We start from the raw sequence: 70,784 nt of genomic DNA, 5'->3' as shown, positions 1-70,784 counted from the left end.
TGTGTTAGTCTTAAGGGTGCTACAGGATTCTTTACTATTTTGCAGCAGCAGATGAACAGGGCTAACTCCTCTGCCTGGTCCGGCACTCACAGTCTTCTCCAAAGAACGTCCCTGCGAGGTAGGAGAGGGCTGAGAAAGCAGGCTGCTCTGGCCAAAGTTTTCACTCTGGGAATTTCAGAGCTGAGTGTGGATTTTGAACCTGGCTCTCTCTCTGCTCCTAGCCTAGAAACATGACGTCGGTGTTAAAATGTCAGAACTCAAGGACAGCTGGGTTCAGATCTTGCCTTTGGCCCAAAATAACCCAGCGCACTTCAGAGCAATCAGATTAATCTACCTTGGAGGGTTGTTGTGAGGCTGAAACGGAGGGCATAAAGCTCTGCATGCCACCTGAATGAACCTTAGAAAAGCCCTGCTGTGTCAGACCAGTGAGGGTCCATTTACTCCAGCCTCCCATCTCACACAGTGGCCACCCAGTTCCTCTGGAGGGCCGACAACAGGGCAGAAAGGCTGAGACCTTCCCCTGAGAAGAACCTCAGAAGAACCCTGCTGGATTAGACCAGTGAGGGTCCACCTAGTCCAGCCTCCTGCCTCACACAGTGGCCACCCAGTTCCTCTGGAGGGCCAGCAACAGGGCAGAGAGGCTGAGACCTTCCCCTGAGAAGAACCTCAGAAGAGCCCTGCTGGGCAGAGCCAGGGAGGGTCCATCTAGTCCAGCCTCCAGTTCCTCTGAAGAGACAACAACAGGGCAGAGAGGCCGAGGCCTTCCCCTGATGTTGCCTCCTGGCTCTGGGATTCAGAGGCTGGTGGCCTCTGAAGCGGGAGGTCCCCTTTAGTCTCCAGAGTTAGCAGCCACTAATAGACGTATCCAGGGCCTTTTCTGTAGAAAAAGCCCAGCAGGAACTCATTTGCATATTAGGCCACACACCCTGGATGCCGCCATTGTTTCACACCGGGTTTTTAAATAGTAAAGGCCCAGCAGGAACTCATATGAACATATGAAGCTTCCTTCTCTGAATCAGACTCTCGGTCCATCCAAGTCAGTCTTGTCTACTCAGACTGGCAGCGGCTCTCCAGGGTCTCTAGCTGAGGTTTTTCACAGCTATTGGCCTGGCCCTTTTTAGTTGGAGATACCGGGGATTGAACCTGGGACCTTCTGCTTACCAAGCAGATGCTCTGCCACTGAGCCACCGTCCCTCCAAAGACTCCCAGCCTTTTGCATGTTAGGCCACACCCCCTGACACAAGCCAGCCGGAACTGCATCCCTGTGCGTTCCTGCTCCAGAAAATCTACCTAATCCCCTTCCAAAGCCGTCTATGGGCAGCAGCAAAACCCAAACCGAATGCAGTTTCCTGCCCCAGCCATGCATGGCCGAGCGAGAGCAGATGCCAAGCCGCTTGGCGGGGTGGGGGTGGGGGGGTGGTCTCGCTCCAGGGCCAGCTGGAAGGGGGATTGCAGCCCTGCAATGCAGCACCTGAGACAGCTCCGGAAAGTGGGACGGTCTCCATAGCAACTGGGAGAGCTTCACTGCAGGAGGAAGGTTGCCAGGGCTACTGGGGGGGAGGGAGCCATTCACTGCAGAGGGAACAGGAGGGGAGGGGAGCAGGGGGGGGCAAGGGAGGCGGGGCCCCTCCAGTGCTGCAGCGATCCTGTTCCACAAAGCGCCCCCCCCCCCAAAAAGCCAGGACCACAGACAGCTCCTAGCCTCGGCACTGCAGAGAGCGCTGCACTGCTGGGGAAATGCATTGAAACGGTGCTGGAAAAACCAAGGATTTCTTCTTCTTCTTCTTCAGCCTGTCAGATCATCCATCACCCCGGAGGCTTGGGCTGCAGCACGCAGGTCAGGAACTGCTGCAGCAGTTTCGCCTGGTGAAGGGCTCTCTTGGAGCGTGGCCACAGTGCAAGGGGGCGTTTGCCCCGCTTTGCACCCCCTCCCCTTTTGAGGTCTGGCAACGATGGCCTGTCTGAGTAAAGGGGCCGTGCTTGGTTATGCAAGCCCAACCCACGGCAGCCTCGGAGGCCACACAGAACTCTTGGCCTCAGCCACGTGGTTGGGACTGGTATGTTCCCGAGGGCTTCCATCTGTTCGGTAGGGTTGCCAACTTCCAAGGGGGGGTCTGGAGATCTCCCAGAATTACAGCTTAGCTCCACAACAGAGAGATCAGTCCCACCCCCCACCCCCCGGAGAAAATGAGAGCCCCCTCAGCCCCACCCATCTCACAGGGTGTCTGTTGTGGGGGAAGGAGATATAGGAGATTGTAAGCCACTCTGAGTCTCTGGTTCAGAGAGAAGGGCAGGGTATAAATCTGCAGTCTTTTTCTTCTCCTTTATTTGCAGCTGCTGGAATGTCCTTGGGTCAGCCATTAGCTCTGGCCGAGGTTCTCCTTGAAAGGGCAGCTGCTGTGAGAGCCCTCTCAGCCCCACCTACCTCACAGGGTGTCTGTTGTGGGGGAAGGAGATAAAGGAGATTGTGAGCTGCTCTGAGTCTCTGTCCTTGAAAGGGCAGCTGCTGTGAGGGCCCTCTCAGCTCCACCCACCTCACAGGGTTCTGTTGTGGGGGAAGGAGATATAGGAGATTGTAAGCCGCTCTGAGTCTCTGGTTCAGAGAGAAGGGCGGGGTATAAATCTGCAGTCTTCTTCTTCTCCTTTACTTGCAGCTGCTGGAATGTCTTTGGGTCAGCCATTAGCTCTTGCAGAGGTTGTCCTTGAAAGGGCAGCTGCTGTGAGAGCCCTCTCAGCCCCACCCACCTCACAGGGTGTCTGTTGTGGGGGAAGGTAAGACGCTCTGGGACTCTGAGATTCAGACTGAACGCCGGGGTATAAACCTTCAGTCCTCTTCTTCTTCCTAAAAGATGACACAGGACACAAACTTTGTTAGGGTGGAAAAACTACTCCTTATGAGTTGAAAATGTAGGAGAGATCGCCTCGGGGGTCCAGCATCAACCCACCCCCGCCTGGCAGGTGCTGTTTCCTTTGGCTGACTCATCAGGGAGAGGAAAAACCTTCCGCACATGGCCAAAGGTGTACTTGCTTTCCCTCCCCACATGCTTCGAGCCGCCTGCTGGCCTCGGAACGAGCTTTCTGTGGCTGATCCCTTATCGTGTCCTTGGGGAAACTGCTGCTCAACTTGGCACATTTTAAGCTGCCGGAAGCCGCTTACGAGACACACACAAGCATGCCCGTGTGTCTGAGTTCTAAATATAACGCCACTTTGCACTGCGACAGCCCTTGAGAACCTCTGAAGCTTGGTGCGCTCATCGCCTCGGTACCCTTCAGAACCACCCTGCGAGATAGGCCAGTAGGATCAGACTGAAGCCAGGGCCCCTTAAGACAGTCTTTGGGAAGGGCTAGAACTGAATTAAAAGGTTAAGGATGGAAGCTGCCTTATAGCCATTTTGTTGTAGTGGTGAAGTGTGCGAACTCTTATCTGGGAGAACCGGGTTTGATTCCCCACTCCTCCACTTGCACCTGCTGGCATGGCCTTGGGTCAGTCGTAGCTCTCACAGGGGTTGTCCTTGAAAGGGCAGCTTCTGGGAGTGCTCTCTCAGCCCCACTCACCTCATAGGGTGTCTGTTGTGGGGGGAGAAGATATAGGAGATCGTAAGCCGCTCTGAGTCTCTGTCCTTGAAAGGGCAGCTGCTGTGAGAACCCTCTCAGCCCCACCCACCTCACAGGGTGTCTGTCTCCTGAGAGCCAGTTTGGTGTAGTGGTGAAGTGTGCGGACTCTTATCTGGGAGAACCGGGTTTGATTCCCCACTCCTCCACTTGCAGCTGCTGGAATGGCCTGGGGTCAGCCAGAGCTCTGGCAGAGGTTGTCCTTGAAAGGGCAGCTGCTGTAAGAGCTCTCTCAGCCCCACCCACCTCACAGGGTGTCTGTTGTGGGGGAGGAAGGGAAAGGAGATGGTGAGCCGCTCTGAGACTCTTCAGAGTGGAGGGCGGGATATAAATCCAATATCATTATCTTTTTCTTGTTGTCAGTCAAGCTCTGGAGCTACTACTCAGCATCAGATGCCAGGAGCGGCTGCCCTTGGAGACTGTCTATGTGAGTTAGTTCTTCTCCAGGAATCCCAAGTAGAAAGCTCCACAATGCATTACCCAGGTGTCTCTAGAACATTTATCATTTGCCCTTCCTTGCAGTGGGGATCTTAGAAGGTCTTGCATGGTCTGACGCTATCACAAAAACCTTGCAAGGTAGGTTGGTCTGGGAGCTGGCATCTTCACGGCTGAGTAGAGACTGGGACTCTGAGCTCCCAGATCATAGGCTGATGCTTGGAATCCAGGCTGTATGGAAGAAGAAGAAGAAGAAGAAGAAGAAGAAGAAGAAGAAGAAGAAGAAGAAGAAGAAGAAGAAGAAGAAGAAGAAGAAGAAGAAGAAGAAGAAGAAGATTGTGTTCATGCATCCTTTGCTTGCACATCTGGTCTGGCTCTCCACTTGCAAAGGTGGACAGAAACCCAAAGAAATCAAGCCGTGGAAAGAGTCCATGGGAAAATAAGAGCTGGGTTCTTTGGCAGGCAGCTTGGCAAAGAGTGCAGAACAACCTGGATTTCTTATTGTGGGACCACTCCTCAAAATTAAAAACAAGGCTGAGCCAAAAAGTGTACATAGATTCTCAAATGAATCCAGTATTTTCCATGTCTTAATTTTAATGATGATCTATAGATAGCATCGCATATCATCTCTTCTAAAAATTGCCCTTATTTGAAAATGAAACAGTTTACATTAACGTATTAGATCAGGGGTGTCATACTCGTTCGTTAGGAGGGCCGGATCTGACATAGAATCATAGAGTTGAAAGGGTCCTCCAGGGTCATCTAGTCCAACCCTTCACGATGCAAGAAACTCACAAATACCTCCCACTAAAGAAGAAGAAGATAATGATATTGGATTTATATCCCACCCTTCACTCTGAATCTCAGAGTCTCAGATCGGTCACAATCTCCTCTACCTCCCCCGCACAACAGACACTCTGTGAGGTGGGTGGGGCTGAAAGAGCTCTGACAGCAGCTGCCTGTTCAAGGACAACTATTACAAGAACTATGGCTGACCCAAGGCCATTCCGGCAGCTGCAAGTGGAGGAGTGGGGAATCAAACCAGGTTCTCCCAGATAAGAGTCTGTGCACTTAACCACTATGGCTGACCCAAGGCCATTCCAGCAGGTGGAAGTGGAGGAGTGGGGAATCAAACCCGGTTCTCCCAGATAAGAGAGCTCTGGCTGACCCAAGCCCCTCCCAGCAGGTGCAAGTGGAGGAGTGGGGAATCAAACCCGGTTCTCCCAGATAAGAGAGCTCTGGCTGACCCAAGGCCATTCCAGCAGGTGCAAGTGGAGGAGTGGGGAATCAAACCCGGTTCTCCCAAATAAGAGTCGGCGCACTTAACCAAACTGGCTCTCAGCTTGCTATGGGTTTGGGTCCCAGTGATTCTCTGGGGTGGGGGGGGGGGGTGTTTGAGGGATAAGCGGTGAAGGCTCTTTTCTTTGCAAGCCATGAAACTTCAACGAAGCCTCCCTGTGAATGAGACCAGAGAGGGGGACAGGGGAAAGAAATCCGGTCCGTGGACAGTCCTCGTAGGTAGCTGAGGGCCAGGCCCTGAGAAGGGGCCAAAGCAGATTAGCCAAATGCCAGAGAGAACCAGGCTGGCCGATGGGAAAGCAACCCAGGAAGGAGGGAATCCACGGCCTCTGCGTCTTCTGCTCCAGGCCCTCCCTCCAGCGTCCTCCCGGGGCTGCCCTTCTGTCGACCTGCCAGCCTCCGCTTCCCAGCTCCAGTGCAGCCTGATGCCAAGTTGGGAGGAAAAGGCTCTCAGGGGAGGGGGGGTGGCCTGGGATGCCCTCCTGCGCTCTGCAGAGTCATGAAATGCATTCTGGCTGGGACGCAGGCCTGCTTTGCTTGCCGCTGCCAACCTCTTTGCCTGGCGGCAAAGTCCAACCCCCTACACGATGTGAGAAACTCACAAACATCTCCCTCTAAATTCACAGGATCTTCATTGCTGTCAGATGGCCCTCTAGCCTTTGTTGAAAAACCTCCAAGGAAGAAGAGCCCACCACCTCCTGAGGAAGCCTGTTCCACTGAGGAACCGCTCTAATGGTCAGGAAGTTCTTCCTAATGTTGAGTCAGAAACTCTTCTGATTTAATTTCAACCCACTGGTTCTGGTCCTACCTTCTGGGGCCACAGAAAACAATTCCACACCATCCTCTATAGGACAGTCCTTCAGGTACTTGAGGATGGTGATCCTATCACCTCTCAGCCGCCTCCTCTCCAGGCTAAACATCCCCAGCTCCTTCATCCTTTCCTCATAGGACTCGGTCTCCAGACCCCTCACCATCTTCTTCGTCCTCCTCTGGACCCGTTCCATCTTATCTAGATCCTTATAAATGAGACCTCGTTGGTCCGGGCTGTGTCGGGCTGGGCCATGATTGTACCTATTTAAGATTAGATAGCAGAGATATAAATGTTATAAAGGACACAGACAAACACAATTAAATATATATTTTGAAAAACTTAAAACATGCTTTAAAATGTTATCACTCGTTGGTCTTAAAGGTGCTTTCTTTGTATTTCTGCCACGGGATCCAGGGAACCGGGCAAAGGAAGCTCTGGCTCTTTCCTTCTTTCCCTGGGAGAGGGGGAGTCGCAGCCAATAGAAGGAAGAGAGGCTTGGCTCAGTAGCTCTGCTGTGTGATTAAGAGAGCCTGGAAAAGCAAGCTCTGCCTCCCCCACCTTCCTCCCCAAGGGAGGAGCCTCAGCCAATGGAGGAAACAGAGGTTTTGCTCTGTAGCTCCTATGCGATTGAGCAAGTCTGGCAAAGCAAACTGTTATGCAGAAGGAAACCAGATAGAGGGAGAAGGAAGCAGATGACAGGCAGTTGTTCGGGGGCCTGATTGGAGCTCTCTGGGGGCCTGATTCAGCCCCCAGGCCACATGTTTGACACCCCTGCTCCAGGGTCTCAGGCAGAGAAAGATCTTTCCCATCACCTACTGTTTGATCCTTTGAACTGGAGAAGCTGTGGATTGAACCTGGGACCTTTTGCACACAAAGCAAAGGCTCTGAGCCATGACCCCTCCTCATTCCGGTGCCCTCTACTGACCAGACCACTGGTCCATCAAGGGCAGTCTTGCCTACTCAGACTGGGAGCTGCTCTCCAGGGTCTCAGGCATTCGCACTTCACCTCCTCCCTGGACCTTTCAACTGGAGACTCTACCAGCGATTGAACCTGGGACCTTCTGCAGGCAAAGCAGATGCTCTGCCACTGAGCCACGGCCTCTCCCTTGAAGCTACCTTCTACTGAACCAGACCCTTGTGAGAAGATCCTCAAGTGACTCAGTCTGCTCCAGAAAGGTGGGGTTTACAAAGGGCCCACCATTTCCTTTATCAGGAGCCTCAGGGGGAATTTCTGGACTGGTTCTGTGAATTTAGGGGGAGGTGTTTGTGAGTTTCCTGCATTGTGCAGGGGGTTGGACTTAATGACCCTGGAGTGCCCTTCCAACTCTATGATTCTCTCTCTTTCCGGTCCTCACTGCTTCCCACTTCTGCATTGTTCCTCCTTGACTCCCCAATGTTCTTCCTTTTATCTCCCTCCATTCCCAGGTTTACTCCCCTGAACCAATCCCACCACCGTCTAGAGGGACAACTACAGGGGCTGAGGCCTTCATAAGAACATCAGAAGAGCCCTGCTGAGTCAGACCAGTGCAGGTCCCTCTAGTCCAGCGTCCTGTCTCACACAGTGGCCTCAACCAGTTCCTCCAGAGAGCCAACATCAGGGCAGAGAGTCTGAGGCCTTTGTAAGAACATCAGAAGAGCCCTGCTGGATGAGAACAGTGAGGGTCCATCTAGTCCAGCCTCCTGTCTCACACAGTGGCCAGCCAGTTCCTCTGCAGGGCCACCAACAGGGCAGAGAGGCTGAGGCCTTCATAAGAACCTCAGAAGAGCCCTGCTGGATCAGACCAGTAGGGTCCATTCAGTCCAGCATTCTGTCCCACACAATGGCCAACCAATTCCTCCGGAGGGCCAACAACAGGGCAGAGAGGCTGAGACCTTCCCCTGAGAAGAACCTCAGAAGAGCCCTGCTGGATCAGACCGGGGAGGGTCCATCCAGTCCAGCCTCCTGTCTCACACAGTGGCCAGCCAGTTCCTCCGAAGGGCCAACAACAGGGCAGAGAGGCCGAGGCCTTCCCCCAATGTTGCCTCCTGGCTCTGGGATTCAGAAGTTGGCTGCCTCCGAAGGCGAATGTTTTGTCACCATGGCTAGTAGCCACTGATAGACCTGTCCACCATGAACCTTTGTAATCCCCCTGTTCTTGCAGCCGACACTACATCCTCCACTGCCGAATTCCATATTCGAAGCGCTCCCTGTGTAAAGAAGTATTTCCTTTTGTCCATCCTGAAACTACTGCCCATCGGCTTCATCGGATGCCCTTGGGAGAAAGGAGAGAAAAAGATTCCCTTTGTCACCTCTCTCCACCCTATCCATAAGTTTATAAACTTTTTAGCATGTCCCCCTCTAGCGGGGCTTTTTTTTTGAGCCGGAACACAGTTCCAGCTGGCTTAGCATCAGAGGGCCTAATATGCAAAGTAGTTCCTGCTGGACTTTTTCTACCATAAAACCCCCCAAAACAAACCCTGCCCTCTAGTAATCTCTTTTCTAAGGGAATCCTTCACATTTTTTCCTTCAGGATGAGCTAAATAATAATAAGACGATGACATTGGATTTATATTCTGCCCTCCACCCTGAATCTCAGAGTGCCAAAGCGGCTCACAATCTCCTTTCCCTTCCTCCCCAACAACAGACACCCTGTGAGGTAGATGAAGATACTGGACTTATATCCTGCCCTCTGCTCCGAAGAGTCTCAGAGTGGCTCACAACCTCCTTTCCCTTCCTCCCCTACAACAGACACCCTGTGAGGTAGATGAAGATACTGGATTTATATCCCGCCCTCCACTCCGAAGAGTCTCACAGCGGCTCACAATCTCCTTTCCCTTCCTCCCCCACAACAGACACCCTGTGAGGTAGATGAAGATATTGGATTTATATCCCGCCCTCCACTCTGGAGAGTCTCAGAGCGGCTCACCATCTCCTTTCCCTTCCTCCCCCACAACAGACACCCTGTGAGGTAGATGATGATACTGGATTTATATCCCGCCCTCCACTCCGAAGAGTCTCAGAGCGGCTCACAATCTCCTTTCCCTTCCTCCCCCACAACAGACACCCTGTGAGGTAGATGAAGATATTGGATTTATATCCTGCCCTCCACTCCGAAGAGTCTCAGAGCGGCTCACAATCTCCTTTTCCTCCCCCCCCCCCCTCACAACAGACACCTTGTGAGGTAGATGAAGATATTGGATTTATATCCCGCCCTCCACTCCGAAGAGTCTCGGAGCAGCTCACAATCTCCTTTCCCTTCCTCCCCCACAACAGACACCCTGTGAGGTAGATGAAGATACTGGATTTATATCCCGCCCTCCACTCCAGAGAGTCTCAGAGCGGCTCACAATCTCCTTTCCCTTCCTCCCCCACAACAGACACCCTGTGAAGTGGGTGGAGCTGAGAGGGCCCTCACAGCGGCTGCCCTTTCAAGGACAACCTCAGCCAGATGCCCTGATACTGCTTCGGTGGGGAGGGCATGATATAAATCAAATAAAGTATAAGTTATGGCTGACCCAAGGCCATTCCAGCAGCTGCAAGTGAAGGAGTGGGGAATCGAACCCGGTTCTCCTAGATAAGAGATCTCTGGCTGACCCAACGCCATGCCAGCAGGTGCAAGTGGAGGAGTGGAGAATCAAACCCAGTTCTCCCAGATAAGAGTCCGCGCACTTAACCACTATGCCAAACTGGCTCTGTGTGTTTCACATTGTGCCAAACTGTGTTGCTTTTGCCGTCTGGCAGACCCAGGTTTCTTCTGCCCACTGCAACAGGCTTGGCCTACGACAGGGGTGGCCAATCTTGCTTAATGCAAGAGCCGTATAGAATAAATGTCAGATGTTTTAGAGCTGAAAGATGGGAGGGAGGGAGGGAGGAAGGAAGATGGGGGAGGGAGAGGTGGAAAGAATGTTAACTTTAAGTGCATTCTCCAAGCTGCTGGCTGGCTTGGCTGGGAGAGGAGAATTAAAGAGAGAAATGCATTCTCCAAGCCAGTCGATGGAGCCATGGGGGCTTTGAGAGCCACACGATATATGTGAAAGCTTTATGTGTCTCCTGAGCCACGGTTTGGCCGCCCCTGGCCTAAGATTTATGCAGCATGGGGGGTGGGGGACAATGCAGGAAAATTGATCTGAACCAGGGAGCTGTCCATGAAATAAAGCTCTCCTGCTTTGTAATGGGCCTCTCCATTAGCGGGATCGTTCTCCTGTGCTGTACGGCGGCCGCAGCACATAGGACACGGTGCCCAAGCCGCAACCTGAAAATAACCTCTCAAGCAACCGGGAATGTCACACAAAGCCTCGTTCTGCTTGTCATGGAATCCATCTGCCTCTTTCAACATCTCTTGTTTCACTTCGTGTTCTCCAACGCCATCTTACCTTCAAGGGGGAAAAAAAAAGTGCGAACAGTAATTTATGTATGATGTCCTTGTTCTGCTTGGATTTCATCTTCAGAGTCTTCATCTTTGGACAAATCCTTGTGGCATATTTTAAAGCACGGTGGTCAAACTCCTTTGATATGAGGGCCGGATCTGATATAAATGAGACCTTGTTGAACCGAGCTGTGTCGGGCCGGGCCATGTGTGTACCTATTTAAGATTAGACAGCAGAGAGATAAACTTTACAAAAGAAACAGACAAACACAATTAAAGATTTTTTCAAAAAAACTTAAAACATTAGCACTCATTACTCTTAAATGTGCTTTCTTTGTATCTCTCCCATGGGATCCAAGGAACTGGGCAAAGGAAGCTCTGGCTCTTTCCTTCCTTCTCCAAGGGGCCAGGAGGAGGAGGAGGAGACTCAGCCAATAGAAGGAAGAGAGGCTTGGCTCAGGAGCTCTGCTGTGCGACTGAGCCTGACAAAGCAAGCTCTCCCTCCCCCCTTCCTCTTGGTGTAGTGGTGAAGTGTGCAGACTCTTATCTGGGAGAACCGGGTTTGATTCCCCACTCCTCCACTTGCACTTGCTAGCATGGCCTTGGGTCAGCCAGAGCTCTGGCAGAGGTTGTCCTTGAAAGGGCAGCTGCTGTAAGAGCCCTCTCCAGCCCCACCCACCTCACAGGGTGTCTGTTGTGGGGGAGGAAGGTAAAAGAGATTGTGAGCCGCTCTGAGACTCTTCAGAGTGGAGGGCGGGATATAAATCCAATATCTTCTTCTTCTCTCCAAAGGAGGATCCTCAGCCAATGGAGAAAACAGAGGTTTTGCTCTGTAGCTCCTGTGCGATTGAGTAAGCCTTGCAAAGCAAGCTGTGATGCAGAAGGAAGCAAGAGAGAGGGAGAAGAAAGCGGATGATGACCAGTTGCTCAGGGGCCTGATAGGAGCCCTCCAGGGGCCTGATTCGGCCCCCGGGCTGCATGTTTGACACCCCTGTTTTAAAGACATCCTTGTTCAGATTTCCATCTGCAGGTGTGTCTGCCTGAAATATTTTGTAAGGATGAAAAGTTCCTGTACAAAGTTTGAGTCCAGTGGCACCTTGAAAACCAACACAGTTTAATTCTAGATATAAGCTTTCGTGTGCATGCACACAGGTATCTGAAGAAGTGTGCATGCACACAAAAGCCGACACCCAGAATTAAACTTTGTGGGTCTTAAAGGTGCCCCCGGACTCAAACCTTGTCCTTTTGCTTTGTACCAACACAGCTGCCTACTGAAACGTTCTTGGTTGGCCTTTTTTGACCTATGGCCACCAGTGTTCCCTCTAAGCCGAGTTAGCGTGAGCTAGCGCACGGATTTTTAGCCTCCAGGTCACACCTTTTTGTCTTCGCTCAGGAATGCAGCAGCTCACAGCTTTAAGGCCAGTAGCTCACAAAGCAGGATTTTTGCTCACAAGACTCTGCAGCTGAGAGGCAACATGGATGGCCACCACTGTTTTTCGATTCAAGGCTTCCACTATTTTTGGAGTGGAGGTTTCCCCAGCTTTGGGAGTTGCTAAAGGTCTCTCTTTTTAGCCCTCTTCATGGCTTCACTCCTCTACTTCAGGTACCCAGGTGCGAAGGTCTACTTTTGTTTGCATTGCAGGCCTCAAAATGGCTGCCGCAGCTAGGCTTGCCAATCCCCAGGTCCCAGCGGGGGTTCTTCCGCTTTCCCAGGCTCCTTCCCACCCCCAGTCAGCTGGCCGGCGGGAGGGGGGGAAGCCCCGCCCCCACAGCTATCATGTGCCTTTCCCCCTCCGGAGGCTTTAGTCTCCGATTGAAAGGCTTCCTCTTGGGATGGGGTGTCTGTGTTACTTTGGAAAAGTTGGCAGCCACTCGTGAGTAGAGAGGCCAATCCCTCGCTTCAGAGTTGCCAGAAACGGGGGTGGGGGGTGGGGGGGGAGGGGAACGTCTGCTGAGCACTTCATTATTCCCTATGTGGAGATCGATTCTCATAGGGTATAATGGGGAATTGATCTGGAGGTTTCGGGGGCTCTGGGGGAGCTGTGTTTTGAGATAGAGGCACCAAATTTTCAGTATAGTATCTAGTGCCTCTCCCCAAAGTACCCCCCGAGTTTCAAAACGATTGGACCAGGGGGTCCAATTCTATGAGACCCAAAAAGAAGGTGCCCCTATCCTTCATTATTTCCTATGGAAGGAAGACATTTTAAAAGGTGTGCTGTCCCTTTCAATGCGATGGCCAGAACTCCCTTGGAGTTCAATGATGCTTGCCACACCCTTGCTCCTGGCTCCGCCCCAAATGTCTCCTGGCTCCACCCCCAAAGTCTCCTAGCTCCACCCCCAAAGTCCCCAGATATTTCTTGAATTGGATTTGGCAACCCTGGTGCGAAGGTCTACTTTTGTTTGCATTGCAAGCCTCAAAATGGCCGCCGCAGTTGACTTTCTGCCAACCAGCGTAGATCCTTGTGCTACCGCAGCAGCTGCCGCCAAAGGACCATTTTGTAAAACCAGATCTCTAACGGCCACAGAAACTTGTAGTTTATCCATTGGTACTAACTGTACTATTTCCAGTCTTCTAAAGGTCTCTTCCTCCTTCCTTGCCTCCTTGTCCCTCCTCCAAGGCTGTTTGTTCTCTTCTGGGCTTCTGGACTCCCCATTTGGCACGTCTCGGTGTTTAGCGGAGAGGCCGGGGCCCCGCTCGGATTCTGGCCTCTGTGGTCTTTTGGGTCAAGACCAGCAACTGTAGCCTTATATTGCTGGCTATATCTGTGCCAGGCGATTCTGGGGTCTCTCCAGTGCTGGCACGTCTCAGTACCACAGAACTCTGGTTTCAACGGCTTAAAGGAATGGACTTTTGCAGGGTGCTTTTGCTTGAGGAGCGTGAGCAGCCAGGGGACAGCCCTTCCCCCTTTTGTTTGCAGAATCGGTTCTTACAGATTGCCCCCTCTGGGGTATTTCTTCCGCAGGGCCTCTTCCAGCAGCCAGCTCCATCCTCCACCCAAACAGCTCCTGAGGGCGCCTACAGTCTCCTGCCTGCCCCCCCCCCGCCCAACAAGCTGTTGAATGCCCATTTAGCAATCTGGGGCAAACCCCCACCCCTCACCCCACTCAGTGCATTTCGCAAACCTAAGTTTAGACAATAGGAACACATCAAGACGGGCGGTCAAATTTTTGACTTGTAGAAATTCTGGGAACCAGGTGAGAGGCAAAGCACAGCATAAATGTTAACACAACCTATTAGGGTTGCCAATTCTGGGTTGGGAATCACAGAGTTGGAAGGGACCACCAGGGTCATCTAGTCCAACCCCCTGCACAATGCAGGAAACTCACAAATACCTCCCTCCAAATTCACAGGATCCTCATTGCTGTCAGATGGCCATCTAGCCCCTGTTGAAAAACCTCCAAGGAAGGAGAGCCCACCACCTCCCCAGGAGGAAGCCTGTTCCACTGAGGAACCGCTCTAAACTCACAAACCCCTCCCCCTAAATTCACAGGATCCTCATTGCTGTCAGATGGCCATCTAGCCTCTGTTGAAAAACCTCCAAGGAAGGAGAGCCCACCACCTCCCCAGGAGGAAGCCTGTTCCACTGAGGAACCGCTCTAAACTCACAAACCCCTCCCCATAAATTCACAGGATCTTCATTTCTGTCAGATGGCCACTTGCCTCTGTTGAAAAACCTCCAAGGAAGGAGAGCCCACCATCTCCCGAGGAGGAAGCCTGTTCCACTGAGGAACCGCTCTAACGGTCAGGAAGTTCTTCCTAATATTGAGCCGGAAACTCTTGATTCAATTTCAGCCTCCTGGGCCCACAGAAAACAATTCCACACCATCCTCTATATGACAGCCCTTCAAGTCCTTGAAGAAGGTGATCCTATCACCTCTCAGCTGCCTCCTCTCCAGGCTAAACACGCCCAGCTCCTTCAGCCTTTCCTCATAGGACTTGGTCTCCAGACCCCTCACCATCTTCGTCGCCCTCCTCTGGACCCGTTCCAGCTTGTCTAGATCCTTCTGAAAATGTGGTGCCCCAAACTGAACACAAGACTCCAGGCGAGGTCTTACCAGAGCAGAGTAAAGCGATACCATCCCTTCACGTGATCTGGACACTAGACTTCTGTTGATGCAGCCCAAAATTACATTTCTGGAGATTTGAGGGTGGAGCCAGGGAAGGGCAGGTTTTGGCTGGGGGGGACTTGAGTGGGTTATAATGACACAGAGTCCGCCCTCCAAAGTCACCATTTTCTCAGGGGTGGGGGGACTGCTGTCTGGAGATCAGTTGTAATTCCAGGCCCCACTTGGCCCCAGTCCAAGTGAGATTAGTAAAAGGGAACACAGGCTGTGGCAAATCAAATGCAAGACTGTGATCAGGCAGGCAAAAAGGGACTATGAGGAGCATATTGCAAAAAACATAAAGACCAACAATAAAACTTTCTTCAAATATATTAGAAGTAGGAAACCAGCCAGGGAGGCAGTGGGGCCCTTGGATGACCAAGGGGTAAAAGGATTACTGAAGGAGGATAGGGAAATGGCTGAGAAGCTAAATGAATTTTTTGCCTCCGTCTTCACTGTGGAAGATGAGAACTTTTTGCCCGCCCCAGAACCACTAATTTTGGAAGGGGTATTGAAAGACCTGAGTCAGATTGAGGTGACAAAAGAGGAGGTCCTACAACTGATAGACAAATTAAAAACTAATAAGTCACCGGGTCCGGATGGCATACATCCGAGAGTTCTGAAAGAACTCAAAGTTGAACTTGTGGATCTTCTAACAAAAATCTGTAATCTTTCATTGAAATCTGCCTCCATTCCTGAGGACTGGAAGGTAGCGAATGTCACCCCCATCTTTTAAAAAGGTTCCAGAGGAGACCCGGGAAATTACAGGCCAGTCAGTCTGACTTCAATACCGGGAAAGTTGGTAGAAACCATTATCAAGGACAGAATGAGTAGGCACATTGATGAACACGGGTTATTGAGGAAGACTCAGCATGGGTTCTGCAAGGGAAGATCTTGCCTCACTAACCTGTTACATTTCTTTGAGGGGGTGAACAAACATGTGGACAAAGGAGACCCGATAGATGTTGTTTACCTTGACTTCCAGAAAGCTTTTGATAAAGTTCCTCATCAAAGGCTCCTTAGAAAGCTTGAGAGTCATGGAGTAAAAGGACAGGTCCTCTTGTGGATCAAAAATTGGCTGAGTAATAGGAAGCAGAGAGTGAGTATAAATGGGCAGTCTTCGCAGTGGAGGACGGTAAGCAGTGGGGTGCCGCAGGGCTCGGTACTGGGTCCCATCCTCTTTAACTTGTTCATAAATGATTTAGAGTTGGGAGTGAGCAGTGAAGTGGCCAAGTTTGCGGATGACACTAAATTGTTCAGGGTGGTGAGAACCAGAGAGGATTGTGAGGAACTCCAAAGGGATCTCCCCATATGTACCCCGGAGAGCACTGAGGTCTGGTTCTCAGAACTTATTAACAATCCCCGGGCCAAGAGAAGTTAGGTTGAAGGCCACTAGGGAGCAGGCCTTCTCGGTGATAGCCCCTCGTTGGTGGAACGACCTTCCAGAGATGGTGCGAGCCCTGCGGGACCTGAACCAATTCCGCAGGGCTTGCAAAACATTTCTTTTTCAGTTGGCATTTGAGACATCATGTGGTAATTGAGACAGAACCTGATCAAGGAATGAATAGATACTCAGCCATCTTAAATACACCAGAACTACATCACTTTAGCACCTACTTTATATTTTATATTTTATATGTTTTTATGTATTTTAAATAACTTATTTGTAATGAATGTTTAAATTGTTATGTTTTATGAATCATGGGACTCCCATGTCTGTTATATTGTTTAATGTGTATCATGGGACTCCCGTGTCTGTTAGCCGCCCTGAGCCCGCCTAGCGGGGAGGGCGGGATATAAAAATAAAATATTATTATTATTATTATTATTATTATCTGTTGAGGCTGGGTGAGTGGGCGTCAACGTGGCAGATGCGGTTCAATGTGGCCAAGTGCAAAGTAATGCACATTGGGGCCAAGAATCCCAGCTACAAATACAAGTTGATGGGGTGTGAACTGGTAGAGACTGACCAAGAGAGAGATCTTGGGGTCGTGGTAGATAACTCACTGAAAATGTCAAGACAGTGTGCGTTTGCAATAAAAAAGGCCAACGCAATGCTGGGAATTATTAGGAAGGGAATTGAAAACAAATCAGCCAGTATCATAATGCCCCTGTATAAATTGATGGTGCGGTCTCATTTGGAGTACTGTGTGCAGTTCTGGTCGCCGCACCTCAAAAAGGATATTATAGCATTGGAGAAAGTCCAGAGAAGGGCAACTAGAATGATTAAAGGGCTGGAGCACTTTCCCTATGAAGAAAGGTTGAAACGCTTGGGACTCTTTAGCTTGGAGAAACGTCGACTGCGGGGTGACATGATAGAGGTTTACAAGATAATGCATGGGATGGAGAAAGTAGAGAAAGAAGTACTTTTCTCCCTTTCTCACAATACAAGAACTCGTGGGCATTCGATGAAATTGCTGAGCAGACAGGTTAAAACGGATAAAAGGAAGTACTTCTTCACCCAAAGGGTGATTAACATGTGGAATTCACTGCCACAGGAGGTGGTGGCGGCCACAAGTATAGCCACCTTCAAGAAGGGTTTAGATAAAAATATGGAGCACAGGTCCATCAGTGGCTATTAGCCACAGTGTATGTGTGTATATAAAATTTTTTGCCACTGTGTGACACAGAGTGTTGGACTTGATGGGCCGTTGGCCTGATCCAACATGGCTTCTCTTATGTTCTTATGTTGGTTAAAAAAAAAAAGGTAGTCCCCTGAGCAAGCACCAGTCATTTCTGACTCTGGGTGACGTTGCTTTCACAACGTTTTCGCGGCAGACTTTTTACAGGGTGGTTTGCCATTACCTTCCCCAGTCATCTACACTTCCCCCCAGCAAGCTGGGGACTCATTTGACCGACCTCGGAAGGATGGAAGGCTGAGTCAACCTGGAGCCGGCGATCTGAGCCAGCTTCCGCTGGGATCGAACTCAGGTCGTGAGCAGAGGGCTCCGACTGCAGGACTGCAGCTTTACCACTCTACGCCACGGGGCTCTTACCCTCTGTTAAATGTTGCAAAAATATACATAACAGGAATCTCCAGACATCAACAGAAATTATGAACTATACACAGTGGGGTAGTCTACTGTCCCTAACACCAAGCAACTTTGATGCAGTGCTTAAGAGCGATGGACTGGGTTTGATTCCCCATTCCTCCTTCACATGCAGCTGCTGGGTGACCTTGAGTCAGCCACAAGTTCTCAGCAGAGCTGTCCTCTCAAAAGCAGATCTCTGAGAGCTCTCTCAGCCCCACCTGCCTCGCGGGGAAGGTGTCTGTTGTGGGGAGGGGAAGGGAAGGAGATTGTAAGCTGCTCTGAGTGAAGGGTGGGGTATACATACAATCCCCTCTTCCTCCTTCTCCTCCTTCGTGAACAATGCGCACAGAACAAGTAATGAGAGAGAGTCTGAGAGAGAAGGAGAGAGAGAGAGTTCTTGCTGAGATTCTCCCTCTTTTACACACTCTCTCACTCATTCTGGGCCTTGGCCCCCGTCCCAGACGCTTTTGTGAATGGAGAGTGGAGGCACAAAATGTTCCCAGCCCAGCTCAGCCAGCCAAGAGGCGTCTTTCCTGAGCCAGGCAGCCTGGCAGAGGTGGGTTTTGTCTTCCGTTTATGACTTAGGGATGTATACTCTGCCCTCCCAGCATAAAATGTTTCCGATCTTAGGGGCAAAATTAGAGCCACCACCTTTGGGGTGGGGAAAGACTTCAGCAATAAATAAGTGGTTGTTTTCTACAGGAGAACTGAGCTCTGTCGTCTGGACGTCAGGTGTAATTCTGGGAGATCTCCTGGCTGAGGCTGCTTGGTCCGACATGAAATATCTGGGGACTTTTTTTGGGGGGGGGTGGAGCCAGGAGCAAGGGTGTGACAAACATGATTGAACTCGAAGGGAGCTCTGGCCATCCCATTTAAAGGGACCGCACTTCTTTTAAGTGCCTTCCTTCTACTGGAAATAATGGAGGTGGGCACCTTCTCTTGGGGCTCATAGAATCGAACACCCTGGTCCAATCTTTTTGAAACTTGGGGGTTCTTTTGAGTAGTCTCCCCCCCCACACACACCCCGTAGGGTTCCAGCTCTTGATTTGGAAATTCCCGGAGGTTTGTGGGTGGAGCCTGGGAAATGGGACACTTATTTATGTATTTATTCCATTTTTTTTTAAAAAAGGTAAAAGTAGTCCCCTGTGCAAGCACCAGTCGTTTTCGCCTCTGGGGTGACGTTGCTTTCACGTTTTCACGGCAGACTTTTTACGGGGTGGTTTGCCATTGCCTTCCCCAGTCATCTACGCTTTCCCCCCAGCAAGCTGGGTACTCAATTGACCGACCTCAAAAGGATGGAAGGCTGAGTCAACCTGGAGCCGGCTACCTGAACCAGCTTCCACTGGGATCGAACTCAGGTCATGAGCAGAGAGTTTGGACTGCAGTACTGCAGCTTTAAGACTCTGTGCCACGGGGCTCTTAACATATGTGGAAAGGAAAGGTCCCCTGTGCAAGCACCAGTCGTTTCCGACTCCTGGGTGACGTTGCTTTAACAACGTTTTCACGGCAGACTTTTTACGGGGTGGTTTGCCGTTGCCTTCCCCAATCCTCTACGCTTTCCCCCCCAGCAAGCTGGGTCCTCATTTTACCAACCCCGGAAGGATGGAAGGCTGAGTCGACCTGGAGCCGGCTACCTGAACCAGCTTCCACTGGGATCGAACTCAGGTTGTGAGCAGAGGGCTCCGACTGCAGTACTGCAGCTTTACCACTCTGCGCCACGGGGCTCTTTCATTTATTCCATTTACGAATTGCCTATTCCCTATGACGTAAGGTTCTGCCCAGGCGATGCGCAACCAAAAAAAATAAGTTAAAAAAACCAAAACGGAAAACTATATGATTTCAGATGGCATCAGACATTTCTTTGCTATCCTGCTCTGGTCCAGCGTTCCTTCTAAGCGGAGCGAGCATGAGCTAGCTCACAGATTTTTAGCCTCCGGCTCACCCATCTCCGTCTTCGCTCAGGAAGGGTGACCCCAGAGCAACCCAGAGCACACTAATGTGTGCAGGAACTCACAACCTGAATGCCAGTCGCTCACAAGGTAGAATTTTTGCTCACAAGTCTATGCAACTTAGAAGGAACGCTGCTCTGGACCATGCCTGCTTCGGCGGGAAGGACGGGATATAAATAAAAATTATGATGATGATGATGATGGTGATGATGATGATGATGATGATGATGATGATGATGATGATGATGATGATGATGATTGATGATGCCACAAACTCAGGGGCTGAAGCAACAATGGAGGAAAAGAGAGAAAATGAAGAGGAAGATGCCAGCTATCATGGAACCGTTGCTGTCATATGAACATATGAAGCTGCCTTATACTGAATCGGACCCTCGGTCCATCAAAGTCAGTATTGTCTTCTCAGACTAGCAGCGGCTCTCCAGGGTCTCAAGCTGAGGTTTTTCACGCCTATTTGCCTGGACCCTTTTTTGGAGATGCCAGGGATTGAACCTGGGACCTTCTGCTTCCCAAGCAGATGCTCTACCACTGAGCCACTGTCCCTCCCCAACTAAAGTCCTCAACTAAAGGCCTGGCAGAACAGACCTGGGGCGGGGAGGGTAGAAGGGGCTCAGCAGGTGCAACACTCACTCAAGAGGCCCTCCTCCCCAGCAGCCATTTTCTCCAGGGGCACTGATCTCTGGAGCCCAGAGAGAAGTTGGTATTTCAGGAAAACTCTAAGCCCCACTTGGAGATTGCCACTGCGTGCATCTCTGTTGCCAGGCCTGGGTCCATCCAGGGGTCTTGTCAATCCAAAGAAGGTACCTTCATCTTCTCCTGGGTCTGGCCTTCCACTGCCCAGGATGGGGTTGGGGAGCTAGTCTAGGGTTGCCAAATCTGTGTTAGAAAATTCATAGAATCATAGAGTTGGAAGGGATCTCCGGGGTCATCTAGTCCAACCCCCTGCACAATGCAGGAAACTCACAAATGCCTCCCCCTCAATTCACAGGATCTTCATTGCTGTCAGATGGCCATCTAGCCTCTCTTTAAAAACCTCCAAGGAAGGAGAGCCCACCACCTCCCGAGGAAGCCTGTTCCACTGAGGAACCGCTCTAACAGTCATCTAGTCCAACCTCCTGCGCAATGCAGGAAACTCACAAACCCCTCCCCCTAAATTCACAGGATCTTGATTGCTGTCAGATGGCCATCTAGCCTCTATTGAAAAACCTCCAAGGAAGGAGAGCCCACCACTTCCAAAGGAGGAAGCCTCTCCCACTGAGGAATCGCTCTAACGGTCAGGAAGTTCTTCCTCATGTTGAGCCGGAAACTCTTCTGATTTAATTTCAACTCATTGGTTCCGATCCTACCTTCTGGGGACACAGAAAACAATTCCACCCCATCCTTTATAGGACAGCCCTTCAAGGACTTGAAGATGGTGATCCTATCACCTCTCAGCCGCCTCCTCTCCAGCTTAAACATGCCCAACTCTTTCAACCTTTCCTCATAGGACTATGTCTCCAGACCCCTCACCATCTTCGTTGCCCTCCTCTGGATCCATTCCAGCTTGTCTAGATCCTTCTTAAAATGTGGTGCCCAAAACTGAACACAAGACTCCAGGTGAGGTCTTACCAGAGCAGAGTAAAGTGATACCATCACATCATGTGATCTGGACACTAGACTTTCTGGAGACTTTGGGGGGTGGATCTGAGACAGGGTGGTGTTTGGGGAGGGGAGGGGCTTCAGCAGGGTACAATGCCCCAGAGTCCCCCCTCCAAAGCATCCATTTTCTCCAGGGGAAAGAAAACACCTCAAAGCCTCTCCATGCAACAAAAATAATACTCATTATTCCTACTTATCCAGTATTTACTAGTAACCAAGACAGGGCTTACAGTGATAGTGTCAAGCATGCATATTTCTGTGTGCCAGGTAGGCATACCAGACATAGAGCAGAACATCACCCTGGCCTGCTCCCCTCACCTTTACAACAAAAGGGTGCATAATAAATCCATCTGGACCCAGGATGTTTAGGTTAGCCTTGCAGTAACTGTGTAGAGTGCCTCTCCCCCAGATTCACACAGCCAGGTCTTATCTGCTCGCAGAGAAAGCGTGAGAAAGGGAGATGTTTTTATTAGCTTGCATTCCTTAGCCATAAAAGAGATACTAGCTAGTAGCCTTTGAACCCGTGACTCAAATTGCATCTGTATGTTATCCTTTTGAAGTTTTCCTATAAGTAACTATTCGAATCTGTATACGTCATTACTTCCAAGCATTCTGTCCTTGACAAAGCTATGGAGTTTTACAATAAAGCAACTTTTGATTAAAGAACAAAAGCTGGATTATTGAGAAATATCGACATTTGACAGATAGCCAAACATAATATAAACAAATTTATGCAACACAAAATCCCTCTGGAGCCGAAAGCACATGCTGTTCCTACTGCATTTCAGAAGGATACGAAGATAATTTGCAGGCGTTCCGAGGAGATAAAACAAAGCCACGAAAGTGAGACAAAATTTAAAAGAAGCCCCACTTACCTCCTGAATCGACAACAAAGAAGACGGTCCCAAGAGCCTCTGCACTCGAAACGATATTGGGCTGGTCTTGGATACTGTCGGACTTTGTATCACAGCTCCATATTTTTTTCTATAGGACATTGATCCATCGTGTGCTTTCGGTTTTGGAGGGATTTTGTGTTGCACAAATATGTTTGTTTATATTGTGTTTGGCTATCACTGTAAGCCCTGGGTTGGTTCCTAGTAAATACTGGGTAAGTAGGAATAATAAAGGAAGATCCCCGTGGCGCAGAGTGGTAAAGCTGCAGTACTGCAGTCGGAGCACTCTGCTCACGACCCGAGTTCCATCCCAGCGGAAGCTGGTTCAGGTAGCTGGCTCCAGGTTGACTCAGCCTTCCATCCTTCCGAGGTTGGTCAAAGGAGTCCCCAGCTTGCTGGGGGGAAAGCGTAGATGACTGGGGAAGGCAATGGCAAACCACCCCGTCAAAAGTCTGCCGTGAAAACGTTGTGAAAGCAACGTCACCCCAGAGTCGGAAACGACTGGTGCTTGCGCAGGGGACTACCTTTACCTTTTAAAGAGCCTCGTGGCTCAGAGTGGTAAAGCTGCGGTACTGCAGTTGGAGCCCTCTGCTCACAACCTGAGTTCCATCCCAGCGGAAGCTGGGTTCAGGTAGCTGGCTCCAGGATGACTCAGCCTTCCATCCTTCCGAGGTTGGTCAAATGAGTCCCCAGCTTGCGGGGAGTGGAGATGACTGGGGAAGGCAATGACAAACCACCCCATAAAAAGTCTGCCGTGAAAACGTTGTGAAAGGGGACTACCTTTACCTTTTTAGGAATAATAAGGAGTATTATTTTTGTTACACGGAGAGGCTTTGAGGTGTTTTCTTTTACAGTAACCTCCGTGGTCCCGGCTTTGATTGCCACATTTCCTCCAGGGGAGCTGATCTCTGCCAGCTGGAGATTTGTTGCAAAAGCGGAAGATCTCCTGGCCCCACCTGGAGGCTGGCAACCCTAAGACCTGGGAGCAAGCAGAGCAGTGGGCAAATGGGGTTGGGGTTGCCACCTCCTGGCTGGAGAACTCCTGAAGGGCAGGGGACTTGGTGCATAAAATGCCATAGACTCACAGGGGTGGCCAACGGTAGCTCTCCAGATGTTTTTTTGTCTACAACTCCCATCAGTCTACCCCCTAAAGCAGCCATTTTTTCCAGGGGAACTGATTTTAGTAGTCTGGAGAGGAGCTGTTATTTGGGGGGGGGGAGATGCCCATGCCCCACCTGGAGACTGGCATCCCGACTTGAAGAGGGGCTTGGGTGTTCCTGTCTGCGCCTTGACAAACCCTTCCCAATACCCATGCCTCTGAGCCCACACCCAAAGGTCACCTAAGGGGCCTTGTGGCGACACACGCCACGAGCTGCCGTGCGCAAAGGTGTGCGGTCGCTGCCACAACACAGGTGGGCCATGCAGCAACACAACACCCCATCCCACCCACCCCCTCTGTGCCCCCTTAAATGTCCCTTCTGGGTCTGAAGCAGTTAATTCCCCCCTACGTGGTCCACTAATCTCCTTCCAAGGACAGGGGAAGAGCAGAGGCCGAGTCAGTAACAGCTTATGGGATTTTCCAGAGGGTGGGGTGGGATTATCTAGCCTGCGCCTGGGGGGGGGCGGAGTGGACTGTCTCCTCCCCCCGCCCAGTTTGTATTCTGCAGCTGCAGCCTCCCACGGGTCTATAAATACCTCCTTTCCTTTGGTCACCTCTCGGTTTCCTCATCTGCACACTGGAAGGGGGGGAAGGCGATGGGAAAGGGGGATGGGTGGGTATAGGGTGGTCCCAGCTACAAATACAAGTTGATGGGGTGTGGGCTGGCAGAGACTGACCAAGAGAGAGTTCTTGGGGTCGTGGTAGAGAACTCGCTGCAAATGTCGAGACAGTGTGCAATTGCAATAAAAAAGGCCAACGCCATGCTGGGAATTATTAGGAAAGGAATTGAAAACAAATCAGCCAGTATCATAATGCCCCTGTATAAATCGATGGTGCAGTCTCATTTGGAATACTGTGTACAATTCTGGTCACCGCACCTCAAAAAGGATATTATAGCATTGGAAAAAATGCAGAAAAGGGCAACTAGAATGATTAAAAGGTCGGAACACTTTCCCTATGAGGAAAGGTTAAAACACTTGGGGCTCTTTAGCTTGGAGAAACGTTGACTGCGGGGTGACATGAGAGAGGTTTACAAGATTATGCATGGGATGGAGAAAGTAGAGAAAGAAGTCCTTTTCTCCCTTTCTCACAATACAAGAACTCATGGGCATTCAATGAAATTGCTGAGCAGTCAGGTTAAAATGGATAAAAGGAAGTACTTCTTCACCCAAAGGGTGATTAACACATGAAATTCACTGCCACAGGAGGTGGTGGCGGCTACAAGCACAGCCAGCTTCAACAGGGGATTGGATAAAAATATGGAGCAGAGGTCCATCAGTGGCTATTAGCCAAAGTATATATATATGTGTGTGTGTGTGTGTGTGTGTGTGTGTGTGTGTGTGTGTATGTATGTGTGTGTGTGTGTGTATACACACGAACCCATATATTGGCCACTGTGTGACACAGAGTGTTGGACTGGATGGGCCATTGGCCTGATCCGACATGGCTTCTCTTATGTTCTTATGTGACACAGAGTGTTGGACTGGATGGGCCATTGGCCTGATCCAACATGGCTTCTCTTCTGTTCTTATGTGACACAGAGTGTTGGACTGGATGGGCCATTGGCCTGATCCAACGTGGCTTCTCTTATGTTCTTATGTGACACAGAGTGTTGGACTGGATGGGCCATTGGCCTGATCCAACATGGCTTCTCTTATGTTCTTATGTGACACAGAGTGTTGGACTGGATGGGCCATTGGCCTGATCCAACATGGCTTCTCTTATGTTCTTATGTGACACAGAATGTTGAACTGGATGGGCCATTGGCCTGATCCAACGTGGCTTCTCTTATGTTCTTATGTGACACAGATTGTTGGACTGGATGGGCCATTGGCCTGATCCAACATGGCTTCTCTTATGTTCTTATCTTCTTCACTTGAAGCTTTGACCAGCTTTCAACAATATATCAGACCATGGCAAGATTCCACTATTTTTGCACACAAGTTACAATCCCCAGGGTCTTGGAGACTGGTTTGTACGTCAGAGTATGATAGTGGAAATATGAACATATGAAGCTGCCTTATACTGAATCAGATTCTGGGTCCATCAAAGTCAGTCTTGTCTACTCAGACTGGCAGTGGCTCTCCAGGGTCTCAAGCTGTGGTTTTTCATGCCTATTTGCCTGGACCCTTTTTTAGTGGAGATGCCAGGGATTGAACCTGGGACCTTCTGCTTACCAAGCAGATGCTCTACCACTGAGCCACCCTCCCTCCCCTAATATAAACATATAAAGCTGCCTTCTACTGACTCAGACCCTCTTTGGTCCATCAAAGTCAGTCTTGTCTACTCAGACTGGCAGCGGCTCTCCAGGGTCTCCAGCTGAGGTTTTTCGCACCTACTTGCCTGGACCCTTTTTAGTGGAGATTCCAGGGATTGAACCTGGGACCTTCTGCTTACCAAGCAGATGCCCTACCAATGAGCCACCGTCCCTCCCCAACATATGAAGCTGCCTTATGCTGAATCAGACCCTGGGTCCATCAAAGTCAGTATTGTCTGCTCAGACTGGCAGCGGCTCTCCGGGGTCTCAAGCTGAGGTCTTTCCCGTCTACTTGCCTGGACCCCTTTTAGTTGGAGATGCCAGGGATTGAACCTAGGACCTTCTGCTTACCAAGCAGATGCCTTACCACTAAGCCACTGTCCTTCCCCTAAATAATTTGTTATGAGAATGCTTGAAGTGCAATAATGATTTCCTATTTCTTGTTTATATGTTTCCTTCTTTGTGAGGCTGGTTATCGCGGAACCTTTGGGTTTTCTCCAGTTACTCTCTGCTGTGATTTTCTTTTTGGTTTGCACAACCTCCAAGTGAGGCCTGGAAACTCCCTTAAGTTACAGTTGTACTCCAGGCAAAGAGATCCGTTCGTTCCCCTGGAGGAAAAGGCTGCTTTGGAGAGTGGATTCCGTGGCCTTATACCAAGTTCAGCTCCTTTCCTTCCCTGGCCTTCTTCTTTGCACAATTCATTTAAAACGAAAAAGGAAAACGCGTGCGTCCGCCTCTGATTTCGACATTAAAAAGTCACCATTCAGAAAGTCTCGGGAAAATGGTTTGACATTGTGAACAAATCGTGACGAATGAGACCTTTGTTTACTTGCAGAAATGCCTCTAAAAGCCAGAAGGAAACGCTCTTCCTATTCAGGTCCATCTTTCCCAGCACAGGGATTAGGAACTTGCTTCCCGTTCAGTCAACACACAGGCTAGAACTTTCCAGCTGTGCGGTTCTGTTCTGGGTCTCGAGTTCAACTCTTCTCATGGCGAAGTTTGTCCAGCCCTGGATGGAACATACGCAGCTGCTTCTGACAACTTGACGGGGGCAAATGGAACAGGAGGGGCAATCATGGGGGGGGGGGGGAAATGCTTGTACCACGCCAATTCCCAAAGTCCTCCACCAGACCCCATTTATGCAGGGTAGGGTTGCCAATCCCCAGGAGGAGGCAGGGGATCCCCCAGCTTGGAGACCCTCCCCCTGCTTCAGGGCCATCAGAAAGCAGGGGAGGGGAGGGAAATGTCTGCTGGGCACTCCATTATTCCCTATGGAGACCAATCCCCATAGGGTATAATGGAGAACTGATCTGTGGGTATCTGGGGCTCTGGGGAGGGCTGTTTTTTGAGATAGAGGCACCACATTTGCAGCACAGCATCCAGTGCCTCTCCTCAAAACACTCTCCAAGTTTCCAAAAGATTGGACCAGAAGATCCAATTCTATGAGCCCCCAAAGAAGGTGCCCCTATCCTTCATTATTTGAAGTGGATGGAAGGCATTTAAAAGGTGTGTGGTCCCCTTAAATGTGATGGCCAGAACTCCCTTTGGAGTTCAATTATGCTTGTCACAACCTTGCTTCTGGCTCCGCCCACAAAGTCTCCTGGTTCCACCCACAAAGTCTCCTGGCTCCACCCCCAAAGTCCCCAGATATTTCTTGAATTGGACTTGGCAACCCTAATGCAGGGTGTGTGTGTGTTCTCCTGTAGTAAGTGGGCTAGAGTGAAAACAGCCATAACTGCTCAGATCCGGAGCACAGAGGTCTTGGGGAGGGGGGATGGAAGGCAGCTCCCATTTGGAAAATAACAAAGAGCCCAGTAGCACTTTTAAGACTAACACATTTTATTGTAGCATAAGCTTTCAAGAAACACAGCTCTCTTCGTCAGATGCATGGAAGGTCTGTAAAAACTGGCCAGAGATCTATAGGTGGTAAGGGACGCGGGGAGTGAATGCAAGGAAATGAGGGCCACATAAATGCAAAGCAGTTGCAAAAGTCATGAAATAGGCAGTAAATGCAATCCAGGCTGGGTGTGATCACTTCCTTCTATTGGAACTTGGGTCTGCTGGGGAAATAAAACCCAACCCTGGCTCCAGGGCAGAGAATGAGAGGAGGGACCGCAGAAGAGGTAGGGTTGCCAACGCCCCAGTGGGAAATTTCTGGAGATTCTGGGGTGGAACCTGGGGAAGGGAGGGGCCTCAAGGAGGTAATGTGCTGGAGTCCTCCCTCCCAAACATGTTTGATGTAGTGGTGAAGTGCGCAGACTCTTATCTGGGAGAACCAGGTTTGATTCCCCGCTCCTCCACTTGCACCTGCTGGAATGGCCTTGGGTGAGCCATAGCTCTGGCAGAGGTTGTCCTTGAAAGGGCAGCTGCTGGGAGAGCCCTCTCCAGCCCCACCCACCTCACAGGGTGTCTGTTGTGGGGGAGGAAGGTAAAGGAGATTGTGAGCTGCTCTGAGACTCCTTGGAGTGGAGGGCGGGATATAAATCCAATATCTTCATCTACCTCACAGGGTGTCTGTTGTGGGGGAGGAAGGAAAGGAGATGGTGAGCCGCTCTGAGACTCTTTGGAGTGGAGGGCGGGATATAAATCCAGTATCTTCATCTACCTCACAGGGTGTCTGTTGTGGGGGGGGGGGGAAGGGAAAGGAGATTGTGAGACTCTTCGGAGTGGAGGGCGGGATATAAATCCGATCTCTTCATTTTCATTTTCATCTTCTTCTTCAGACAGCCATTTGTAGCCTGTGATCTGTAGCCTGGGTTCACGTACCTTTCCAGATCTCCAGGCCACACCTGGAGGCTATGTAAACCAAATGGGAAAAACATTAGCGGTTGAAGAATCACTAATGCCTCTTTGGAGTAACTGACTAACTTGCATGTATATTCTTTTTTGAGCATTGGTTCCAGATTATGAAGTATTTTGATCAGAGGAAGTCGATATCGAAACACATAAATTCTTCCTGGGAAGGAAAGGAAAGGTCCCAAGTGCAAGCACCAGTCGTTTCCGACTCTGGGGTGACGTTGCTTTCACGTTTTCACGGCAGACTTTTTACGGGGTGGTTTGCCATTGCCTTCCCCAGTCTTTTACACTCCACCGCCCCCCCCCCCCAGCAAGCTGGGTCCTCATTTTACTGACCTAGGAAGGATGGAAGGCTGAGTCAACCGCAGGCTGGCTGCCTGAATCCAGCTTCCGCTGGAATCGAACACAGGTCCTGAGCAGAGAGTTTAGACCACAGTACTGCAGTACTGCTGCTTTACCACTCAGCGCCACGGGGGCACTTCTACCTGGGAAACGTGCTATCAAATATACTTCCCTGAGTCTTCACTACACTGCAACGTTGTTGTTTTGAGAGTCTTTCGGCAATAACTTTGTTTCTCCATGGAGAGATCTGCCTGTCAACGCTGCTACACTATAGCGGCCCTTTTGGGCGGGCTCTTTTAAGTGACTCTGGTTTTTATATGATTTGTAATGCTTTCAATGCATTTTCATAAATTGTGAACATGTAAAAATAGGCTTATTGCTTTAAATGCATTTATAATTTTATTACAGAGCCAGTTTGGTGTAGTGGTGACGTGTGCAGACTCTTATCTGGGAGAACTGAGTTTGATTCCCCACTCCTCCACCTGCACCTGCTGGAATGGCCTTGGGTCAGCCATAGCTCTGGCAGAGGTTGTCCTTGAAAGAGCAGCTGCTGTGAGAGCCCTCTCAGCCCCACCTAAGTCACAGGGTGTCTGTTGTGGGGGAGGAAGGTAAAGGAGATTGTGAGCCGCTCTAAGACTCTTTGGAGTGGAGGGCGGGATATAAATCCAATATCTTCTTCTTTTCTTCTTAAAGTAAATGTATCCCGGCATTGAGCTTTTGTAAGTGTTTGTAGTTTATTGGTAGTCCTTAGAGACTTCCTGAGAGATTTTACATCTCTTTTGAACACGGTTCTCTCTAAGTTCCCCACCTGGAGGCTGGCAACTGGCCACCATACCCTTCCCTTCCACGCTGAAGCACCTCTTTGTGCGGTGAGCAGGGAGGACTCACCCACCAAACAGGGCGCTGACTCAGCCAGGAGAAAACAATGGGGCATTCTGGGGGAAGGCGAGGGCTGGGGCGGGGCCTCACTCCGTGGGGTAGAATGCCTCCCGAAGACACCCCTTCAAAGCACTGACTTCTCCGAACTCTGTAGCCTGAAGACCAGCCGGGAGATTTCCAGGCCTCACCTGGAGGTTAGCAACTCTAACAAGCATGGCCCTCTCTTTTTCGACCGCCTTGCAGAGCTGGCTTTCTACTTGTGGGGAGGTGGTTCTCTCAGAAAGCAGGCGGCCAAAGGAGCTCCTCCCCTCCCCAGCCTGACCCCTGGAGTTGCCAAGTCCCATTTAAGAAATATCTGGGGACTTTGGGGGGTGGAGCCAGGAGACTTGGGGGGTGGAGCCAGGAGACTTTGAGGGTGAAGCCAGGAGACTTTGGGGGTGGAGCCAGGAGCAAGATTGTGACAAGCATAAGTGAACTCCAAAGTGAGTTCTGGCCATCACGTTTTGAGGGAACACATCCCTTTTAAATGCCTTCCCCACATTGGAAATTGTGAAGGATAGGGGCACTGTCTTCAGAGGCTCATAGAATTGGACCCCCTGGTCCAATCCTTTGGAAACTTGGACGGTATTTTGGGGAGAGGCACTGGATGCTATGCTGAAACTTTGGTGTCTCTACCTCAAAAAAACAGCCTCCCCTCCGGAACCCCAGATCCCGGCAGATCAATTCTCCATTAAACCCTATGGGAATCGGTCTCCATAGGGAATAATGGGGTGCCCAGCAGACATTTCCCTGCCCCCCCCCACTTTCTGCTGACCCTGAAGCATGCGGGGGGAGGGCCTCCAAACCGGGAGAACCCCTGCCCCCACCTGGGGATTGGCAACCCTACTGACCCCTGTTTGCTGCCTCAGGGCGCTGACTCAGCCAGGAGAAAACAAAGGGGCATTCTGGGGGAAGGCGAGGGCTGGGGCGGGGCCTCACTCCATGGGGTAGAATGCCTCCCAGCACGGAGGGGAGGGGGTCCTCGGGGGTGCCTCCCAGCACGGCCGGGACACCCACCCAGGACAGGCAAGCCCGCTTCAAGGTCACTCAAAGGGCGAGAAGAAAAATCCCCCAGTGCTGGAGAGGCTTGCACAAACCCCAGGGCTATGGGGGGGGGGAGGCAGGAAAAGGGCCAGCTGCTCACTCCTGCCCCCCCCCCTTCCCACCTCATGCCAGTCCTTTGCACACTCATATTGGGGCGGGGAGGGGGGGAAGAGCCCCATGGCGCAGAGCGCAGTACTGCAGTCGGAGCCCTCTGCTCATGACCTGAGTTCAATCCCCGGCAGAAGCTGGGTTTTCAGGTAGCCGGCTCGAGGTTGACTCAGCCTTCCATCCTTCTGAGGTCGGTCAAATGAGGACCCAGCTTGTTGGGGGGGGGGGGGAATGTGTAGAGGACTGGGGAAAGCAATGGCAAACCACGCCGTCAAAAGTCTGAAAATGTCGTGAAAGCAACGTCGCCCCAGAGTCGGAAACGACTGGTGCTTGCACGGGGGACCTTTCCTTTCCACATCTGGTAAGAGCCTCGTGGCACAGTGTTAAAGCTGCAGTACTGCAGTCCAAACTCTCTGCTCATGACCTGAGTTCGATCTCAACAGAAGCTGGGTTCAGATAGCCAGCTCCAGGTTGATTCAGCCTTCCATCCTTCCGAGGTCGGTCAAATGAGGACCCAGCTTGCTTGGGGGGGAAAGCGTAGAGGACTGGGGAAGGCAATGGCAAACCACCCCGTAAAAAATCTGCCGTGAAAACATTGTGAAAGCAACGTCACCGCAGAGTCGGAAACGACTGGTGCTTGCACAGGGGACGACCTTGCCCTTTATTGGGAGAGAGGGGGAGATGTTTCAAGTCAACCCCGCCTCCCCAATTGCAATTCCCAGGGGCTTGGCGTGGGGGCAGCTTTTCCAGGCAAGACGTTGCATACCTGCCCTCACCCCCCCCCCCCACCACCACCACCATCCCACTTGGCAGGAGGAGGAGAAAGGGGAGGCCAGAGTTTTGGCAAGCGACCCCGGGTACTTTGCAGGCTCCTCTCCCATTCAACCTCCCCCCCCCCCACCAGCTTTTGCATTCCCCATTCATGGAGGCCGGTTTGTTTCCCTCTTGAACGGAGGCGGCGAAAAGGGACGCCTTGGTGGGATGCTGCCCCCTGCTGGCACACCAGAGATATTACGCCACTCTCTTTGAGAAGGTGGACCCAGGTTGAGCCGGTGAGGTCGTGTCGCTCCCCATTTTCAGCTTGGTGGCCGTTAACGCGCTATCTCCCCAAACGTGCTGTCGCGAGCATGACAACAGTCCTCCAGAAGAAGATGAAGATATTGGATTTATATCCCGCCCTCCACTCCGAAGAGTCTCAGAGCAGCTCACAATCTCCTTTACCTTCCTCCCCCACAACAGACACCCTGTGAGGTAGATGAAGATATTGGATTTATATCCCGCCCTCCACTCCGAAGAGTCTCAGAGTGGCTCACAATCTCCTTCACCTTCCTCCCCCACAACAGACACCCTGTGAGGTAGATGAAGATATTGGATTTATATTCCGCCTTCCACTCCGAAGAGTCTCACAGCGGCTCACAATCTCCTTTCCCTTCCTCCCCCACAACAGACACCCTGCGACGTGGGTGGGGCTGAGAGGGCGATCACAGCAGCTGCCCTTTCAAGGACAACCTCTGCCAGAGCTCTGGCTGACCCAAGACCATTCCAGCAGCTGCAAGTGGAGGAGTGGGGAATCAAACCCGGTTCTCCCAGATAAGAGAGCTCTGGCTGACCCAAGGCCATTCCAGCAGCTGCATGTGCAGGAGTGGGGAATCAAACCAGTTTTCCCAGATAAGAGTCCGCGCACTTCACCACCACTACACCAAACTGGCTCTCACAATCTCCTTTATCTTCCTCCCCCACAACAGACACCCTGTGAGGTGGGTGGAGGAGTGGGGAATTAAACCCAGTTCTCCCAGATAAGAGTCCGCACACTTCACCGCTACACCAAACTGGCTCTCACAATCTCTGCCAGAGCTGTGGCTGACCCAAGGCCATTCCAGCAGGTGCAAGTGGAGGAATGGGGAATCAAACCCGGTTCTCCCAGATAAGAGTCCACACTCTTCACCGCTACACCAAACTGGCTCTCACATTCTCTGCCAGAGCTGTGGCTGACCCAAGGCCATTCCAGCAGGTGCAAGTGGAGGAATGGGGAATCAAACCCAGTTCTCCCAGATAAGAGTCCGCACACTTCACCACTACACCAAACTGGCTCTCTGGAAATCTTCCTTGGGCTGGATGATCGTCTCTGCTGATGTCTGCTTTGCATGCAGAAACGTTAGCAGCGCCAAAGAGACTTGTGGCAGCTTAAAGACTAATGCTCTGTTGGGTCACAAGCTGTAGTCAGTTATGCTTTAAGATGCCCACTCTTTGGCATCTTGGCTGCAGCACCAGCCTGCTACGGCTACCCTTTTTTTATCTTGGCAACGCCCACAACAGCCTTAGAAGGAAGGCTGGTAGCGTTATTGGATTCATTGGCCATGAATTATGCATATGCAACCCTTAATATCGTTGAACGAATAAAAGGAAGTCCTTCTTCACCCAAAGGGTGATTAACATGTGGAATTCACTGCCACAGGAGGTGGTGGCGGCTACAAGCACAGCCAGCTTCAAGAGGGGATTGGATCAACATCTGGAGCAGAGTTTCATCAGTGGCTACTAGCCACAGCATATTATTGGAACTGTCTGGGCAGTGATGCTCTGTCTTCTTGGTAAAGTGGAAGGGCTTCTAGACCCACTTGTGAACCTCCTGATGGCACTTGGGGGGGGGGGGCGGTTTGGCCACTGTGTGACGCAGTGTTGGACTGGATGGGCCATTGGCCTGATCCAACATGGCTTCTCTTATGTTCTTCTGTGACACAGAGTGCTGGACTGGATGGGCCATTGGCCTGATCCAACATGACTTCTCTTATGTTCTTATGTGACACAGAGTGTTGGACTGGAGGGGCCATTGGCCTGATCCAACATGGCTTCTCTTATGTTCTTATGTGACACAGAGTGTTGGACTGGAGGGGCCATTGGCCTGATCCAACATGGCTTCTCTTATGTTCTTCTGTGACACAGAGTGTTGGACTGGAGGGGCCATTGGCCTGATCCAACATGGCTTCTCTTCTGTTGTTATGTGACACAGAGTGCTAGACTGGATGGGCCATTGGCCTAATCCAACAGGGCTTCTCTTATGTTCTTATGTGACACAGTGTTGGACTGGATGGGCCATTGGCCTAATCCAACAGGGCTTCTCTTATGTTCTTATGTGACACAGTGTTGGACTGGATGGGTCATTGACCTGATCCAACATGGCTTCTCTTATGTTCTTATGTGACACATAGTGTTGGACTGGATGGGCCATTGGCCTGATCCAACATGACTTCTCTTATGTTCTTATGTGACGCAGTGTTGGACTGGATGGGCCATTGACCTGATCCAACATGGCTTCTCTTATGTTCTTCTGTGACACAGAGTGCTGGACTGGATGGGCCATTGGCCTGATCCAACATGACTTCTCTTATGTTCTTATGTGACACAGAGTGTTGGACTGGAGGGGCCATTGGCCTGATCCAACATGGCTTCTCTTATGTTCTTATGTGACACAGAGTGTTGGACTGGAGGGGCCATTGGCCTGATCCAACATGGCTTCTCTTATGTTCTTCTGTGACACAGAGTGTTGGACTGGAGGGGCCATTGGCCTGATCCAACATGGCTTCTCTTCTGTTGTTATGTGACACAGAGTGCTAGACTGGATGGGCCATTGGCCTAATCCAACAGGGCTTCTCTTATGTGACACAGTGTTGGACTGGATGGGCCATTGGCCTAATCCAACAGGGCTTCTCTTATGTTCTTAGGTGACACAGTGTTGGACTGGATGGGCCATTGGCCTGATCCAACAGGGCTTCTCTTATGTTCTTATGTGACACAGAGTGTTGGACTGGAGGAGCCATTGACCTGATCCAACATGGCTTCTCTTCTGTTCTTATGTTAAGTTGCAGCTGCCCTCATGACGACCCTATAGCACAGGGGTGGCAAACTGCAGTTCGGGAACCACGTGTGGCTCTTTCATACATATTGTGTGGTTCTTGAAGCCCTCAGTGCCCTGTCAGCTGACTTGTCTTTAAATAATGTCTCCAAGCCAGCCAGCGGCTTGGAGGAATGCATTTAATGTTGCTTTCTTTCCACCTCTCCCCCCTCCATCTATTTGCCTGCCTTCCTTGACGTTTTACGACTTGCAGCTCACACACAGCTGATGTTTATTCCATGTGGCTTTTACAATAAGTTTGACTGCCTGGCTGTGGGGTTTCCAAGGCAAGAGATGAACTGAGGTGGTTTGCCACCACCCGCCTCTTTGTAATGACCCTTTGTAATGCCAGAAAAAGCAGGAAAGAGGTCTGCCTACTCCAGGCTGGGAACTTTTTGGAGAGAGGGGAGGGGAACCTGGGGAGGGTTGGTTGCGGGGAAGAGAAAGACCTGACTAGGTTGTTGGGTTGCCAACCTCCAGGTGGGGCTGGAGATCTCCTGGAATGACATAGTTGAAAGGGACCTCCAGGGTCATCTAGTCCAACCACCTGCACAATGCAGGAAACTCACAAACCCCTCCCCCTAAATTCACAGGATCTTCATTGCTGTCAGATGGCCCTCTAGCCTCTGTTGAAAAACCTCCAAGGAAGGAGAGCCCACCACCTCCCGAGGAGGAAGCCTGTTCCACTGAGGAACCGCTCGAACGGTCAGGAAGTTCTTCCTAACGTTGAGCCGGAAACTCTTTTGATTTAATTTCAACCTATTGGTTCTGGTCGTACCTTCCGGGGCCACAGAAAACCCCAGAAGGTTTTCTCCCTTTCTCACAATACAAGAACTTGTAGGCATTCGATGAAATTGCTGAGCAGACAGGTTAAAACGGATAAAAGGAAGTCCTTCTTCACCCAAAGGGTGATTAACATGTGGAATTCACTGCCACAGGAGGTGGCGGCGGCCACAGGTATAGCCACCTTCAAGAGGGGTTTAGATAAAAATATGGAGCACAGGTCCATCAGTGGCTATTAGCCACAGTGTGTGTGTGTATATATAAAAAATTTTTGGCCACTGTGTGACACAGAGTGTTGGACTGGATGGGCCGTTGGCCTGATCCAACATGGCTTCTATTATGTTCTTAAAACAATTCCACACCATCCTCTACATGACAGCCCTTCAAGGACTTGAAGATGGGGATCCTATCACCTCTCAGCCGCCTCCTCTCCAGGCTAAACATGCCCAGCTCCTTCAACCTTTCTTCACAGGTCTTGGTCTCCAGACCCCTCACCATCTTCGTCGCCCTCCTCTGGATATAGGCAACTACAAGCTGGAGCAGAAGGCAACCAAACCCACCTTCCTGCCAACATGCCGTTTTGTGTAATTTGCAGCACTGAAATTTGCTTTGCTCACAATTACAAGTTCCTCTTGTAAAAAAAAAAAAACTCATGTTTTTAGGACCTCTGGAGGTGGTGGGCTCTCCTTCCTTGGAGGTTTCTAAACAGAGGCTAGATGGCCCTCTGACAGCAATGAAGATCCTGTGAATTTAGGGGGAGGCGTTTGTGAGTTTCCTGCATTGTGCAGGGGGTTGGACTAGATGACCCTGGAGATCCCTTCCAACACTAGGATTCTATGGTTAGAGCGATTCCTCAGTGGAACAGGCTTCCTCGGGAGGTGGTGGGCTCTCCTTCCTTGGAGGTTTTGAAACAGAGGCTAGGTGGCCCTCTGACAGCAGTGAAGATCCTGTGAATTTAGGCGGGAGGCGTTTGTGAGTTTCCTGCATTGTGCAGGGGGTTGGACTAGATGACCCTGGAGGTCCCTTCCAGCTCTCTGATTCTGATATAATGGATAGAAATTAAATCAGAAGAGCTTCTGGCTCAACATGAGGAAGAACTTCCTGGCTGCTAAGAGTAATTCCTCAGTCGAACAGGCTTCCCCGGGAGGTGGTGGGCTCTCCTTCCTTGGAGGTTTCTAAACAGAGGCTAGAAGGCCATCTGACAGCAATGAGGATCCTGTGAATTGAGGGGGAGGTGTTTGTGAGTTTCCTGCATTGTGCAGATGGTTGGACTGGATGACCTTGGAGATGCCCTCCAACACTAGGATTCTATGATTTTATGGTTACAGCGACTCCTCAGTGGAACAGGCTTTCTCGGGAGGTGGTGGGCTCTCCTTCCTTGGAGGTTTCTATACAGAGGCTAGATGGCCTTCTGACAGCAATGAGGATCCTGTGAATTTAGAGGGAGGTGTTTGTGAGTTTCCTGCCTTGTGCAGGGGGTTGGACTAGATGACCCTGCCAACTCTGATTCTATGACCTAGAGAAATCACAGTAAGTGAGACTTCCTGTCAGCCTGGCTTCAGGGGACCACAGAGCCCATGGGGCTGGAGGAGAAGCCACGGTAAAGACAAAAACTACCCCCCAAAAGAGTGTACAATAAAGTACACAAAACATTATTCCTTTCCAGATTTGCTCAGCTTTTTCCCTCGACTTTCCTTGGCTCTGGAATTTCGTTCAGCATGAAGTTTCCTTCAAACAAGAGCTGCCGGCTTCGGAACACAGAACTTCGCGGGCCAGAAATACCCTTTTCATGTCTACGTTACACTCAAGAAGACAATGAGAGGCAGGCAGATGCCCCGTCTCACCCGTTTTATCCCACCCTCAAATCAACCTTGTGAGGTAGGTGAAACCGAGACGGCCACTTAGGATGCTTCAGAAGCAGGAACCTGAACCCAGGATGCTTCAGGAGCAGGAAGTCCTTGTCGGATGGCAACCGTACAGCACGCTTTGACCAGAGAGCCAGAGTGGTGCGGAGGTTACAGAGTCGGACGAGAATCACGGAGACTCCAGGTTCGAATCCTCACTCTGCCATGGAAACGTACCGGGCGACTCTGTCCCAGCCTAGCCTACCTCACAGGGTTGTTATGAGGATAAAATGGAGAAGAGGGGAACAAAGGAAGCTGCTTCAGCTCCCCCCTGGGGGAAAGCAGGGTATGAAATGGGTCAGTTCTAGGCCCCACACTCCCCCCACAGGCAGGGAAAAAGGTTTTCTTGCACAGTGTCCCTGGGAACCATTCAGAGGCTGACCCCCTCCTTCCCCACGCAGAAGGGACCAGGCCCCCGTGCCCAGTTGCTGAACCCCGAGGCAAAAATTCCCAGTTCAGTGACAAAAATGCCCAGTCCATGACCATTGGTTCCCCTGCAATGCCTCTCAGAAACTTTTCAGAACTGTTAGGAAAAAAAACCTTCAGTTTTATTTAATAAAACAAGGAGTTTTGGGGTGAAGGAGACTACAAGGAAACGCTACGTACAAAACCCAGAAACTGAAGGGGGTGGGGTGGGGGGTGGAGGGATGTATACAAAAGTGGTACAGTGAGGAATCCAAGCGCACTAAATGAAAATGGGGGGTGGGGGAGAAAATCCCTACTTTATGGGATGTCGGGAAGGAAGGATGCACTAGAAATTGACAAGGAGAGGTGTTACAAAAGGAGAGGGGGGGCTCAGGAACCAGCCCGCCCCTCCTCCCATTCTCCAAACACTTGCACAAGTCCCCTCCATTGTGGCCAGAAATTGTAGGATGGTTGTTGCTCTAAGAATCTAAAAATACTGACCCTAATACTGACCAGGACGGGGGCACAAAACATCCTGTTGTGTTTTCAGGGCAGACAGTGGGCAGACAGCCCACACACCCCTGGATTGGGACCCCCACAGAAGGCAGCCAAGCGGGAAAAGAGCGAGCGGACTTCCGCAAGCAGAGCAGAATATCTGAAATGCTGGTTGGGATTTCAGAAACTGAAATGGCCTCCGCAGGGGTGGAATTCCAGCAGGGGCTCCTTTGCGTATGAGGCCACGCACCCCTGAGGTAGCCAATCCTCCAAGAGCTTACAAGGGTCTTCTTTTTTTTTGCAAGCTCTTGGGAGGACTGGCTACATCAGGGGGTGCGTGCCCTCATACGCAAAGGAGCTCCTGGTAGAATTCCACCCCTGGGCCTTCGCACAATTACGCCTGCACAAGATCTCGACGAATACAAAGCGCTCCCTTCCCTCCCCGGATGTTACAGTATCTAGAAACCGGTTGCACACGATCCAGTGCAAGCAGAAATGCAAAGGGGGTGGGAGGGATACAGTACTTCTGATTTAGCACGAGCAGCTATCACTGTCTTTTTTTCTTTTGTGTTTCTGCTTTGGGGGGGTGGGAGAGTCACCCTTTGCACGGATTGCTTACAACTTTCATTCGCCAAAAAGGCTAAATGAGATCCCGAAGGGAAAGACCACAAACGGGGAGGGGGGGGGCTCGACTTCAGCAACCCCCCCCCCCCAAAAAAAGAAGCATAAGGCAAGCAAGCAGCAGGTAGCAAACTATGGTAGCTTTTTTTTGGGGGGGGGGGGAGGTCACAGTCGGAAGAAGATTTCTCTTCTCCTTGTTATCCAGCTCAATATACAGGTCGGCTTTCAACCGCTAAGGGGGGGGGGGTCTACTCAGCTGCTCCTTTTCCCCCGGGGGTGGTGGTCTGGAGGGACGGGGAGAAGGCGGGAGAAGTAGGCAGTTGAATTCGAGGGACCCTCCGTCCGAGCAGGAGAGGGGAAATTGCCCCCCCTTGGCCCCTCCCCATCTCCCCCTTTCCCTCCAGCCTCGTTCTGTGTTTCAGGAGGTAGAGGGAGAGATGACTGGGGGGTGGCGAGAGGGGGAAATGAGCAGCATGGGAGGGGTTTAGTGCCAAACTTGACATTCAAGGCCGGGGCAAGGGGACCAGAGATTTCCCCTCCCCTCCCCCCCCCGCAGAGGGGTGGGGCTGAGTGGCAGTGCCTTGTCAGTAGGCAGGAAGCAGCCCTGATCCCCCCAGAGAGCCATTCGAGCTCAGCCCCCCATTGCTCCAGGACTTCGAGAGGAACACAGAAATTGCGCCCGAGGGCAAGTTAACCAAGTTGGTTTGCGTAGAAGAGCCAAATTCAAGTTCGGTGGTAACTTGAAGACCAACAAAATGTGGGGGGGAGTATAACGTTACGGGTGTCAAAATTCCCTTTGTCGTTATTCCTCAGAAACGTTACCGGTTTTGACAGTGCCACTCAAATAAATCTGTTGGAGAAGCAGGGGTTGGCCAAGGGGGGGGGGGGGCGGGGGGAGGCAGAGAACACGCCCCCTCCCTCCCGCTCAACCCCAGTGGCACAAGCAACCAAGTCGGAGGGAGGAGCAGGGCCCGAGGACAGTTTTTGCGGTGGTGTGGTAATGCCCTTCTTTTAAAGAGAGTAGGGGAGCCCTCCGGTCTAGAAAGACAGGCCAAAAACTGGGGTGGGGGCACAAAGGGGCAGCTGAGGGAGCAGCTCTAGTCCGACCCTCCCGCCTCGTGCTTCAGCATCAGCCTCTTCCCGCTGCACGGCACGGGTACTCTGCTCCGCTTCCGGATCTTCGAGGTCCTGGGCGTAGGAAAAAAAAAAAGAGAGCAAGAAAGAGGAAGATGATGAAGAAGATATTGGATTTATATCCCGCCCTCCACTCCGAAGAGTCTCAGAGCGGCTCACAATCTCCTTTCCCTTCCTCCCCCACAACAGACACCCTGTGAGGTAGATGAAGATGTTGGATTTATATCCCGCCCTCCACTCCAAAGAGTCTCAGAGTGGCTCACAATCTCTATCCATGTCTGTTAGCCGCCCTGAGCCCGCTTCGGCGGGGGAGGGCGGGATATAAAAATAAAGTTATTATTATTATATTATTCCGTTCCTCCCCCACAACAGACACCCTGTGAGGTAGATGAAGATATTGGATTTATATCCCACCCTCCACTCTGAAGAGTCTCAGAGCGGCTCACAATCTCCTTTACCTTCCCCCTCCCCACAACAGACACCCTGTGAGGTGGGTGGGGCTGAGAGAGCTCTCCCAGAAGCTGCCCTTTTAAGGACAGAGACTCAGAGCGGCCTGCAATCTCCTTTGCCTTCCTCTCCCACAACAGACACCCTGTGAGGTAGGTGGGGCTGGAGAGGGCTCTCACAGCAGCTGCCCTTTCAAGGACAACCTCTGCCAGAGCTATGGCTGACCCAAGGCCATGCTAGCAGGTGCAAGTGGAGGAGTAGGGAATCAAACCCGGTTCTCCCAGATAAGAGTCCGCACACTTAACCAGTACACCAAACTGGCTCTCACAATCTCCTTTATCTTCCTCCCCTACAACAGACACCCTGTGAGGTGGGTGGGGCTGGAAAGGGCTCTCACAGCCGCTGCCCTTTCAAGGACAACCTCTGCCAGAGCTATGGCTGACCCAAAGCCATGCTAGCAGGTGCAAGTGGAGGAGTAGGGAATCAAACCCGGTTCTCCCAGATAAGAGTCTGCACACTTAACCACTACAACAAACTGGCTCTCCGTTTACAGAAGAAGAAAGGAAAAGAAATCTAAAAAACAACTGTGTCAAAAATACAAGATACAATTTAACAAATTTACAAAAATCTATATATTAAATTGTGCAAAAGCATCCAAAAGACATCCCATTCCAAAGACATAAATCACAGAGAGAGCATAAAGTCCCAAGCAAAAACACAGTTCCCAGAGATGACTCTGGAAAATTCCAAAAGTCTATAAGGAGCATTACTACTCTGAAATAAACTCCAAACGGAGTCCTTCCATTGATGTCGGCTTCCGAAGGAGAAATCTTCCGGAGGTCCCCTTTAAGTGCTTAATCGATACCAGCTGTGACTTGTCCTTCTAGGACACCGATTCTCTGGTGTGGTCAAACCGTCAATTGAAATATACAATATGGGCGTTTGAGAGAAGCCGATCTGAGGACCTTGTCAGGTTGTATTAAGTGTTGTATTTATATTTTATTGTTTAATTTGGACTATTGTTCGTTGCATTATTGTTGTCACATTTGGTCTTATTACACAGCTGGCTTGTGAAGAAGCTGCAAATGCAGCGGAATGCGATTTAAGCCCGTGATTGCGTGAAGGCAAGACTTTCTCCTTTCGGAAGCCGACATCAGTGGAAGGACTCAGTTTGGAATTTACTTCCGAGTAGTAATACTCCTTATAGACTTTTTGGGAATTTTCCGGAGTCAACCTTGGGAACTGTGTTTTTGCTTGGGACTTTATGCCCTCTCTGTGATTTATGTCTTTGGATCGTCTTTTGGATTCTTTTCCACAATTTAATATATAGATTTTTGTGAATTTGCTAAATTGTATCTTGTATTTTTGACACAGTTGTTTTTTTAGATTTCTGTTTACACTGTGTTGCCACTGTTTACTCTGTCTGTCTCTGTTACAGAAGAAGCCGCTGAAGCAGACGCAGGACCCGAGGCAGCGAGCCCAGCTGCGTCTGGCCGGGGCAAAGACTTCAGGAGAGAAAAGCCCGCCCTGGATGGGGGCGGGGCAAACCTGCTCGGGGACCACCACCCCCCCCGCTAAAGTTGCTCCTCCCCAAACCACCCAGGCTTCTCCAGGTGAGGGTGGGGCCTTTGTTTTAGCTCCTCCCTGCCGGGAAGAAGGGAAATCAGGTTTTTCACTCACCCTTTCCCTGGTTTGAGGCTCTCCTGTGCGTCTTTGAACTCCAGGGCTTCGTTCAGCTTCTTAAACATGATAAACCGGTCCCATCCCTTGATCTAGGATGGAAGAGAGGGGGAAACACGCCGGCTAAATGGTGTGTGTGAGGGGCGGGGGGAACCGTGGTCCACCTTCAGCCTCCTATTCCCGTTGGGGGTGCAGACATTTGTGGAGTACCACCCCAAATGGCTCGGAGATCTCAAGACTTGTCTGGGGAAGAAGAAAACTCTGGCCCTGCCTGCTCTATCATCTTGGCACCTGACCGCCAACTACTGTCAAGGCTGCTTAAAACTCTGGTCAAGTCTGTGTCTCAACTTTGGTTCAGGGGAAAAGCACCCTGGGTAAAGCCATACTGTATTCCATTGCTGCTAGCTTGAACTCTCCTCACCCCCCCTCCTTTCTTTTGTTATGTAGTATTGCTTTGAAATGGGAATATGTGAACACTTTATCTGAGCCTTCTCAGGCTAGGCACCGGGGGAGGTTGGAGCCACCGGTGCTCAAGGCCAAAAGCGGCCTGAGAAAGAAATTGTAACATCAATGTGTGAATGTGCCCTGCATAGTACCCCCTCCCTCAAGAATCCCTTTGAAGTGCACCTTATATGATAGCATTCTACTGTATGATCTTTAGTCTTTCAAACTTACTGTAGTCGAGAACTATGATGTCAATAAACTAGTTACTTTGTTTCAACGAAGACTCGTTATTGAATCAGCCGACTTGACAACTACTGCACAGACGCAGTATTTTGTTAACATGGGAAGAGGGATTTCGATGAGGATTGTTTCTTTGTGACTGTATTTGGCTTTGCATTATTCTGTGTACCCGAGAGAGAGAGAGAGCGCAGACGAAGGTTGTGAAACCGCCACAAAGGTCTCGACTTGGCAAGTTCTCTCATCCTCTCCTGTGATCTTTTCCTGTGGGATTGCTGTCTATTTCTACTGGCTTGGAATCTCCAGTAACACCCCCGGGAGAACACTGGAAATTTCTTTTCCCTTTATTACGTGCACGGCATCGTCTAAAAAAACTTTCCACTTTAAAGAGACAGTTCAGTATGCCACAGGACTACGGAAGCTATTTGTCCCTGATTTTTTAAAAGCTGTACTTGGTGTGAGAAGGTGTTCGCGGAAAGCAAATGACGATAGCTTGCTTAGCGTTTAAACTATCGTTTATTTCGGTGATTCTTCTCTATTTTGTATTATCTACACACCGAAACTGTTATGGCAGGGGTGGCCAACGGTAGCTCTCCAGATGTTTTTTGCCTACAACTCCAATGGCTAGGGCTGATGGGGAGTTGTAGGCAAAAAACATCTGGAGAGCTACCATTGGCCACCCCGTGTTATGGTGTTTTTGCTCCATCATCTTGGCACCTGACTGCCAACCACTACACAGAATCAAGGGCTTTCCCTTCCCCTCCCTGCCTGGTACCCAGAGCTTCTGCGTGACATTCCTGCAAGCAACCCGTGCTGTCCTGCGTGCGAGAGGAATCCTTACCTGCCAGCCAATAAGGAGTTGCTGGCCCTCCAAAGAATCACAGAGTCATAAGAGTTGGAAGGGACCTCCAGGGTCTTCTAGTCCAACCTTAAATTGCTGAGCAGACGGGTTAAAACGGATAACAGGAAGTCCTTCTTCACCCAAAGGGTGAAGAACATGTGGAATTCACTGCCACAGGAGGTGGTGGCGGCCACAAGCATAGCCAGCTTCAAGAGGGGATTGGATAAAAATATGGAGCAGAGGTCCATCAGTGGCTATTAGCCACAGTGTGTATATATATGTGTGTATACACACATGCACACATATATTGGCCACTGTGTGACACAGAGTGTTGGACTGAATGGGCCGTTGGCCTGATCTAACATGGCTTCTCTTATGTTCTTAACCTCCTGCACAGTGTAAGAAATTCACAAACACCTTCCCCCCACACACACACATATCCCCAGTGCCCAGAAGATGGCAAAACCCTCCAGGATTCCTTGCCAAACTGGCCTGGAGAAAAACTGCTAACTGAACCCAAAGTGCCAATCGGCATTTCCCTGGGTGTGTAAGAAAGGGCCACGAGAACTAAGCACTGATGCGACCCTTCCTGCCCTCCTTCTCATGATCTGCCCAAGTCACAGAATCAGCATGGCTGTGAGATGGCCATCCAGCCTCTGCTTAAAAACTTCAGAAGGAGAGCCCACCACCTCCTGAGGAGGAAGCCTGTTCCACTGAGGAACCGCTCTGTCAGGAAGTTCTTCCTAACGTTTAGCCGGAAACTCTTCTGATTTAATTTCAACCCCTTGGTTCTGGTCCTACCTTCTGGGGACACAGAAAACAGTTCTGCACCATCCTCTATAGCAGTGTTTCCCATTTGCAGGGTCGCAACCCGGCACCGGGCCATGGACGCCTCAATTCCAGGTCACAAGAAAAGCCAAATCTAGCCCCGCCCGCAGCAAAGCATGAGCTCTGCTCTGGTTACTTCTTTCTCCCATCTCTCTGTTGTGCAGAGAAAAGCTAGTCTTGAAGACTGACTTAGGCTGCAAAACCTGAGCTCCGTTTTCTTTTCCTTCCTTCCCCCATCTCTGTGACACAATTCCTCTTGCCTGGCTCCACCCCCAAAGTCTCCTGGCTCCACCCTCAAAGTTTAGTGGGCCACGAAGGAGAAGTGTAAAAATAACCGGGCCATGGGGGAAAAAAAAGTTTGGGAAACCCTGCTCTCGAGGACAGCCCTTCAAGTACTTGAAGATGGTGATCGGATCACCTCTCGGCCGCCTCCTCTCCAGGCTAAACCTGCCCAGCTCCTTCAGCCTTTTCTTGTAGGACTTGATCTTCAGACCCCTCACCATCTTCGTCGCCCTCCTCTGGACCCGTTCCAGCTTGTCTATATCCCTTTTTCAGGGCTTTTGTTTTGTAACAGGAACTCCTTTGCATATTAGACCACACCCCTGATGTAGCCAATCCTCCAAGAGCTTACAGGGCTCTTCTTACAGGGCCTACTGTAAGCTCTGGGAGGATTGGCTACATCAGGGGGTGTGGCCTAGGAGTGGAATTCTAGCAGGAACTCCTTTGCATATTAGACCACACCCCTGATGTAGCCAGTCCTTCAAGAGCTTACAGGGTTCTTAGTACAGGGCCTACTATAAGCTCTTGGAGGACTGGCTACATCAGGGGGTGTGTGGCCTAATATGCAAAGGAGTTCCTACTACAAAAAAAAGCCCAGCCCTTTTTTAATGGTGCCCACAACTGAACACAAGACTCCAGGTGAGGTCTAAGCAGAGAAGAATAACGCGATACCATCGCTTTGCATGATCTGGACACTATAGTTCTGTCGATACAGCCCCAAATCGCCTTTGCCTTTTTAGCTACCGCATCACACTGTTGACTCGAGAGAAGGCGATGCAGGCAAAATAAGCTCACCTCGAGGTTGTAGGTGCCTTCAGTATTGCTGGAGGTCCCCGCAGTGGGCTTCTTCTCGGACCCGTTCTTGCCTGGAGCCCCTGCTGGAGAGAGAACCCAGAACAGCACCTTGCTGGATCCAGCCCACAGGGTCTCTCTCCCCCCATCCCTAAGCCCCACAGAAGCACGCCAGCCCTGGAAGCTGGCAAGCCGCGCTAGCCGTAGGCAACAGTGCCCACGGCTACTGCCACGTCCTGGGGCCAAAACAGGCACGTTTGTTCTGTGTTGTAGGAGCTTCCTTTCTATGCCCAGAATCTGCAGCACAAATTCGAGGATTGTCCAGAAGAGAGAGCAAGAGGAAGCAGCTGGGTTCTCCATGCAGGGCAGAATGCCTAAAGCTCTTGCCGTCAGGTGGGTGCAATCGCATACGTCCATGGAGGTCGTCTTGCCACCACCCCCACCCACTGCCTGTTTGGACGCTACACTCTAGTCCACTGGCCCCCAGCGAGGCGCCCACTAACATCTTTCTTGGCACCCACCAAGTGTTTTTAGGAAAGGGGTGGGCCCAGGTGGGGGCTTCTGCCCAGGAAGACTTCTGATTGGCCGTGCATAGCCTTAAAAATGTTGCTTTGGCAGCACAAGGATCTTCACTGCGACTGAATTTAAGCTGTGGCAGCCATTTTGTGGCTGGCTCCACCTCCTACAGCAGCCATTTTGTGGCTGCCTCCGCCTCCTGCGGCGGCCATTTTGCAGCTACCTCTGCCTCCTGCAGCAGGCATTTTGTGGCTGCCTCCACCTCCTGCAGTGACCATTTGTGTGGCTGCCTCCACCTCCTGCAGCGGCCATTTTGTGGCTGCCTCCGCCTCCTGCGGTGGCCATTTTGTGGCTGCCTCCGCCTCCTGCGGCGGCCGTTTTGTGGCTGCACTCACCACACTATGTCAGAAATGCCAAAGATTCCAGCAGGCTCAAAAAAGTTTTTGACCCCTGCTTCAGGCTCTGCCTTCCCTCTACAGCCCAACCCCATCCCTCTCGCCTGGTCCCTCCTTTCCTAAGCAGTCTTCCCCCCGGTGCACTCTGGGGCCCCACAGACCCACAACCCAACACCCCTTTCCAAGTATTACCCTTTTTGGACCGTTCCCCACGAGTGGCTTTATGGAAGTTCTCTTCCTCCGTCTTGCGGTCCCGGCCAGGGCAGGCACAAACCCGGACTTCGAAGCAGCGGCGGCCGAGCAGCTGCCCTCTGTTGGGGGTGGGCAAGAGGGAGGGGGCCGTGGCAGAAAGAGGGGAGATTCTTAACACGCTGCAGAACAGAAAAACTCCAGGGCCTTCCTCAAAAGGTCCGGTCCCGTCAAACGTACATTGATGAGTCAGGACAACATTCACGACAAGGCCCTAGTGGGCGGCCTCTTATCGAGGCCATGGGGGTTTTCCTCAGCAACCCCTTTGGGGTGGATGATGCCTCCCTTGTGGAGAAACGCCCCCCCATGAACTGCCTCTCCCCTATATATCCCACCTTTCCTTTTGGTTCAAGAAGCTTACAACAACAGTTATAACCAGGGGTGGCCAAATTGTGGCTCAGGAGCCACGTGGGGCTCTTTCGCACATACGTGTGGCTCTCGAAACCCCCAACGCCCCATTGGCTGGCAGCTTGGAGAATGCATTTAAAGTTGCTTTCTTTCCACCTCTCCCCCATCTATTTGCTTTTTTTCCACCTTCCTTCCTTCCTTCCATCTTATGGCTCTCCAACACCTGACGTTCATGTCTTGCGGCTCTCAAACACCTGATGTCTGTTCTGCGTGGCTCTTATGTTAAGCAGGTTTGGTCGCCCCTGGTTAAAACCATCTACAGCCAGATCCAAAAATTAAACAGCAAATCCCAAATTTCCCCCAAAAGATGCCAAGTCCCCTGGGGAGGGGCTTTTGACCTTGCGAAGGTCAAACTTCCAGAACACTTCTGTGAAACCCGTTCTGGATTTGTCCCACTAAAGCGGGGGCTGTGAGCCACACAGAAGAAATCAGATGTTTGAGACCCGCAAGACATGAATGTCAGCAGTAGGGAGGGAGGAAGGGAGGGAGAGAGGGAGGAAGGGAGGGAGAGAGGGAGGGAGGGAGGGAAGAAGGGAGGGAGGGAAGGAAGGGAGAGAGGGAGGGAGGGAGGAAAGAAGGGAGGGTGGAAAGAAGGAAGGGAGCGAGGGAGAGAGGGAGGGAAGAAGGAAGGGAGGGAGGGAGAGAGGAAGGGAGGGAGGGAGAAGGAAGGAAGGAAGGCAATAGATGGGGGAGGGAGGTATAGGTGGAAAGAAAGCAACTTTAACTTTAAATGCATTCTCCAAGCTGAAAGCAGGCTTGGCTCGGATAAGTGATTTAAAGAGACAAATGCCTTCTCCAAGCTGGCCAACGAGGTGGTGGGGGCTTCGAGAGCCACACAATATGTGTGGAAGAGCCACGTGTGTCTCCTGAGCCGCAATTTGGCCAGCCCTGCATTAAAGCATCCCCAGGTGCCAACGGTGACCACCTGCCGTAAGCAGAGCTCTGAGTCCCTGCCCCGCCCCACCCCTGGCCCATCCATTTCCTCCCCAGCAAAGGGAAGAGCCTTGCTCCCCCCTGCCCCGCAGCTCAGAAACCCTGTTGGGAGTTGGGGACTCACTGTTGAGATTCCAGTGTGATGATGGTGAGGATGGGGCGCCGGTTCATGCCCCCCGGGCAGGAGCTATTGCACATGAAGTTGTAGAGGACGGTGCTGCACTCCGACCCAACCTGTGAGGCAAAAAAGGGAGGACTAAGAAGACACGGGTGCAGAACCTTCAGAAAGGCGGTGGCCCCGGCGAAAAGGAGGGAGGGCCAGAAAAAATCACGCCCCGCTGGATGAGAGTGACGGCTCAGTTAGCCTACGAGAGGCAAGCAAACGCCTCCAAAGGCTCCCAGGCCTCCCAGCGACTGGCAGTGAGGTAGACTGCTCCTGAACTAGGAGGCTCCATCAGAGGTCCATCAGTGGCTATTAGTGTGTGTATATATATATATATGTGTGTGTGTGTGTGTGTGTGTGTGTGTGTGTGTGTGGGTGTATATATATAATTTTTTTGGCCACTGTGTGACACAGAGCGTTGCACTGGATGGGCCACTGGCCTGATCCAACATGGCTTCTCTTATGTTCTTATGCAGAGTGCAGGACTGGATGGGCCTTTGGCCTGATCCAACATGGCTTCTCTTATGTTCTTATGTGACACAGAGTGTTGGACTGGATGGGCCTTTGGCCTGATCCAACATGGCTTCTCTTATGTTCTTATGTGACACAGTGTTGGACTGGATGGGCCTTTGGCCTGATCCAACATGGCTTCTCTTATGTTCTTATGTGACACAGAGTGTTGGACTGGATGGGCCACTGGCCTGATCCAACATGTTATGTTCTCTTATGTTCTTATGGCTCCAGCCACTCATCCTCCATCAATTTTTTTCCAACCGACACTTAAAATGGTCGAACCCAGCACTCCCTTCCTGTGACAGTGAGGGCCACCGGTTAACTAGCATCAACTAGAAGAGTGTCAAGGATAGCGTTATAATATGTTTTAGTTAATTGTTTTAATTCAGGCTTTTAAGGTTAATTTAATGTTTAATTTAATGTTTCCAATGTAACTGTTTTATTGTTGGTGCACCATGGGGCACCGTATTGTTAGCCGCCCTGAGCCTGCTTCGGCAGGGGAGGGCGGGGTACAAATAAAATTTATTATTATTATTATTATTATTATTAAGCAGACCGAGGGGTGACTGTGCATCAGTGGTAAGAGAAACACTCTGTTTTTTAACGTGTCTCAAATCGTTTTACGTTTTCTAATATAATATAGCCTACAGGATTTAAATCTATTTATACAGCATTACCGTATTTGCCGGCGTATAAGTCGACTGGGCGTATAAGACGACCCCCCAACATTTCCATTCAAAATATAGAGTATCTTTTTGAATTCCTTGCCGGCAGGATCCAAACAGGGCGACGAGAGCAGCAGCTCCCCCGCCTGGCCGCGCGGGCAAAAGAAAGCAGCCATTGGCTTTGCGTGAGGCGCTGTCGCTAGGAAGGCAGCTCGACGAGGCAGCTTCCTCTCCAGCGGAAGCCGCCTCGTCGAGCTGCCTTCCTAGCGACAGCGCCTCACGCAAAGTCAATGGCTGCTTTCTTTTGCTCTTCTCTCGCTGTAACCAAGGCGCAAGGGTCTGTTCCACAGAGGCACCGGGTTGCTTTCCCGACCTCTTCCCTCCATGCACCAGGCGTTCAGCCAGCCCGAGCACCCCCGTCTTGACCGCCACGGAGAGGCACAGGTCGGCGGCTTCCCGCCTCGCAGCCCGGGATCTGCTCTAACGCGTGGGCGGGTTTCCACGTCTTTGAGTTAGAGCCGTTCTTCGGACCTTCGGATTCCCCTTCTTCGCTCCCTCCCTCCCTCAGTCTCCGCCCTGCCTGACCCCATTCCCCCGTTTGCTGGGAAAGGGGCCGCGCTGAAGAAGCCCGGCAACACCTGTCCCTGCCTCGCTACGGCTGTTCATCTGATGGCGTCTCACCACGGATCCTAGACCTGGCTGCCGCTGCACCCGGTGTATAAGACGACTCCCCCACTTGGAGGCATGTTTTTCTGGGCAAAAAAGTCGTCTTGTACGCCGGCAAATACGGTATATTATTAAATCTATTATACAACAGTTATTTTCTCTAGGCTTCCTAAATTGCATTTCTAATTCATTTAAATGAAACACCGCTTATATTAAATCGAATCGATTTTTGAAAGTGCTTGGGGGGGGGGGGATTCTTGCTCTTTTAATAACTTATTTATTTCCACGTATACTTATTTCTGCTACAAGTCTAAATAATTTTATTAGACTTCTGGGAACTATATACTAGGTGTTTTTTTTTTTTAATTATTTGTTCCTGGGGATTGTTGGGTGTAATCGTTTTTAATTAATTATAGAATCGTATTGTTATTGTTAATTAATTATAGAATGTTACTGTCACTGTTTTAGCAGGGTATTTATTTTACTTTCTGTATTAGTATTTTAGCTATGAACAATGAATTAATTACCGTAAATACCTTTTTTGACAATAAAAAAAAAATCACTGATAGGAGACAGAACAAGAAGGCTGAAGGAGATTCAGTGTCTGGGAATTGTTTGGAGCCCAGAAGCCGAAATCCTTATTTCTATCCCAACTGTGAACACTCACCCAGCCACTGACCAAATTGAGGCTTGTTGAGTGTTCCAGCAGCGACACGTCATTGCGGCCCCTTCGATAACACCCCGGATCAGGGCTCCCCTCAGGATACCCGTGAAAGCCAAGGTACCTGCCAACACCTGCCCTGATCCCTGTCAGGTGCTTTTAGAAAGCGGGTGAGGCGGGGGGGGGGGGCTTTTCCCAGCAAGCCTTCTGATTGGCTGACTGGCAGCTGCCTCCACAGCACAAGGATCTTCACTGTGTGACTGAACGGTGGCAGCCATTTTGCGGCCCGCTCCGCCTCCTGAGGCGGCCATTTTACGCCTGCACTCCCCGCACTGCCTCAGAATTTTAGCGGTGCCTGAAGGCTTGACAAAGTTGGGGACCCCAGCCCTGAAGGGCATGGAAATGGGTCCGAACCAATACTCCCTCTAAGGCAGGCGTGGGGAACCTTTTTTCTGCCAGGGGCCATACGGTTATTTATCATTCGCGGCCCATTAAAAATTATCAACTTAAAAAACAGTGCTCCGCAGGCCAGCAAAATTAATGGAAATAATTGTTGTTCTATTTGAAGGCATGTGGGGAGAGCCTAATCTGGCACACACACAAACACACCTGGCCCGCGGCCCTAGTCAAATGCATAGGCCCAGGGCTTTTTTGTAGAAAAAGCCCAGCAGGAACTCAGTAGCATATTAGACCATGCCCCCTAATATTAGCATATTAGGTCACACACTCATTAGCATATTAGGCCACACCCTCTGGGATAACCAAGTGCAAACTGAACTGTGGCAGTAACTTTTCCAGGCCCTGCAGCAATTCTGGCCAGCCAGCCAGGCCCTGGGGAGGCTGCCGCACAGCACATCTGGGCCCTGTGACCCCTGCCTGGCCCTGGGGAGGCTGCTGCACAGCACGGCTGGGCCCCACAATCCTTGCTGGCCAGCCAGGCCCCAGAGAGGCTGCCACATGGCTCAGTTTGGCCCAGCAATCCCTTAGGGCCACACCAAATGACCGTATACGGCCCTCGGGATGGAGGTTTCCCACCCCCTGCTCTAAGTTATTGAGTTTTGTGAGCAAACATTCTACTTCCCGAGGTACTGGCATTCAAGTTGTGAGCTCCTGCATAAATCAGTTTGCTCTGGGGACATTTTTCCTGAGCTAAGACAAAAATGTGTGAGCCAGAGGCTCAAAAACTGTGAGCTAGCTCACGTTAACTCAACTTAAGGGGAACCCCCGTCCATCCCATGAATGGTGGAGTCTCCCCTGTCTCCTCCGTCAGAGAACACAGTGGGGTATGGGAATCCCAAAAAGGTTCCTGGACACCTGGTTTTCCCAACAGTATGGAGGTTCCACCAAGACTGGGGTAAGTGGAGGTAGACCGGTGCTTTGTTTTTCTTCAAGAACCAGGAAAAAAAGGTAAGTACTCTTTTCTTGGTGGCTCTGTGAGACCGTCATGTTCTTTACTAGTCTGAAGAGGGACCAAGTGCAGAGAAAGAGGTGGACTGGGGGTTTCTGTATTCTACTTGATATCTGTGTGAAACATAACAAACCAAACTTAGAAATGAAGCTTGAGTCTATGACATATGAACATATGAATCTGCCTTATACTGAATCAGACCCCCCTCGGTCCATCAAAGTCAGTCTTGTCTCCTCAGACTGGCAGCAGCTCTCCGGGGTCTCAAGCTGAGGTTTTTCACACCTAATTGCCTGGACCCTTTTTAGTTGGAGATGCCGGGGTTCGAACCTGGGACCTTCTGCTTACCAAGCAGATGCTCTACCACTGAGCCACTGTCCCTCCCCTTAAGTCAGTACTGTCTACTCAGACTGGCAGTGGCTCTCCATGGTCTCCAGCTGAGGTTTTTCACGCCTATTTGCCTGGACCCTTTTTAGTTGGAGATGCCAGTGGAGATCGAACCTGGGACCTTTTGCTTCCCAAGCAGATGCTCTACCACTGAGCCACCATCCCTTCCCTGACCAGCAGTGGCTCTCCAGGGTCTCCAGCTGAGGTTTTCCATGCCTGCTTGCCTGGACCCTTTTTAGTTGGAGATGCCAGAGATTGAACACGGGACCTTTTGCTTACCAAGCAGATGCTCTACCACGGAGCCACCATTCCTCCCTCTCTTGCTCTCTCTTTCTCTCTGGCAAGGAAGTGCCCAGCCCACCATACCCAACAAACGGAAACTTGAGAAAGGGGTCTTGGGGCTCCAGGATTCCCAGCCCCTTAATGTTTCCCCCAACACTCTGTGAGATGGCACCTTTGGGTGCAACCCAAAGCAGAGTTGGGGGACAGTTTCCCCACACCCAGACAAAGTCACTAACTAGAGCCTGGGATGCTGGGTCTCATATGAGCTGCTGTGAAAGAGAAAAAAAACCCAATTTCTTCCCAAACCTCCTACCTGCGGCGCTTCATAAGGAACCACAACGCTGTGGCGCTCGGTGGTCTCGTCAGAGTGGTACTGGGCGTTTTTGTTCCCTTCGATGCGAATTAGGTGCTGAACTGGGATCCCTTCTGCCGGAAGACACATCCAGGGGTGGGGAGAGGAGAAGACAGGGGGCATTTGTAGGACTTCATTCCATCAGATCTGATAACTTTATCCTCAGTCAAGATTCAAAAATCGCTCTAAGGAAGTATCCTCTGAGCATGCACAGAGAGCTCATGCTGCATCCAGCAAGAAACCATAGCCAAATCCATGGATTTGGGGTTATAAGATGTCTTAATTTCCCCTGCCTACCCTATTGTATGCAACTTGGCTCACTTTTTCGAGTCATCTATAAAGCCCCCGCTGGCATGTCAAGGGTGTGGAGAAATGCACACAGGGCCTGAGCAGGGGATGCGACATGAATAGATACCCTCTTTCACCCCAAAGCTCAGCTCAAGCGCCCAAAACATAATGCCCCTAAACATGTGCAGATTTCCTTTCTTTCACCCTGTGACGGAACCGGCCCGATTCTGTCTTCAGACCCAGTCCCGTCAACTCCCTATTGAGTCGCCAACTCCTGGAGGGAGCTATTTCTCCTCCGGCCACTTGGGCTCGCTGCCACCACCTGCTCAGTCTAGGGGTTCAGATTGAGAGGAACAGGACTCCCAATCCCCCTCTCCAGCTATGAGGCCAGGCCTCAAGGCCCTCTGCCACCCAGTACTTGGGTGTCACAGAGACCACAGCACTTCTTCGGGGAACCCCTGGAGGATTGGCACCTTATCCAACTGCATGCCTTCCCCCTTCCCCGGGGCCCCCTTCTTAAAGCAGCGTGGTCTAAAGCACTTGGGGATCTATGTGGTACAGAGTTTGACTGCCAGCATTCAAAACAGCAAAAATATTTATTTAAAAGAGAAAAAGAAAAGAAAAGAAAAGCACAACGAAAACAGTTGCATGTAAAAGGTTAACACAGCACAGCACCCGCACAGCAAACAGCATGACAAAGAAAAGGTGGTTATAAACGCATCCTACTGTCCCTGGTCTAAACTTGCCCTGTCTTGTGGATGACTTACTTGGTCTGACTGCCTGGGGGCCTCCTTTTCCTGAGTAGGCCTATCCCACAGTCAGGAGCCCCCATGCTCACGACCTCCTCCTTTGAGCGCCAGCTGAGGACTGCCCTTCTTCCTGGTTAACTCAAATGCAAAGGACAAAAGAACTTCCTGCCGCTCTAGGAGGCTTTCCCCCTAGAGTTGCTGGTTTGGCTCTGGAAGGGAGGGGGGGTTGGAGGGAGGCTAGGCCAAAGCCTGCTTAGCAGTTTCATGTTCCCTCCCAACTAAGATGGCGTTTCTCCACACACCCCTAAAAACCCACAACCACAAACCTGGGACAAGGCTGAAGGAATTAGTCCCCCTTCTAGAAGCCCTGTCAGGCAATCTAGGATCTTCTGTCCCCTTTCATAGAATCATAGAGTTGGAAGGGACCTCTAGGGTCATCTAGTCCAACCCCCTGCACAATGCAGATGCACAGCGATACTACTCACTTTCTCTGAATTCCAAGGAACGCTCGTGGTTCGGGCAGCGCTTCACCACGTCGGCCACATGCTCCGACTTCTTGTAGACAGCCATGGCCCGGATGACGGAGCCAGGAGGGGGGCAGGAAGAGACCTTCACCAGGACGGGGCAGGTCTTGCTGATCTGGCAGAAAAGCTTATTGAGATCTTCCGAGTACTGCGAGAAAGGGGGGGGGGAAGGTTTGATGATGATGATATTGGATTTATATCCCACCCTCCTCTCTGAATCTCAGAGCGGTCACCATCTCCTTTACCTCCCCACCGCCCACAACAAACACCCTGCGAGGTGAGTGGGGCTGAGAGAGCTCTCCCAGAAGCTGCCCTTTCAAGGACAGAGGCTCAGAGCAGCCTACAATCTCCTTTCCCTTCCTCCCCCACAACAGACACCCTGTGAGGTGGGTGGGGCTGACAGAGCTCTCCCAGAAGCTGCCCTTTCAAGGACAGAGTCTCAGAGTGGCCCACAATCTCCTTTCCCTTCCTCCCCACAACAGACACCCTGTGAAGTGGGTAGGGCTGAGAGAGCTCTTCCAGAAGCTGCCCTTTCAAGGACAGAGTCTCAGAGCAGACTGCAATCTCCTTTCCCTTCCTCCCCCACAACAGACACCCTGTGAGGTGGGTGGGGCTGAGAGAGCTCTTCCAGAAGCTGCCCTTTCAAGGACAGAGGCTCAGAGTGGCCTACAATCTCCTTTCCCTTCCTCCCCCACAACAGACACCCTGTGAGGTGGGTGGAGCTGAGAAAGCTCTCCCAGAAGCTGCCCTTTCAAAGACAGAGTCTCAGAGCAGCCTGCAATCTCCTTTCCCTTTTTCCCCAACAGACACCCTGTGAGGTGGGTGGGGCTAAGAGGACTCTCACAGCAGCTGCCCTTTCAAGAACAACTCCTACGAAAGCTATGGCTGACCCAAGGCCATTCCAGCAGCTGCAAGTGGGGGAGTGGGGAATCAAACCCGGCCCTCCCAGGTAAGATTCCGCGCACTTAACCACTACACCAAACTGGCTCACACCAAACTGGGCCTGGGGGGCGCCTGGCAAGCCTTGTCGAGAACCCAGATGTTCTCCTCCCCCACATCGTCCCCAGTCAATGGAACCTCAGGAGACTATCTAGTATCCCCTGACCATTTTAATGGAAACACCCCTACGGGCATCCCATCCGTTGCAAAGCCCTGCGATTCATACCCTCCCCTCCCCAAATAACACCCCCCAGAGACAGACAGCAAAAGCTCACAGCCCCACACCACCTCCAGCCAGCACCCCCCCAAATTCATGCAAGCCCGTGGATCCAAACCTCCCCACTCCTGTAACACTAACCTCTCTTTCCAAGGGATTAAATTGGGGGGAGAACCGCCACTTGAGGAGCACCTCCTTCATTCTAAGCCTCTCCACACGTTTAAGCCCCTCTGACACATCAGGGCAGAAACAACAGAAAGGACTAGGGCATGCTTGGACTTGCCTAGGAAGGAGGGGGGCCAAGGAGGGAGAGGGGGATTCCATTTCAACAAAGGCCCCCTCCGTTCCTCTTTTAAGGGTGGCAACCAATTGGCGTTTATTTTGCAGAGCTGCTCTTGGAAGACCCAGAAACCTGAGATATAAAAGGCAGGGGGGACCGTTCCACACCCCCAAAGCTCCAAAAAGCACCGGGGAGGGGTAAAAGCAGCAAATGGGGGGGGGGGGAGGACAAAATGCAGAGAAAAGCTCCTGGAAGGCAAAGGGTTAACCGGTTTCTTTTCCTCCCAATTCCCGATGCGTCTCTGTTGCTGCTTCGTTACTGGCAGCCGTGGCCTTAACATGCAAAGAGGGGAAAAAACTGGTAATATCCGGATTCGGAAATAAATTTTTCAGTATTCTGGGTATTACCAAATAGTGGTATTCGGATATATCTGAATATACAGATATATTCGGATATATACGGTATTTGGCTCCCATTATACCCTATGGGCCATTGAAGTCAATGGCAAAATAGAATATATTGGAAGCCACCTGGAAGGAAGGGGGTTTTGATGGTTTTAAAATGTTTTAATAGTGTTTATTGTTTGAAGTTTGATTGTTTAATTGTATTTATTGTCTGAAATTTTGAACTGATTGTTAGCCGCCCCGAGTCTGTTTGCGGAGAGGGCGGGGTATAAATTAAAGGTAATAATAATAATACGGAACAGTTTTTATGGCTCGCATGCTGCCGTGCGCCTTTTAGTTCTGCTCGTTTTGTTCCCTTTATGGGAGGGATGCAAAAAGGCCAAACACTGTGTAGATCTGAAGAGGAATGCTGAGCCCAACGAAAGATAAGAACGGTGCAAAAATAACAGCCCGCAGGCTCAGTTTGGCGCAAGGGAGACAAAAATCAAAGCAAGCTTTTCAAGTTGCGGGTTGCAGAATCTGGATGCTGGGGGGTGAGCTGGGAACGGTTCCCACTGCATCTCTCAGGGGGCTCTCCAAATGCTGAAAGAGGGCCCCGCCCCATTGGGACCCAGGGCTGGCCCTCCCACTAGGCAAACTAGGTGACTGCCTAGAGCGCTGGCCTTCTGGGGGTAACGAATCAGTGCAGGTGGGGAGCACAAGAAGTTAACCTTGCCTAGAGCCAGCTCTGTTGGGACCCATGCCTACAGCTCCTGGAACATGGGGGTTAAGAAGCCAAACTCTGAACCAGAAGCCCCATGATTCAAACCCCATGTGGTCCATAAATCTCCAACTTTGGACTTTGAGAAAATTGGGGTTGAAAGCCACTTAACTAAGCAACGTAAAGACCTTTAAAAAGGTCAAGGTAGTCCCCCTGTGCAAGCACCAGTCGTTTCCGACTGTGGGGTGACGTTGCTTTCACAACGTTTTCACGGCAGACTTTTTTACGGGGTGGTTTGCCATTGCCTTCCCCAATCATTTACCCTTCCCCCCCAGCAAGCTGGGGACTCATTTTACCCACCTCGGAAGGATGGAAGGCCGAGTCAACCTGGAGCCGGCTACCTGAACCAGCTTCTGCTGGGATCAAACTCAGGTCGTGAGCAGAGGGCTCCGACTGCAGTACTGCAGCTTTACCACTCTGCGCCACGAGACTGTAAAGGAAAGGTCCCCTGTGCAAGCACCAGTCGTTTCTGACTCTGGGGTGATGTTGCTTTCACAATGTTTTCACGGCAGACTTTTTATGGGGTGGTTTGCCCTTGCCTTCCCCAGTGGTCTACACTTTCCCCCCAGCAAGCTGGGGACTCATTTTACCAACCTCAGAAGGACGGAAGGCTGAGTCAACCTGGAGCCGGCTATCTGAACCAGCAGTCTACAAATCTGTTGCCTCTCCTACATCTTCTCCCCCCACAACAGACACCCTGTGAGGCGGGTGGGGCTGAGTGAGCTCTGACAGAAGCTGCCCTTTCAAGGACAACTCTGCGAGAGCTATGGCTAACCCATGCCATTCCAGCAGCTGCAAGCGGAGGAGCGGGGAATCGAACCCGGTTCTCTCAGAGAAGAGTCTGCGCACTTCGCCACTACACCAAACTGTGTGAATGTCTGAAAGTTGGCAACTTTTCTCTTCCTAGGAGAAAAGTTCAGACAACAGCTGTCTGGGGCATCTCTATGGTGTTAAACCAAACCCCCATAGCCCTCCCCTCCCCCAACTCCGTACCGTACAAGTCACAGACTTGGCTGTTCCTGACTGCTCAAACATCAGCTCGAAAGAGTGAGCCCCCGCATAGTCTTCGGTGGAGGGGACGGTGGAGGAGGTGGCGAAAACTGTTGCGTCCGGGGTGGGGGCCCCCTCTCTGCCATCCCCCAGTCCGCTGCTGCCCCCTTCCTGTAAGAACTGCGGACAAGGAAACCTCTCTGGGGGTTGCAGCTCCAAGTGGATAGGCAAAGCCATGCACGGGTTCTGATTGAAAGAGGGAAAAAAGAAATTGAACACTTGTCCTCCCAAAAGCAGACGAGCTGCCTAGTCCCAGACACCGGCTTGGATCCAGTAAGGCGATGCACGAGATTTTACGCAACACCTAGCACCTCCTTCCCTAGAATTCATACTTCTCCTCTCCATTTTACAGAACTCTCTCATCCACCCTGCCTGCAGTGTCTAATATGGGTGGGCTACCTTACAGGGCTGTCGTGATCCTGGGGAATGCCTTTGAACATTCTAAAGCAGGGGTGTCGAACATGTAGCCCAGCGCCGAATCTGGCCCCAGAGAGCTCCTATCAGGCCCCCGAGCAACTGGCTGTTATCTGCTTCCTTCTCCCTCTCTCTTGCTTCCTTCTGCATCACAGCTTGCTTTGCAAGGCCTGCTCAATCGCACAGGGAGCTACAGAGCAAAGCTCCTCCCTTGGGGAGGAAGTGGGGGAAAGAGAGCTTGCTTTGCCAGGCTCTCTCAGTTGCGCAGCAGAGCTACTGAGCCAAGCCTCTCTTCCTTCTGTCGGCTGAGGCTCAACAAGCTAGTGAGGTGGATTAGGCTGAGTCTGTGTGTTTGTCTGCGTCCTTTATAAAGTTTATATCTCCGTTATCTGGCATTACAATTTATGACACTCATGCTCCGGCCTGACAAGGTCACATTTATGTCAGATCCGGCCCTCATAACAAATGAACATATGAACCTATGAAGCTGCCTTCTACTGAATCCGACCCTCGGTCCATCCAAGTCAGTACTGTCTACTCAGACTGGCAGCGGCTCTCCAGGGTCTCCAGCTGAGGTTTTTCACGCCTATTTGCCTGGACCCTTTTTAGTTGGAGATGCCGGGGATTGAACCCGGGACCTTCTGCTTACCAAGCAGATGCTCTGCCACTGAGCCACCGTCCCTCCCCAAATGAGTTCAACACCCCTGCTCTAAAGCTTACGGTGCTGTTTTCTTTTTTTTTTAAGAAAGAAAACCGAATTTCCTATCTGCTCTGCAGCACACAAGCAGCAACGCAAACGGCTGTGTGCATCCTTAAACAGCACCCGACTCCTACAGGAAGCTCAACCAAATCCCCCTCCCCAAAAATAATATCCAAGCCAAGGAGATAGAGCAATGCAAAGGTTACAACATCAATACTGAAAAAAAATTATTTAACCCACCCAGAGTCCTCTGGAGAGGGCAAACTATAAATTTAGACACAAAGGAATCAAAATGGGCAGCACTGGAAACGCACCCCCCCGTGCTCCCAGTTCTCCAGCAACACCCTAACCCATTAAGCTATTGCCAATTTTCAAAAGCTAATAAGACCCTCAGCCTAGATACTGACTTGAGAATCACAAAGTTCAGAACACGGAATTGGGCATGTTAACCAGTGCGGTTGTCCATACAGAAGCATAACACTTTAGTCCCTCCCACTTCCTGCGTTATAGACCTGAGGGGAAGGGGGGGGGGTGGATTTTGATCTGCACATAAAATCATAACTAGAATCCAGAGCAAAAGATGGTGAATATCCCCGTGGACATTGGCTCCTCCCACCAAGCGACAGTTGAAGAGGTGAACCTATCAGGAGGTGCCCACCAGTGTTCCCTGGAAGCTGAGTTAGTGTGAGCTAGCTCACCGCTTTTTAGCCTCCGGCTTACACCTTTTTATCTTCGCTCAGGAAAAATGGCCCCAGTGCGAACGGATTTATGCAGCAGCTCGCAACTTTAATGCCGTAGCTCACAAAGTAGATTTTTTTGCTCCACAGCTTAGAGGGAGTATTGGTGCCCACCAATGCTTTTTCTGTTGCTCGCCCAATGTTTTTAGAAAGTGGACGAGGCCAGCGGGGCTACTGCCCAGCAAGGATTCTGATTGGCCCCTGCGGTTTTGTGTGGCGGTGCAGCTATTTTAAAAGGCTGCTTTGGCGGCAGCGACTAGCACAGCGCAAGAATCTTTGCTGTGTGACTGAAGGGCAGCTGCGGCGGCTGCTATGCGGCTGACTCCGCCCCCTGTGGCAGCCGTTTTTGTGGCTCCGCCCACTTACGGGGAGGTACTTGTCGATTTCCTGCATTGTGCAGGGAGTCAGACTAGATGACCCCGGAGGTCCCTTCCAGCTCTGATTCTATGTTGTGTCAGAATCCCAAAAATAGTTGGGGACTCCGGGGCTAGATTTTGATCTAAACACTGTAGAGCAGTCAGTCATTTCCTTCCCACCACTCATGGTACAGCCTCAGCACAGGTTTCCTTGCCCAACTCTGCTCCAGCCCAGTGTATAAACCCACTGCATGAATATCTGAAAGCTCTACCCCAGGGAAAACTTTTCCCTTCCTAGGATGAAAATTCAGACAACAGCTGTCTGCGCATTAAGCCAACCCCCCCCGCCCCCCTCCCCTGCGTACAGCTGAACATATGAAGGTGCCTTCTACTGAATCAGACCCTTGGTCCATCAAAGCCAGTCTTGTCTACTCAGACTGGCAGCAGCTCTCTAGGGTCTCAAGCTGAGGTTTTCCACGCCTATTTGCCTGGACCCTTTTTAGTTGGAGATGCCGGGGATTGAACCTGGGACCTTCTGCTTACCAAGCAGATGCTCTGCCACTGAGCTACCGTCTCTCCCCTTAAGTCAGTACTGTCTACTCAGACTGGCAGCGGCTCTCCAGGGTCCCAAGCTGAGGTTTTCCACGCCTATTTGCCTGGACCCTTTTTAGTTGGAGATGCCGGGGATTGAACTTGGGACCTTCTGCTTACCAAGCAGATGCTCTACCACTGACCCACCGTCCCTCCCCCATTGATTTTTCCAAAGCAATTTCTCGACTGCTCGAACATCACCTCAAAATACTGATCCCTGGCGTAGTCTTCCAGGGAGGGGACGGTGGGGGAGGTGGGGAAAACCATCGTATCCAGGGCAGCGGTCCCCTCTCTGACTCCCCCCAGCCCACCGCTGCCCCCTTGCTCTCCAAAGGACAGATCAGGAAGTTCCTCTTGGAGTGGCAGATCGAAATTCATCTCCAGCGCCTCGCTCGTTTGCTGAATGAAAGAGGCGGGGGAAAAAAAGAAATTAAACTTTCTCATCCTCAAAGCAATGTCCAGCTTACCCCAGGCACCCGCTTGAATCCGGCGATGCGATGCGCAAGCTGGAAACATAAACCGACTTAGCACTATTCCGCCAGTGCAAGGCCTTGTGCAGCACCGGGCACTTCCCTCTGTATATTTCATTATTTACTTCATTTATACTCTAGATCAGGGACGATGGGACGGTGGCTCAGTGGTAGAGCATCTGCCTGGTAAGCAGAAGGTCCCAGGTTCAATCCCCGGCATCTCCAACTAAAAAGGGTCCAGGCAAGGAGGCGTGAAAAACGTCAGCTTGAGACCCTGGAGAGCCACTGCTGGTCAGAGCAGACAGTACTGACTTAAGGGGAGGGACAGTGGCTCAGTGGTAGAGCATCTGCTTGGTAAGCAGGAGGTCCCAGGTTCAATCCCCGGCATCTCCCACTAAAAAGGGTCCAGGCAAATAGGCATGGAAAACCTCAGCTGGAGACCCTGGAGAGCCGCTGCCAGTCTGAGTAGACAATACTGACTTTGATGGACCGAGGGTCTGATTCAGTAGAAGGCAGCTTCATATGTTCATCAGGGGTGGCCAAACTGTGGCTCGGGAGCCACATGTGGTTCTTTCACACATGTTGTGTGGCTCTTGAAATCCCTGCTGCTCCAACAGCCAGCTTGGAGAGGGCATTAGAGTTGAAGTTGCTTTCATATGAACATATGAAATCAGACCTGAATCAGAATCAGACCACCCCCTTGGTCCATCGAAGTCAGTCTTGTCTACTCAGACTGGCAGCGGCTCTCCAGGGTCTCAAGCGGAAGTTTTTCTCGCCTACATGCCTGGACCCTTTTTAGTTGGAGATGCTGGGGATTGAACCTGGGGCCTGCTGCTTCCCAAGCAGATGCTCTACCACTGAGCCACCGGCCCTAGCCAAACATATGAAAATATGAAACTGCCTTCTACTGAATCAGACTCCCCTGGGTCCCTCAAAGTCAGTATTGTCTACTCAGACTGGCAGCAGCTCTCCAGGGTCTCAAGCTGAGGTTTCTCACGCCTACTTGCCTGGACCCTTTTTAGTTGGAGATGCCGGGGATTGAACCTGGGACCTTCTGCTTCCCAGGCACATGCTCTACCACTCAGCCACCGGCCCTCCCCTAATATGAACATATGAAGCTGCCTTATACTGAATCAGACCCCTCTTGGTCCATCCAAGTCAGTCTTGTCTACTCTGACTGGTCTGTCTATTCAGACTCTCCAGGGTCTCAAGCTGAGGTTTTTCACACCTACTTGTCTTGACCCTTTTTAGTTGGAGATGCCGGGGACTGAACCTGGGACCTTCTGCTTACCAGGCAGATGCTCTACCACTGAGCCATCGTCCCTTTCTTTCCACCTCTCTCTCCCTCCTCCCACCCCCATCTATATGCCTTCCTTCCTCCTTTGTCTCACAGCTCTCAAACATCTGATGTTCATGTCTTGCGGCTCTCAGACATCTGACATTTATTCTATGAGGCTCTTACATTAAGCAAGTTTGGCCACCCCTGCTCTAGATGGTGAGGGGTCTGGAGACCAAGTCCTATGAAGAACAGCTGAAGGAGCTGGGCATGGTAACCTGGAGAGGAGGCAGTTGAGAGGTGATCGGATCACCATCTTCAAGTACTTGAAGGGCTGTCATCTAGAGGATGCTGTGGAATTGCTTTCTGTGGCCCCGGAAGATAGGACCAGAACTAATGGGTTGAAATTAAATCAAAAGTTTCCAGCTCAACATTAGGAAGAACTTCCTGACCATTAGAGCGGTTCCTCAGTGGAACAGGCTTCCTCAGGAGGTGGTGGGCTCTCCTTCCTTGGAGGTTTTGAAACAGAGGCTAGATGGCCCTCTGACAGCAATGAAGATCCTGTGAATTTAGGGGGAGGGGTTTGTGAGTTTCCTGCATGGTGCAGCGGGTTGGACTAGATGGCCCTAGAGGTCCCTTCCAACTCTATGATTGATTCCTTCCATCCTTCCTTCCTTCCAGCTTCCTCAGGAGGTGGTGGGCTCTCCTTCCTTAGAGGTTTTTAAACAGAGGCTAGACGGCCATCTGACAGCAATGAAAATCCTGTGAATGTAGGGGGAGGAGTTTGTGAGTTTCCTGCATTGTGCAGGGGGTTGGACTAGATCAGGGGTGGCCAATGGTAGCTCTCCAGATGTCTTTTGCCTACAACTCCCATCAGCCCCAGTCAGCATGGCCAATTCAGTGAATTCCACATGTGAATTCCACATGTTAATCACCCTTTGGGTGAAGGAGGACTTCCTTTTATCTGTTTTAACCTGACTGCTCAGCAATTTCATCGAATGCCCACGAGTTCTTGTATTGTGAGAAAGGGAGAAAAGTCCTTCTTTCTCTGCCTTCTCCATCCCATGCATCATCTTGTAAACCCCTATCATGTCACCCCGCAGTCGACGTTCCCCCAAGCTAAAGAGCCCCAAGCGTTTTAACCTTTCTTCATAGGGAAAGTGTTCCAAACCTTAAATCATTCTCATTGCCCTTTTCTCAATGCTATAATATCCTTTTTGAGGTGCGGTGACCAGAATTGCACACAGTATTCCAAAGGAGACCGCACCATCGATTTATACAGGGGCATTATGATACTGGCTGATTTGTTTTCAGTTCCCTTCCTAATAATTCCTTTGGGGTCCGGCATCCATTTTTCTCCAGGCCAGTTTGGCCACAGATCCTGGAGGTTTTTGCCATTTTCTGGGCATAGCCCAGGGGTCACTGGGGAAGGGAAGGGAAGGGAAGGTATTTGTGAGTTTCCTGCATTGTGCAGGGGGTTGGATTAGATGACTGTGGAGATCCCTTCTAACTCCATGATTGTAAGTAGGGATACAGTAAGTCTGACTCGGTGTAAGCGGCTATTCTGCCATCTTGCATTCCTGCTACGGAGCGCCAGAGAAAACAGGTACTGTGTGCAGAATCCAACCCAATATTCACACATTTCCAGGCCCATCTCAGGCTTGATTTTTAAAAAGAGACACCCAGGATCTGAATGGACTACCTAAGCAACTGTTCTAGCATGTTTTAGCAAGAAGGGGTTGGGGGGGTTGTTGTGTTTGCCCGAAGGATTCTCTGTGCCAGTGCCCCCCGCCAGGCTCGGGCCACCCAATTTATGCCCTCACTCACAAACATGTCATGGCTGTTCTGAATCGTGTCCCACAATGCAGAGAACGTCTCGCTGTTCAGCGGCACTTCGACGTCTGAATCCAAAGACTGCTCCATCTCCCCCATCCAGCAGCCTAGAAAGCAGGGGGGAGAAGTTCAGAACAGCACATCATTCAAACATGTATAAAAAGCATTGGTTTTTCCAAAGAACACACCCCCCCCCCACGGCAGAGGTCCCTTTCTTGAATCTGTTCTCTCATCAGGCTTTCCATACTCTACATTCTTTATAAAACATGGTTTTTATTAAGTTTTTTTTCAGATAACTAGAAAACTTAATCATAGAGTAATTCAGCAGTATTTTCATATACAGTGTTGTGATCAGAAGCAATTAATACATAATTATATAGAAAAGATAAGAAAATCATTAATAATATCACTATTGTACAACAACTGATTGTACTTCTTGTTACATGTGATATTACTTATACAGTATCCTATAATTCTCTATAATTATCATGGTTAACAATCTTATTTCTACCAGAACTGTAATGATGTTACAAGGGAGGGCGGGATATAAATAAAAATTTATTATTATTATTATTATTAAGTTCAGGAATTTCTTTTTGAAGAATAAGGTCATCCAAAATCGGGTACCAAACAGTATAGAAGTCAGAATTTTCTAATTCTAGATCTGTTTTTGTCATATCCGTTAGTTTGTCCATAATATAAAGATGCCAGAGTACTCTGTACATTTTCATAGAGTCTTGTGACTTCTTCAAGACCCACATGTTTATCCTGGCAGTGGTTTTTTTGGGAGTCTAAAAGTCTCCCCTCCATGATCCTCTCTCCCATGACTCAGAATGGCATTTATATGTATTATGCAAATCAATTTAGCATGTTTTAGGCCGAACTTTCTCTGCTTCGAGTGCAGGAGGAACGGCAGGGGATAAAAACTCCTACAGGACACCAAGACCAAAAGCAAAATCATTCGCAGTCAGCCAAACTAACAGCACCCATTACTTTCAGGGGACAACTGGGAAGGTGACCCCCACAGATATTTAGGGAGAGCTGCACTAATCGCCATGTATGACCAACAAAAAGAGGGATTTCCTCCCAATGCAAACCCCACATTTAACTCACCGCCACAAGAATGGACCAAGTTCACTAAAAAGTTTTGCAATCAGATCTTTATTTGTTGGCATTCCCATTCCTTATTTTCGACCTTAAACATGTATTGATTCAGGTGCGTCACTATGTTGGCCTGAAGCAATAGACAGGGGTGTCAAACATGCGGCCCATGGGATGGAGCTGGCCCCCGCAGGGCTTCTATTAGGCCCATAAGCAACTAGCTGTCTGCTGCTTCCTCTTCCCTGTTTCCAGAAGTGGAGCTGGCTTTTGACAGTCGCCTAGCTTTGCAGAAGAAAGCCATGCCTCCCTTCCCTCAACTGGCTGAGGGCTCCTCCCTCTCCTCCTGTGGGGAGGGAGGGGAGGAGGAAATAGAGAGAGCTATAGCACTCTTAAGAAAACCAACATTTTATTCCAGGTATAAGCTTCTGTGTGCCTATTCGCTTCTTCAGTGATGGAGGGGAAAGAAAGAAAGAGCCAGAGAGAGAGGGAGAGGTGGAGTCCCACTGTACTTTCCTGAGCCAGTGCTCACTTCTCCAGGCTTATTTCCAGTTATTCTTTGCATCCTTCTGGACTGAATAGAGACCTAGGTTTCCTGCCATATTACCAGTGCTGAAAAAGGAGTGCAGGGTCTTAGCTTCCTGTGCCCAATTGCTCCATTTCTGTGAATCGCAGATCCTCCAATCTTGGTTTTGTATCAGAATGGGAAGACACCTGGGTTGGTGGGAAAGGCACCCCGGCTGCTGGGTTGCTCCCTCCTCCTCAACCGCCCTCCCCAGTCTTTCTGAACTTCCAGCCAGAACTCCATGTCAACAGGCAGATCCAAACATTCCCAAATATGAAGGCATTTTTCAACTCACATAAGAGAAGCCCTGTTAGATCAGGCCAATGGCTTATCCAGTCCAACACTCTGTGTCACACAGTGGCCTAACCACTCCCCCCATAAGTGCCATCAGGAAATCCACCAGTGGGGCCAGGACACTAGAAGCCCTCCCACTGTGCCCCCCAAGCACCAAGAATACAGAGCATCATTGCCCCACACATAAGAACATAAGAGAAGCCATGTTGGATCAGGCCAGTGGCTCATCCAGTCCAACACTCTGTGTCACATAAGAACATAAGAGAAGCCATGTTGGATCAGGCCAATGGCCCATCCAATCCAACACTCTGTGTCACCTAAGAACATAAGAGAAGCCCTGTTGGATCAGGCCACTGGCCCATCCAGTCCAACACTCTGTGTCACATAAGAACATAAGAGAAGCCATGTTGGATCAGGCCAGTGGCCGATCCAGTCCAACACTCTGTGTCACACAGTGGGCAAAAAACCCCAAGTGCCATCAGAAAGTCCACCAGTGGGGCCAGGACACCAGAAGCTCTCCCACTGTGCCCCCCCCAAACTCACATGACTACACCCATAAATGAAGCCTTTTCCATTTTGATGAGTTTATAACCTGAACAGGTGGGGGCCATTAACCTCCCAGTGGAACCTCCATATTCAGTGGCAGAATACCTGGAACTGTCAACAGGGTCTGGCTTCCTGCAAAGGCCCTGCTCAGCCATCTGGAGCAGAAATTAAGGAACCACTTTCACCCACAGCAAACACAAAAACAAGAGTCTTTTAAGAGTTATTTCTTTATTCAATTCATATATACCCCAATGGAGACCCAATGCAACATATGCCATCTCTTTTTTCCTCCATTTTATCCTCACAACAACCTTCTGAGGTTGACTGGCCCAAATTTACCCAAGCAAGCATCCCATGCACAAGCGGGGGTTGAAACCAGATTTCTAAGACCGTAGTCAGGCACGGTTAACCTCTACACCACACCGGCTTGCCTATATGAAACTGGTTTTGCTTTTGGAAAACTGGTAGGTAAGTTTCCCAGTTCAAATTTCTTTTTCCAAAGCATTTTCTTTTTTGCAACTCTTTTCTCCCATCACCTCTATAAAAATGCCACACTGCTAAAATGTTTTCCTTGTTCAACTGTCTAAGGCAGGGGTGTCAAACAGTCAGTTCAGGGGCTGAATCAGGCCCCCGGAGGGCTCCTATCAGGCCCCCAAGCAACTGGCTGTCATCTGCTTCCTTCTCCCTCTCTGCTTCCTTCCGCATCACAGCTTGCTTTGCCAGACTTACTCAATCGCACAGCAGCTACAGAGCAAAACCTCTGTTTTCTCCATTGGCTAAGGCTCCTCCCTTGGGGAGGAAGGGGGGGGAGGAATAGCTTGCTTTGCCAGGCTCTCTCAATTGCACAGCAGACCTGAGCCAAGCCTCTCTTCCTTCTATTGGCTGAGGCTCCTCCCTCTCCTGGTCCCCTGGAGAAGGAAGGAAAGAGCCAGAACTTCCTTTGCCCACTTTCCTGGATCCCATGGAAGAAATACAACGAAAGCATCTTTAATACCAATGAGTGCGAATGTTTTAAGCATGTTTTAAGTAATGTTTTAAGAATGTTTTAAGCATGTATATTTGTGTTTGGAGAGCCAGTTTGGTGTTGTGATTAAGTGTGCGGTTTGATTCCCCACTCCTCCAATTGCACCTGCTAGCATGGCCTTGGGTCAGCCATAGCTCTGGCAGAGGTTGTCCTTGAAAGGGCAGCTGCTGTGAAAGCCCTCTCCAGCCCCACACACCTCACAGGGTTTCTGTTGTGGGGGAGGAAGGCAAAGGAGATTGTAGGCCGCTCTGAGACTCTTCGGAGTGGAGGGCGGGATATAAATCCAATATCTTCATCTACCTCACGGGGTGTCTGTTGCGGGGGAGGAAGGCAAAGGAGATTGTAGGCCGCTCTGAGGCTCTGGCCTTAAAAGGGCAGCTGCTGTGAGAGCCCTCTCAGCCCCACCCACCTCGCAGGGTGTCTGTTGTGGGAGAGGGAAAGGAGATTGTGAGCCGTTCTGAGACTCTTCGGAGTGGAGGGCGGGCTATAAATCCAATATCTTCATCTACCTCGCAGGGTGTCTGTTGTGGGGAAGGAAAGGAAAGGAGATTGTGAGCCGCTCTGAGACTCTTCGGAGTGGAGGGCGGGATATAAATCCAATATCTTCTTCTTCTTTGTGGGTATGTCCCCGAATCTTGCAAAATTCTGGATGTCAATATTTCAAATTTTTAAAAACAGACCGGTTTGCTCAGTGGGAAAGACCCAGGAATAGCTCAAGTACATTTAACAATTCCAAAACATTTATTTAGTTTATTTCTAGCCAGCCTTTACCACCCAGATTCCAAACTCAAATCACATGGGAGGTGTGAGGGGGGGTGGGGGGTGGACTGTACTGTGCTGTTTATACAAGAGGTTTGTTTTTACTTCTGTTTTCATTTTATTGTGTATGGCTTAACAGCAGGAATATTTCCCATAGACCTTTATTGGCATTAATACAAGAATACAGTATACTTTAAAACCAACAGTGACACTATAGAATATAATAAAACCTTAAAACACCAGCAAAAGTTAAATGACATAAAATAGCAGTAGGCTATGCATGAGTAAAAGCCTCTCTGATTTGGATCGCAACCTGTAAAAAGCAAGCAACGTAAGTAGTGACAAAGTTGTGTTTCCCGTGGAGTAAAAAACGAACCTTGGCATTGTCAGAAAGGTCTTGATGGTCAGAAAGCAGTGCATCTAGATATCTTGCACGTGGACTGCTATAAAAAGGGCAGTCCAAAAGAATTATGGAATTGAGGGCAAGAGAGGTGTGGTTCTCCAGCTTTGGGGCAACTTCCACACGAAAACATTTCACTGCAAGCAAGCACGTCCTAGGTATCGCTGCACTACCTCGCTTGACTTACTTTCTTGAGTCAGCTGGAGCTATATTCATCGCAGACCTAACTCTGCCTCCTGCACATACAACTTTAGGATGCAACAGACAAATTAGATGTTCTCTTCCTTCAGGACAAAGAAAGGAATTTATTTTCATTGCGCATGCTTTTATTGCTTCTGTTTACCTAGTCTGCCTTTCTGCCCAATCAGGGCCACCAAGATGGCAAACAATTGAAAACAAAGCTTTGTACAAGCACTTCATAACCCCCGTTGAATCCAAAACTTCCAAATATATTTTAAAAACGCAAAATGAGCAACAATTAAAATGTAAGGAAAGTCACGGTCTTTGAAGGAATGGCAGACCAGACAAAGAAGTCATAATGCAGTTTTTATCCGCTTCAGCAAGTGCGTTTTGTTAATTCACAAGGTAAAGTCCAGTTGCAAAGTGCACTGAAAGTGAATTGAAAGGAGCCAGCCAGATGAACCTCCCTGGAGAGGGATTGCCTGAATTTTGGCACCACCACCGAGAAGGCCCTTTCTCAGAAGGGGGGGCGGCACCTGAAACAGCCCCCCCACCCCGATGACTGACGTTCATACGAGGTCCTTCAAATATGGTGATTCCCACAAACCATCAAAGCCTTTAAAAGCTCAGCACCAACACCCTGAATTGGTCCCAGAAACAAACTGGGAGGCAGCACAGATGGGCCGAGAGTGGCATGCAATGGTTCCTCATTAACCTGCGGGACTCCCTGCCACAAGATGCTGCGATCGCCAGTAGCTTAGATGACTTGAAAGGAAGATTTTGCCTCCATTACCCAAGTGGAATCTGCTCAGTACGAGGGCACCTCTCAGCAACACTGCAGGAGACTGAACAGTCAAAACAAAGGGTGTCAAACTCATTTGTTATGAGGGGCGGATCTGACATAAATGAGACCTTGTCGGGCCAGGCCACGTGTGTACCTATTTAAGATTAGGCAGCAGAGATATAAACTTTATAAAGGACACAGACAAACACAATTAAAGTTTAAAAAAAAAAAAAACTTTAAACATGCTTAAAACGTTAGCACTCGTTGGTTTTAAAGGTACTTTCTTTGTATTTCTGCCATGGGATCCAGCAAACTGGGCTAAGGAAGCTCTGGCTCTTTCCCTCCCTCCCCAGGGGACTGGTGGGGGAGGAGCCACAGCCAATAGAAGGAAGAGAGGCTTGGCTCAATAGT

At 50.5% G+C, this 70,784-nt stretch overlaps 1 protein-coding gene across 1 annotated transcript; it reads right to left on the bottom strand.

The window, feature by feature from the left end:
- Nucleotides 1-39,955: 39,955 nt before the first annotated feature.
- Nucleotides 39,956-64,822, bottom strand: TP53 (tumor protein p53). The gene is made up of 9 exons (XM_060255715.1): nt 64,718-64,822; nt 58,290-58,532; nt 54,658-54,844; nt 53,097-53,209; nt 48,166-48,275; nt 46,644-46,762; nt 45,544-45,623; nt 42,120-42,211; nt 39,956-40,046 (listed from the first exon to the last, which is right to left on the bottom strand). The coding sequence occupies exons 1-9, from the start codon at nt 64,820-64,822 to the stop codon at nt 39,956-39,958; spliced, it is 1,140 nt and encodes a 379-aa protein (XP_060111698.1).
- Nucleotides 64,823-70,784: the final 5,962 nt, after the last annotated feature.

Source organism: Heteronotia binoei, chromosome 15 (genome assembly GCF_032191835.1).
Source record: "Heteronotia binoei isolate CCM8104 ecotype False Entrance Well chromosome 15, APGP_CSIRO_Hbin_v1, whole genome shotgun sequence".
Classification (NCBI taxonomy): domain Eukaryota; kingdom Metazoa; phylum Chordata; class Lepidosauria; order Squamata; family Gekkonidae; genus Heteronotia; species Heteronotia binoei.
Note: the sequence above shows the minus strand (reverse complement) of the source record. Positions and strands in the feature narration are given on the sequence as shown.

What these genes read in the sequence shown, in the direction of transcription:
- TP53 (XM_060255715.1), bottom strand. Translation starts at nt 64,822, where the DNA reads ATGGGGGAGATGGAGCAGTCTTTGGATTCAGACGTCGAAGTGCCGCTG. An exon ending in AGAACAGCCATGACATGTTT is followed by an intron (nt 58,533 to 64,717) that starts GTGAGTGAGGGC and finishes TCTTTCAATCAG; the next exon opens with AACCCGTGCATGGCTTTGCC. An exon ending in TTCCTTGGAATTCAGAGAAA is followed by an intron (nt 53,210 to 54,657) that starts GTGAGTAGTATC and finishes GTCTTCCGGCAG; the next exon opens with AAGGGATCCCAGTTCAGCAC.